The following is a 72089-nucleotide window of genomic DNA, read 5'->3' on the forward strand; positions in this document are numbered from 1 at the left end:
CAAAATGCAATACATTTTTGCTGAGTTCTTTAGTGCAACCTCTGACTAAACTATTATAAGTCTAAAATTTTTTTTTTCTTTTTTTAAAAAACGCTAGTTATAATGTGCAAAAGGTGTAAGCTGCTTTTGAGGGAATGAAATGTCTGGCTCTGAGTCCAGGGCAGTGTACCTTTGTGGGCTGATGAACTGCCTGCTTTGGAATCCCCTGGGCTGCTTGAATGGAAATCTTTCTGGACCATCCAGGCCAGAGAACTGGAATTAAACAAAATTGGGTTCCAGAATTGTGCTTTTAAAACTTTTTTTTTAAAGCTCTCAGGTGTCACGCTTATTGACTTTGACATGCGACTAAAATCACCATTTTTTTGTTGTTGTTGTTGTTGTTGAACCCACATGCGCTAAACCCCTGAGCCACATCCCCAACCTGTTTTATTTTTGATTTTGAGACAGGGTCTTACTAAGTTGCTTAGAGCCTCACTAAATTTCTGGGGCTGGTCTTAAACTTTTCGTCCTTCTGCCTCATGTTCCCCAGCTGCGAGGCTAAAATCACCATTTTAATGAGACAGAAACTGTCTTATTGGATCATGGACCACCAGATTATAATGTGAAAATTCTTTTCTGGCTTAGAGGGGATTTTTTTCACCCTTATTCTGCCTTTCTTGGGCTAGTGACCTTCCTTCAACTCACTCGATGGCTAGTTTTCCAAGGTAAAGACGCACTTTATTCAGTTGGGGTTTCGTGGTTTTATTTTTCGGTTTTGGTTTTTTTTTGTTTGTTTTGTTTTAAGTCCTTGGCTACTAAGGACAGGCTGAGGAGGGCAGATGTCTTGTGATAGGGAGATAACTCTGAAAACACCCCAGCATCACTGACCCGTGGCTGTGTGGAACATGAATGGAGCGGGATGGTTGGAGGAAGTAGGAGGTAGGTGGGTGTTTTTCTAGGCAGTTATTCAACCAAACCATTACTTCGAATTTCATTTTAAAGCCTGGGCCACCCGTCGCCTCAGGACCCAGTTTCTTACCTCTGAGAGGATGAATTAGGAACTAGGAACAGAGAACTCTATGCTTCCAGAGAACTGCCTGTCACTAGGAGTCTTGGGAAGTGTCTGATGGCACTGAACCTGCTGCCAGGCCTGTCCCCAGGCAGGGACACTGCAGACTCACTATTGCTTATGGACTTTCCTACAGGGTCCAGGGATGGTGACAAGGCAGGGCTGTGTTTTGCCCAGAGACAATGAAAACCGGGTTTTAAAGGGTCAATCTTCAGCAGAGGTCTGCCCCACACTTTGTCCAGTTTGGGTACCAAACTAGTGACGCACTTTTATACACAGGACCACAGTGGCTGAGACATAATCTGTGGTGACCAGTGTGGGTAGAAGACCAGGGGGTTCTTCCCAGAGTGCAGGGCTTCAGGAGCTAAATAGCAGAAGAAAACTTTAGCTGGTGAGAAACAGAATACCCAATTCAAACAGTCCAGGACAACAGAGGTTTATTATCGTGCAGGTCAAGAAGTTTCAGGGAACATAACCTCCAAGACACAATGATGTCAGAGGGTCCAGGGGCTTCTTGGTGATGCTCTTGCCTTCCGGTCATGGGAACGAGATAGTAGCTGCTCCCCATCCAAGCACCATGCCTCACATGGATGCGTGTGCTCATAGGCAGAATGACTGGAGTTTTGTGTCACATGCTTTTCTTTTAATTAAGGAGGAAACTCCCAACCCCCAGCCCAGGATCTCAGCATCCAATGTCACAAGGCCATCCCATGCTATAGGTAGAAGCCTAGGTGGATCTGCTCAGCAGCACAGCTGACACTGACCATTTATTTGAGCCCTGGGAGGGTCCACCTTTCCTGAGTATGTTGGTGTCTGCACTTGAGTGCCAGGATTTTGCTGGGAATAAAAGTGTAATGGCTTCTGAGCAGGTCATGGAGGTGGACAACATCCATGCCAAGGGGGTCTTGTGTTATCTTTGTTAGGAAGTTCCTTCCTAGTGGCCAAGAATAAATTTCCTGCCCTGGAGAAACAGGGGCTGCAGAGTTAGATTTAATTTGATTTTAGAAAATTAAAAACCGTGACATGTCTCATCTGAGTGTTTTATTTTGTTTCATTTCCTGGGAGTGAAATTTATGCCTTCCTATCCTAAAGGTTTGGATTGCATCTAAGGACGTGGGGCATTTAGCAGATTCTAGGCTTGCCAGAAAGGTCCTTCCTCTGCAACGCCCTGCAACCCTCCCTGTGCACCTTGCTCCCTGGGCCCTTCTGCTGCAGGAAGCATAGGTTCAGCTAAGGCACATGCATGAGCACTGGCATTTACCACCGATGGGTTTCTAGTAATTTCTAAATGAGTTTCTGAAACCAAGCTCCACATTTTCCCCGCCTCCCTAAAGCTCCTAAAGCCTGAACCATGAGGGATCTTCAAAGAGTCCTGTGTACTCAGCAACTTTGGTGTGTTAGTTTGTCTTCCAATCTGTCTCACTCAGGGTGCTTATCTCTTAGAAAGGGAGATTATTACCACAGAGACTGGGCTGGAAACCGCTTCGCTGACAGGTTTAAGAGCCTTAGCAAAATAAACAGCAGAAAAGGCAAAAGTGTGTGCAGAACGGCAGGCTTCGTTTTCCTTCTTCGGCTCAGCTGCGCAGAGAGGGTAGCTAGAATCAAAACAAAACAGAACCCTCCTCTACACTCAGAGCAGGGGAGCTGGGGCAGGAGGAAGGTCGGGGAAGGGGCGAGCCTTGGCTTCTCCTCACCCACCAGTTCTCTCCTTTTATAGACAACCGCTACAGGACAAGCCCGCCACCACCACCGTACCTGTTGATCTGGTTTATGATTCATGCCTTCAAAGAACCCTAGAGCTGTGGCAGTTCCTCTTCCTGTTTTTCATACCCAGAAAGCTACACAAATTACAAAATTATGTCATCAGGCTTCTCTTGATCTTGCTCCTGGTGCCCAGTTGGAGTCTTTTCCTTGGATTTGTCAGAATCTGAACTGGGAAGGGTACGTGCAGATTTGTAAGCAACCTGAGAACAGGAGAATGTCGTTTACTTTTCTCTTTCTCTTCCCAGCATCTCCTGGCAGTGTTGGGGAAATACTGGGCACTCCATAAATGTGAGTTACAGGATTGGAAGAACTTCTCATTGAAACGGTACTTGGGAGTGTTGGGAAGTAAAAGCAAAAGTAAAACTTATTCTTGTTTCTAACTGTGGTGGCAATATTTCCAGCTAACTCTGGAGTAAAGGAGCAAGTTAGAATGCCTAACTCTTATCACAGGATCCATTTACATGGGGAGGAATTTTGTCTTTTGAAGAGCATTTAAGTACAACAGTTGTTGTCACTGAAATCTTAATTCTTCCACTCTCAAAAGGGTTTGGGAGGTTCAGGTAGAACCTGTCATCCCCACCAAAGTTTAAAAATTCAGGGTAGAATTTGAGTGGTTTTAGGGTTGAAGGACTAGATGGCTCCATCTCCTTTTGGGAGAATTGAGTCTGAATGATATCTTTTGAACCCTCTCACATCAAACCTCTGGCTCATGGGCCCTGCAGTGGTCAGGCTCTTCCCAAATTGTACAGAGGACATGTTACCTATTGTCAGGCACTTAGGTAGGCATCAGGCAGGAATGGGAGCCCTGATTTCACTCTGTGACTCTGCATTAGTTTGGTTAGGATTGCTATAACAAAACACCTGAGGCAGGCGAATTTATAAAGAGATTTATGTAGTTCATGGTTCCCGAGGTTCAAGGGGACAGTGCTGTTATCAGTTCAGCTCTGGTGAAGGCTTCCTGGCAGGAGGGCACCACAATGGTGTGAGTGCCTGTGAGAGCCAGATCATATTACCCAACAGGAAGCCAAAGAGTGATTCAGGGGTCAGGCTCAGTCTCATAATAACCCCCTCTTACGAGGACTTAGAGGTCCCATGATAGCTGCCTGAATCACTTCTAAGGGTATGGCCCATAGTGACCTGAGGATCTCCCACTCGAAGTTCCCACCACTTCTCACATGGCCACATTCAGGACCAAACTCCCAACACATGATCCCTTGGGGAGCAAACAACATACAAACCACAGGAGACCCCAAACCAGGGACTGTGCTTTTGCGCTCTTAATTTCTTCATCTGTAAAAGGAGACTGCAAAAATTAGTTGGGGAGATTAAATGAGTTGATGCTTTTGAAGCTGTTGTCACAGTGCCTGGCGCTCCACAAACTCTTGCAAATGGGAGCTGTATGTCCTTATGACCATGGCCATAGTTATCATCGTCACCAGTTCCGCACACCAGAACACTGCAGAGCACAGGGGTTTGGCTCACATTCATTTCAAACCCCTTTTTGAGGGGCAATGAGTCCTGAATCCATGACAATTCATTTACTTGGTCACTGACATCAATCCACTCAGTTGCCATAGATGTGGGCTGAGATCAGGTCAGGCAAGGCTAAACTCCCACGAAAGGGTATGCAGCCAGACCCCAGAACTCTGTGGTCTCAGCAACCCTGCCAAATGACAGTGTTTTTCTTCCTTCATTTTATTTTCAAAGGGGCAAATTAGGGAAAGTTTGATTATAGCCATACTGTTTGCCTTTTAGCTACTAAACCCACCCACTCCCACCAAAAAATAAATAATGAAATGAAAAATAATAAAATACATTATGTTTAAAGATGACTTTTATTTAAAACCATCAATCCAGCATTGGAGAAGTCGCTTACCGTCCTTGGAGAGCCTCAATTTCCATTGGTAAAATTGAGATAATAATGCTTATCTGGCCTGGTCGCTATCACAACTAAAATGGTGTTTCTAAAGTGTTCGTAGTAAAGATATTAGGTGCTCAATAAAAGTGGAAGCTGGCTCCAGGATCTTAGCTATTAATTAGTCTCATTCAGGACTTAGAGGAAGTGGCTCCCCAAAGCCTATGACCAGTTGTTACTCACATATGCTTACAGCAGTCCTCTTTGCCTTTTCCATGTATTAACTAGTTTCACTCTCTCGACAATTCCATGAGGCAGGTAACATTAGTACCCCCCTCCACAGAAGGCAGAAATGAGGCTCAGCAAGGCTTAGGGGCTTATCCAAGACCTTACAGCAGGTGTTCATCTCAGGTAGTGTGCCACCAGCTGTCCCTCTCTTGGCCACTCCACGGGGGTACCTGTCCTGGATGACCCAACAGAGGAAGGTAGGCCCACCATCTTCTCCTCCAGATGGTCTGCCCAATGGCCTAGGGGCTAGACCTCCTCCCACAGTTCTTTAGTGAGGTCAGAGGAAGAACATGCCCTCCCATGGGAATTTCCCTCTGATCCTACTGGAACCAAGGCTAAGAATAATATCTTAGTAACAATCTTAAAACTTCTTTTGGAAGGAGGAGTCCACAGCAAAAGTCGGGGTTCATCCATAAGAACCTCTGTCTCAGTTTGGGGAGTCCGTGCAGCTTAGCAGGAAGCCTCCTAACACTTGAGTCAAAGAAACTCAAAATCATATTCTAGGTCTTAATATTTTTTGACCAGGTGACCTCCCTGAGCCTTAGTTTCTCCTCTGTGAAAAGACAGTTCTGCAAATTAAATGAGATAATGCCCCGAAGCTCCCTGTACAGTACCAGAAATACTCTGGTTCTCGGGAAAGGAGTCTCTTATTCCCCATCTTGGATGAAGACAACTTCCAGAATTTCTCTCAAGAAATAATTGAGTATATTGATAGACCACCTGTCTCTGAAATTGATGATCCATCAGTTCAGAGACCTGACACTTCATTTTCTTACCCTACCTTGAACTTTGCCTCTGGCCCTTTTAGCTCCCAGTACCTCTGACACCTGCTGTGGGCTGACCTCTGCTCAGGTCTGGTAGCCACCAATCCCTCTAGCACTGTCCCCTGCCTTCAGAGGTGGAATGGAAAAGAGGGTGGCCTAGTAACAGAGAACTCTGGGCATGGAACTGAAGGACTCTCCAGGGCTTCTGTTCTGCTGGTTCCACGAGCTAGGAAGGTACCATATCTTTGCCATTTGGGTCTCAATTTCCTCCTTTGTAAAATGGGGAAGAGGAAAGATTAGAGGAGATATCCTTGAGGCCATATCCAGAGACTCTCAGACTGGTGACCTCCCCTCCATCTATGTCCCCCCAGCGTTCTGGAGGCACTGGCTGGGGAGCTCCACAGCTTTAGGGCACGATGTTGCCAGATTTTCTGGGGAATGAGAAGGGAGGAAGAGAAAAGAAAAATAAGCATTCCAAGGTGAGTCTCCCGGTCCATGGTGAACTCCCTAATAAAACAAAACCATGAATCAGTCTCCCTCACACACTCCCTACGAAAAAGAACAAATCTCTTTTGGATTTCCTGCAGCAAAGTAAGAGCCTTTAATTTCAGAGCCAAGGCTATTTGTACACTGCCTCAATGTCTGTCCCCCCAGAGCTCATCACACAAACAATAGCAAAGGCAGAGGAAAGACGAGCTATTGTTTGGTTGTATTTATATCCTGATGTAGGAAACAGCATGAAAATATTGTTAAGGAAACTCAGTAAGTCTCTGCTCCAGGTTATGCATATAGTTTTGGTGCCAAAGGCAGCAGGGCCAGATGTTAGAGGACATGATCTCCCTGAAAGAATAAAAGGGAAGCAGTTGGAATTCCATGGTGTGGGGGAAGATCTAGGGGAACCACTCAGGTGCTGCCCAGTGAGCCCAAAGGAGAGCCCAGGTCCTTTGGCGTCTCTCTGGGTGTCCCTCCAGACACCACTCCCGGATGGACATCACTCCCTGGCAGCTGAGGAAACCTGTACACAATTGCAATCTCTCCTTTCCTCAGCTTCTTCATCTATCATATGGGGAAAATAATAGTGTTTTGTTCACAGGGCTGTAGTGAGAATTAACAAGTTCATTCTACATGCAATCACATGGATACATGTAATTTTCAAATACTCAGATGTCACACAGAACATGGTATGTGCCAAGTACTCACTGTAAGTTAATATTCTCATTATCTATAGGCACAGGGAGAACGTCTGTGATCCCAGAGCTGTAATTATGAATCTGTGCTGACGTTTTAGGGAGACTGTGTGGTGCAGTTGAATTACTGTTGGCTTTGCATTCCGTCAGTCTTGGATATGGATCCTGGCTCTATCACTGACCAGCCCTGACTCTGGGCAAGACGGCATGAACAGTGGGGTCAAAGTGGGTCAGGTCTAGGATTGCTGAGGAACCCCGTCCTGTTCTAGGGAATCTGAGGATACTATATCATCCTGGACTGTGGGACTCTCTGAGCCTCTTTCCTCTGTCATCAAAGATGTCATTATCATCTTATTCTTACCATCATCACCAACCTCATCACTGTGATCAACCAGTTAGGAGAAAGGGATGATTTTCATTTTCATCCCCCTAACTCTTTCTGCATGTAATCTTCACTCTCCAAAAGATGACCAGAATGTAACAAGGCCCTGAATAAACTGATCCTTAAAAGCTGTAGGAGGACTTTCTGAAAATTGAGGTGAAATAATTCACATTACATAAAATTAACTATTACGAAGTGATCAACTCAGTGACCTTCAGTACTCTCCCTTTATGTAGATCCAATACATTTCTATCATCCCCAAAGGAGAGCCCAGGTCCTTTAAGCAGTTGTTCTCCATTCCTTCCTCCTCCAGCCCCTGGCAACCGTTAAGTTTTCTGTCTCTATGGATTTACCTCTTCTGGATATTTCATAAAAATAGAATCATATGATCTCTGGGGTTTTATGTTTGGGCTTCATTTAACATAATGTTGTGACACTTTATTTACATTGTAAACATATATCAACACCTCTTTCCTTTGATGGCTGAATAATATTCCATTGTATAAATACACCATATTTCATTTGTCCATTTATCTATTTATAGACATTTGGGTTGCTCCCCCGCCACACACACACTTTTTAACATTTTTAAACTTGTTCTAATTAGTTATACTTGACGGTAGAATGCATTTTGACACTTACACATAAATGGAGTGTAATGTCTCATTCTGCTGGTTGTACATGGCGTAAAATCATATTGGTTGTGTTACTATATATGTACATAGCATAATAATGTCCGACTCATTCTACTATCCTTCTTGCTATAAACATTGATGTGGCTGTGTCCCTGTAGTATGCTCATTTTTTTTAAGAGAGAGAGAGAGAATTTTTAAATATTTATTTTTTAGTTTTCGGTGGATGCAACATCTTTATTTTATTTTTATGTGGTGATGGGGATTGGACCCAGCGCCCCACGCATACCAGGCAAGCACGCTACCACTTGAGCCACATCCCCAGCCCCAGTATGCTCATTTTTAAGTCCTTTGGGTATAAACCAAGGAGTGGGATAGCTGGGTCAAATGGTGGCTCCACTCCAAGTTTTCATTATGAAGAGTGTTATTGTGAACATTGGTGTACTAATATTTGAATATCAATTTTCAATTCTTTGGAGTAGAACCGCAAAGTCGTAGTTGTATATTAAACATTTCAAGGAACTGCCAAACTGTCTTCCACAGTGGCTATACCATTTCTATTCAATAAAAGGATTTTGATGTTAAAAAGCAGCCTGATGGTTGAAATTTTCTGCTTTCTGACTCAGATTAGCCAATGTGGTGGAGAAACTGACCAGTGGGAGGGAGGGACAATAGGTTGAGGTGTGGATTCTGCTGCCTCTTTAATCCTTAATTGTAAGAAAGCACCAACTCTGCCCTTAGAAAAGCAGGTCCTCCTAACTGGTAGGAAAGTGGAAGGGAGAGAAGAGAGGAATGTTTGGAAAACTTTGAACATAACCAAGTCTAAATAAGAGGTCATTCTATAGACTGTGTGTATAGACAGTTTTTAATCCTGCTTTATTGGAGGAGAGGTGTGGTATTCTCATGTATTTAGCATAGTAATAATTGTCCACAATCTTGAAGAATCCTATCTGTTCTACTATAAGCACCTGGAAGCCTGTGTCAGAACCCCTGTGAGGAGTAGGGGCAGGTCAGACCTTCCAGCACTTCCTGTCCAAGAAGCCAGCAGGGGAGGCAGAAAAGCTATTGGAGTAGCTGGAAGAGCAGGACTTTGAAGGAGAGCACAGAAGGTCAGGGCCAGGGAGGTTCTATGTCGACCACTTGGTGGAGGGGACAAGACATAGTGTCAGCAGTAACCATTAAAAGTCAGAGACAGAAGAAGATACACAATCGATCAACAAATATATGAAAAAATGTTCAACATCTCTAGTAATTAGAGAAGTGCAAATCAAAACTATTCTGAGATTTCATCTCACTCCACTCAGAATGGCAATTATCAAGAATACAAGCAACAATAAGTGTTGGTGAGGATGTGGGGAAAAGGTACACTCATACATTGCTGGTGGAATTGCAAATGGGTGCAACCAAATTCCTCAGAAAACTTGAAATGGGACCACCATTCTACCCAGCTATTCTACCCAACGGACTTAAAAACAGCATACTACAGGGACACAGCCACATCAATGTTTACAGCAGCTCAATTCACAATAGCTAAACTATGGAAGCAACCTAGATGCCCTTCAATAGATGAATGGATAAAGAAACTGTGGTATATATACACAATGGAATATTACTCAGCATTAAAAGAGAGTAAAATCATGGCATTTGCAGGTAAATGGATGGAGTTGGAGAATATCATGCTAAACAAAACAAATTAATCCCCAAAAACCAAAGGCCAAATGTTTTCTCTGATATGTGAATGTTGATACATAATGGGGGAGGGGCAAGGGAAGGGAAGAATGGAGGAACTTTGGATTGGGCAGAGGGAAATAAGGGGAAGGGAGGAGGGTGGAAAAGACTGGGTGGAAAAGATAGTGGAATGAAATGGATATCCTAAGTACATATGTGATTGCTCCAATGGTGTGACTCTATATTGTGTACAACCAAAGAAATGAAAAGTTGTGCTCCATGTGTGGACAATGAATTAGAACAAAAAAAAAAAAAAAAAAAAAAAGTCAAGGCCAATCTACTTCTATGAGACACAGAGAATGGGTTCTATTTAAGGCATTGATAAAGGTGGGGATGTCCCTATGGTTTGACTGTCCCCAAAATTCATATGCTGGGGACAGTCTCCAAAGTCATATGTTAATGGTATTTGAAGATGACCTTTGGGAGGTGGTTGGGTCCTGAGCTCTGTTGTCATGAGTGGCTTAACCCATTCATGGACTAATAGGTTATTGCGGAAGTGGCTTTGTTATATGAGTGAGCTTTCTTTGGCACACTGTCAGTGTTCCTTTCACCATGTGATGCCCTGTAGGGCCTCAGGACTCTGCAGAGTTCCCATGGCAAGAAGGCCTTCAGAGATAGCAGCCCCTCAACACTGGGCTCCCCAGCCGTTAGAACTGTGAGCAGAAAAAACTTCTATTCTTTATAAATTATTAAATCTGTGATGTTTGGCTACAGCAAAAAACAAACAAACAAACAAACAAACAAACAGATTGAGAAAGATATCCAGAGCTCATTCTTATGAATTGTCCCAACAGGGGTTGGGACAGCCAGACTAAAAGACACACACTTAGAACTGGCAAAAAGAACCTTGTTCAACAGGTCGCTATGACAGATTATAAAGTGGGTATTCAGAGAATGATTTAACTTTACCCAGATGTCTTTGAAAAGATGCCAATATCAAGAAAATATCATAAATCCTGAATCCTGGCAAAAACACACTGTCTTTCTCCTTTGAAAACAGTCATCATAGTATTTTTTTTTTTTTTTTTTTTTTTTTTTTTACTGTTTTCCAGAACTATAACTGGGTCTCAGCCCCGGTACTCAAACTATTCCTCAGAAGAAGGTGCTCATTTTCCTGAAAGAGAAAGGGTGCAATCATGCCCTAGGGTGAGTAGGTGGATATGAGAACCAAAAAATGTTGATTTGGGGGTCAAAGGGATGACTGTTGATTGTAGTCCCCAGTCTCTGCTGGGGACTCCACCAACCCCACCCCACCCCCCACCCCCAAAATGTGGGAAATCTCCTAGGAGTTTGGAGGAATCCCATAACAGCTGAAGGATCTTCATTTCTTCATTGCTAACTGGGAGGGGGGACGGGGACAGATCCTGGTAGATCATGAAGTCTTCCTTTCTTCATAGTGCTAAGGACCTGGGTCTCCCAATTGCCACAGAGCATCAGGGGTTCTTCCTGCAAGTTCTTTGTTCATCAGGGTCAAGAGTCAACTCTGTCCCTTGAAATAGAGCTATGTTTATGTAGAAGAGTCAATGCAGTGACCTTGTGCCCTCCGGCACTACCCTGCAGGAGGTAAATTGGAAGAAATTCCTTCCCAGCTCAAGCCTGGAGGGCTGACTCTGCTGCTACTGGCAGAACATTAAGTAGGAGGAATTTGGAGATGGGAATGTTGGGCCCAGGATTATGCCTAGAGGGAAGAGCTTTGGTCTCTTTTGGGACCCCTGGCTGGAAGTCAGTGGGCTGATGATAGATAGTGCCTCCTGCTGCAGAGCACTCAGCTAAACTTTGACCTGCCCCGCCTGTTTTTTTTTTTTTTTTTCCTTGTGGAGCTGTGTACAATTTGGAAAGCAGATCAAGGACATCCTGACTCCCAGCTGACCAGCTCCACCTGGGGCCTGGAGACTCCACTCCACCCTGCAAGGTCCAATGGCAGAGTTCACAGTGCATCCTCCCTTTCCTTGTGTTTTCCTCTCCTGTGGCCTGATCTTTCCAGACCTTGCCTTCCATAGGCAGCTCTTCCAAGGCTCTCTGGAGACTCCAAATCAAGCAGTTTGGGAGTGCAAAAGTGAAAGCAAGTTTCCTAGAGCAGCAGGGACCAGCTCTTGGGCCAACTTTGAGAAAACAGCGCTTCCTGGGGTGCTGGGGCATTCAGAATCCACAGATGACCTCCTGCCAATTCTTCTCCTTGTCTTTTTAGAAATGATAAGAAAAGAAGATGAGAGAGGGAGAGGCAGAGACAGAGTCTGACTAGCTTAAAGTGCTCTGTCGCCAGGGAAGTTAATGGGTAAATTTCAGGAACTCAAGTGTTTTACTGGGTCGCCCTGCCAAATGGGGGTTGAGCAGTCTTTGCGCCTGAAACGCGAGTCACAATAGCGTGCGCCTCATAGGGTGCCACACATGTCTGTGTTTCTTTTTGATTTTGCCATCGGGAGGGGCCACCCCAGGGGACAGTCCGGGAGGGCTGTGCCAACCGGTTCGCGTCCCCACTCTAAACTCCCTTGCCGCCGCGGCCGGAAGGGCCCGCGGGCGGGACGCTGGGGGCCGAGCCTGGCCAGCGTGGGCTCCGCGCTACCACACGGCGGGCTGCTTCTGCCAGAGGGAGCCCGGGGGGCCGCGCTTCCCCGCCTCGTCCCGCGCCCCGCCCCGCGGTTCTCCCTCCCCCACTGCTGGCGCTCCTCCGCAGGCCGGGAGCAGCGCTGGGCCGGGGTCAGCTGGCTGCCTTTGTGGCTGCTTCCCAGGAAGGAAGAAGCGCTGTCTGCAGATCAGTTATCAGCTGGCTTTCCTGTGCCGGAGCGCCGCCGTTTTCCGGGGACGGCTGCCACCCCCGGGATTCCCAGCCCAGGCTGCCGGCGGTGCGTGAGAGCCGGATAAATAGGCCATTGTGAGGCCGCTGGGATCCAGGTTTCTTATCACATTATCCACCAGCGAGGACGAGATTCCGCCCCTGCTGCCACCCATTTCAGCTTCTCTTTTCTCTCTCTTTAGCGTTGCAGCCATTTTTCCAGTTTTTGCCGTTTTGAAGGGAATGTTCAAAAAACAATTTACTAGGTCCACTCCCTGTGTGAGGCAGGGGTTACGGGGCGGGTCTGCAGACTGGACGGTTTCGCTGGCGTTGAAGACCTTGAATTTAGCTTCTTGGGCTTTGATGCTTGTGATATTTCTGCTTGCCCACTGCGCAGCGCGGGCACATAGGTTAACAGCAGTGTCAGAGGGCAAGTCTGCAGGTCTGCAAATCTACAGTAGTCCACTAGTGGATGGGGGTTTTAGTAGGTTTTGTTGTTGTTGTTGTTGTTGTTGTGTGTGTGTGTGTGTGTGTGTGTGTGTGTGTGTGTGTTTAAGCCTTGAGTTGTTTATGGACAAAAATTTGAGGGAAAAACAGTAATGAAAACTGGTCATCTGACAGATGCTACAAGGAGCTATGGCAGTTTGGGAGAGAGGCTTGCTCCTGGTGCCTATAGTGTCTGTTTTTGTTTTTGTTTTGTTTTTCTGCTGCAGCAGCTGCATGGCCAAGGACCGGTTGGGGTTTCCTGGCACTAGACTTACTAGATAGTCATCAGTAGGCAGGGCAGGTTTACAGACCTGTACTCAGAAGGGGATCCATGCTTGGCTGAATGTTTTGTCACCATCTTGAAATGTTTACTAATGTTTTAAAAAGAGCCTGCATCTTCACTTTGCACCAGGCTTTAAAAATGATGTAGCCAGGGCCCTTGTTAGGAGCTCAAATTCATTTGAATAAAATTGAATAATGGTTTGAATAAGTTCCCATTTGAGATAATGGCCTGTGGTTAGTTGATAAGCTGCTGAAGGTGATTTTCTTAGTTTTTTAAAAACATCTACTGTAGTTGAGACCATTCTACAAAGTAAACCCTAGCCCTGTCATCAAAGGAAACCACAGCTGGCTGATCACTCCAAGCCAGACTTGCTTCATTCCTTTTAGAAAACAGAATGTGCACTCCTTAAAGACCTTGTGATTTCCCTAAGAAGGTGCTCATTCCTGTAGTTGTTGCTTCCCTTTCTTTTCATACTCTGTAATGCTGAGCTTCCATATGTGGAGGGTAAAACAGGATTCAGAAAGGACTCATCCTAATCCTAGCAAAACTCCCCTATGGTTTGAGGGTCTGTGTTAATACATTCAGCACTTGTTATGGACTGAGTGTTTGATCTCTCCAGAATTCATTTGTTAGAGTCCTAACATGCAATGTGATGGCATCACTGTAAGTGGTTTGAGGCTGTCTCTCCAGAGGCAGAGGAGACCTCTATGTGGATTTTCCACGCTCTCCACAGGTTACAGAAAATCATTTAAAGGGGTTGGGGTTGCAGATCAGTGGTAGAGCACTTGCCTAGCACATGTGAGGCACACTGGGTTCAATCCTCAGTACCACATAAAAATAAATTAATTAAATAAAGATTTAAAAATTAAATTCAACATTATAAAAAATAAGAATTTAAGGACATATCACATATTGAGTTTTACCAAAGAAGAAGAGCTTTATTAGAAAGTGAAAGGTGAAAATGCACATTGAGAAGCACTTGTGGGGGTCTCTCTTTTTTTAAAGGGAACTTAGCAAGGGGTGGGTATGGGAAGGTATGTTGAATTCAGTCTTTTCATCATGGATCACAAATTGTTTACGGTGGTCTGATCCTCCCCAGGAACTTCAGGCTAACATCATCTCTACTATCTAGATCACGATTGGAATGTGCCTATATTAAAGGTTTCTTAAATACTTTAAATATTAGATAAAGTTAATTAGATGAAATCCTTTGTTTTGTCTAATCTGAAAATATATTGTGTAGGCAAACGGCACATAAGCCTTAATCAAAATGAGGCAATTTTCATAGATTGTTTTAGTCAGCTTTTCTTTGTTATGACCAAAAGACTTGACAAGAACAATTTTAAAGGAGGAAAAAATTATTTGGTGCTCACAATTTCAGAGGTCTCAGTCCATGGACAGCCAATTTCATTGCTCTGGGTGGGAGGTGAGGCAGAGCATGGTGGTGGAAGGGTGCGGCAGAGGAAAGCAGCTAAGGGCATGCCAATCAGGAAGCCGAGAGAAAGAGCTCTACTTCCTGATTAGCATGCCTTTAGCTCAATGAGGACAAAATATAAGCATTAAAGGCACACCCCTAGTGACCCACCTTCTCCAACTATACCCTACCAGCCTATATTAACATCCAGCTAATTCATTCAAGTGAATTAACACACTGATTAAGTTAAGGATCTCATAACCCAATCATTTCACTTCTAACTTTCTTGCATTGACTCCCACGTGAACTTTTGGGGACACCTCATTTCTAAACCATAACAGATTTCTCAGAAATTTGGAAGTTACCTGGAGGAAAAACAGGTCTAAGGCATAAGTTTGATCATGGGGCTTTTAGATTTACAGCTACAGTGTCTTCTTTCCTTCCCATTGTTTCCTTTCTACCTATCTTTATTTCTTCTGCCCTACCTCAATAGTATTGTGAAGTGGGGCCTTCAGGAGGTAATTAGATTTCGATGAGGTCATGAAGGTGCCCCCCCCCACACACACACATACTAGGATTAAGGTCCTTTTAAGAAGAGGAAGAGAAAATAAAATCTCTCTTTCCCTACCTTGCAAAGACACAGGTAAAAGGCAGTTATTTACAAGCCAGCAACAGTACCCTGCTCAGGATCCAAACCTATCGGTATCCTGATCTTGGACTTCCCATTCCCTAGAACCATAATAAATAAATGTCTGTTGGTTAAGCAGTCTCTGGTATTTTTTCCTAGCAACCCAAGCTGACTAAGCATCTAAGTAACTCTTGAGAAACTAATCTGTGACTTGGCACTCTTGAGAATCAGGGGAGGAAGTTAGGATAGTTCAAATTAAACAAGTAAAATGCTATTTTTCTAGAAATAGTTTATGTAAAAAACAATTGTCTTAAGGCAAAATATACTACTTTTAACAGTTTTCTTTTGTATGCTTACTTCTTTGCTCATTAATTTATGACTTCTTTTTTAATTTACTCAACAAAGATGACATAAGACAGGTAGCAGATAGTAGTAGTGACATTGTAATATGACAATGAAAGAATTAATTCCTCTATCCTGCAAGGAGTTCATAATAGTGGGAGAAGTAAACAATACAGCAAAATGTTATAGATGTTAAAATAATATGCATGTATCAGAATACTTCAGGGCCACAAAGTGTCGTGGGCTTATCACTCATAAACTGCTCATAAACTGCTTAGATGTATTTTTCTCCATGAGCCTTATTTTTGTTGTTGTTAATGGATAACATACATAAAGTAATTGGCATGTTTGGACACTACTGATCACTGTACATGCATTTTCTCAGCTGAGACTCACAAGATGAATTAGGTTCCACTTAGAAACCCCATTGCATAGAAGAAACTGAGAGTGGTACAGGAAGTAAATTACTCAAGGCTACACAGGATCTAGAGGTAGGATTTGATCTTCTCCAAAGCTCACCCTCTGAGGGCTACGCTGCCTCGGACATCCCTTCTTTCCCATGATGGTTTTCCTCTTCACGAAGCACATGGGGGTTTCCAGGAAGTGGATTGTTCTCCCTCACTGTGTGAATTATGCTTATTGGCTTCAATAACTTATAGTTCCAGCACCACAGATGCCTCCTAGAGGACAAGAGTAAAGCCCTAGCCCGTGGGGGAGATGGCAGAGCAGCTCTCCTGGCTTCTCACAGGGGAGGTTCGTGGGCTCTTGGATGCCTCTAGGCAACCAGTGATTTCTACTTCCTGTGGAAGATCCACCACCCTGTGCCCACTCCTTAGCGGACAGGTTTAGTCTTTGCATGTCACACATCTTGGAATACAGCTTTTTGAGGCTCTTTTTGAGGGGCCCCTCTAAGCTGCTTGGCACTAGTAGCTCCAAAGAGTTAGGACCACTTCCTTTGAGACTTGGGGAAGCTCTCTCGGAGTCTTACACACAACATTGCAATCGGAAAAAGATGGCAGGAGGTTTAAAGCCAGCATGGCGATGGGTGTGGGGCAAAGTGAAGAAGGGTCTGGGGATAAGGTCACATGTCAGTGAGTGCTAGAAATAGAAGTTAGGTCTCCTGATGCTTCCCCCAGCCTTTCCCCTCTACAGGGAACAACCTCTGTGGAACCTGAAATAAAGTTGGCTTGGGGACTAGTGAAGCAAAGCAAAACTGACATTTTCTTAAGGGAGATTTTCTTCTTTTCTCTCTGCAGGAATCTAAAGATGGGCTCCTTGGCTGTGCGCTAAATGTTTTCACTGGAGAGAGGCCCTATGTGGCTAACTCAGTTCCTCCAACCCTGAGATAGTCCCTTGCTCTGACCTTGACCTGAATGTTTGGCAAAGCTGTGAAATGAAAGGCAAGAATAGAAAAACAAGCAAAGGAAATGAAAAGAAAGCATGCATTCAGGGTAACCCTGTGAGGTGCTCAGGTGTCTGATCGTCAAGTTTCCGTTGCAGTTGGGCCCCAGCACACAGAGCAGCAACCTGACATTCCTTCTCAAAAGGAATCTCATTATTATTATTATTTGAATAGGAAGCATAAACATAAGCAATCATTCTGGTAAGTCTGATTAGGGTTTTCATCCTATAGAGCTCGTGAATATTAACTTCATTTGTAGGTGGAAGTGTTAGATTTAGAAAGATCAGAAATGGGTAAGAATAAACAAAACCCCTACTTGTGTGACTCTTTGGGGGAATGGTATGGCAGCTTCCTACTACATGTCCTACTACCAGTCACCAAGGAAACCATGTATAGGTGGACAGCTGGCTGATTTTGTTCTTTATTCAGTCATTGTCAGTCAGTGAATAGCTGCAGTACTTGCTGTGGGCTATGGACAAGTAACCCACACACTTTGTCCATCATCCGGGAACTTAGGAAGTCTAGGGAAGATTAAAAAGAAAAAGTATATGAACTTGAGACTCAGACATGCTGGGGCTGATCAGGCTGGGGTCATGGGCATCTCTGCCTGAGTTGCTTTGCATGGTGGGGAAAGAGCCAGTGAGGGCAAGGTTTGTGGTCAGCGCTTGTGGGGAGCTTAGGATACAGGAGGGACAAAGAGGTTGAATTGGTGAAGGGTGGCAGAATGTGCCATCCCCAAATCTGCCATTTTGACACAGGATTACATAGAGCTAAAGGAACTTGAAAAACAGCAGATGCAAGAAGGGCCTTCTAATCTTCCTCCTTTCTTCTTGAAAACAGGAGATAAAGACTCCCATGTGAAAGGTGCCCTCCCTGTACCAGGAGAAAGGATACATTTTTTGATGAGGAGTCATAGCCAAGAGAATTCTGCACAAACAGACCTTGTTCAAAACAATTCTTATCTTCCTTGAGCCTCTGTGTATAATTTTGTTATTTTTGTGCTCTTCTCTCTCTTTGTTCAGTCTAATACAAAAGTATGTAGGTTTTCCATTTCTTTAGGTCTTCATTTCCAGATGAGTTTATAGTGTCACGGAAAACATGTTAGATCTGTATGTTTTTGTCCTATTGATCTGTCTTATGTCAATTCAATTCTTACACTCAGCCAGGACTCTAAGAGTGTAGAAGTTAAACTTTGCCTACTTTACAATGCTAACAACATCAAGGCCATCCCATAGCTTGGGCATGTGTCCTACAGAGGGAGGGCCCTCCAGCTTCTAGGAAATGGGGGCAGGAGCTCTGCTTTGCACTCCCACTCAGATCATGGGAGGCTTTTCCTGAATGACAGCTGTTCCTGCAACACTCCATTCTGCAGCCTGGGGAACCCCCACCTCCACATCATCCTCTGAGTGATGGCTTTCATTATTGGTCTCAGGATTATTCATGGAACGTGGTACCAGCCAAAGAAATAGAAGTCAGGGGGTCCAGAAAAGCCCACCTAAGAAGGTCTAGTTAGTTCTATGAGCCCAGGAGAGACCATGTTTGTCGAGTCCCGGGCTTAAAATTGATAGTGATGAAAGAGGTATGTTTGAGGGGTAGGTAACTTTTGATATCCTCATGGGCTAGAAAGCCACCCTCATGAGACACAGACATTGCACAGTATATCTAATGAGCCCAATAATGTACAAAAGTCTTAAACTTTGTCAATAGAGAAAATTTAATTGTGATGCCTAAGTTGTGCATTTTGTATACCTGTCATTCCTGAATGATTGACTTCTTTGTCTTGACTAAATGCTGAATTGCTCCAGTAAACTGCACTCAACAAAGGGACACTTAACTGTCATCTCACCATCCCTGTCCTTGGGCCTCAATCATGTTATATTTTTATAAAAATGAAAAAAAAAATCACAGTGATCATTAGACTTACTTGATCATGGAACACTGGCAGTGTGAAGTATCTATTAGCATCACACCGAACACTAATGTGCTTCAGAACACAGTTTGGAAATGTTAGCCTAGAGCATTTCACATATTATAGTATACTTCAACTGTGACAAGGGGAGGACCGTGCACTGCTTTTATGGACCCTGACTTCTGTAGAATCTGATACAAAATAAGTGCACATAAATAATTTACTGAATGCTTAACCTTGAGAATAACTAGTCCAGCATTAAAGTTCATGACTTGGAAATGTCCCATATTCATTGAGAAGATTATAATTTTCATACATTAATTTTAAGAGTTGTTTTCATTACTTAAGAACCAGATGGGTGACAATAAAGAAAATGATAGAAACAAGTGCCCTAGGTTTAATTATGAGTCTGGGACTAGGAGGATGGAGGCAAGAACACACATGCACCTGCTAATACACACACAAACACACACACATACACACAAGCACACACCACAGAGTATGTTATGATTTTCCATCTTTAATATTTACATGAAAATGGCTGCCTTTGCATTATTTACAAAAGCCAAAAGGTAGAAGAAATCCAAGTGTCTATTGAAGGATGAATGGATAAATGAAATGTGGTTTATCCACACAATGGAATAATTATTGTGATTATTATTATTCTCTATCCCCAAAGAGGAAGGAAATTCTGACACATGCTAACAGCATGGATGAAACTTAAAGACATTAAGTGAAATAAGCCAGTTGCAAAAATATAAATAATGTACTATTATGTTTATGAACTACCTATAGTTGTGTAATTCATAGAGACAGAAAAAAGTATGGTAGTTGCCAGGGGTAGGGGGATTTCCCGCCCACGTCCCACTGTGGGTGGGGTGTTTGGAAACAGGCTGGTTGCGAAAAGACCACACTGACATGGAAGTAATTTTTTATAAAGCAGGGCAGGATGGCTCTTTGACCTTATGGGCGGGAAGCTTCCACACTGGAAAAAAAAAAGAGAGCATGAGAACCTGTGTTTCCTTTATTTATTCAAGGGGGCTTCAAAAGAATTTCAATGGAATGTTCTTCACCAAATAAGGCAGGGGGTGGGCTGTCCAAGCCTAATGGGTAACACCCAGGTCCAGAGCTATGAGAAAGCAGACTTCTTAGCTGAGGGAAGGTAGAAGCCATGTGCATCATGTAATCCCTTGAGTGGGAGGGATGACAAAACAGCATGCAATGCCAGACCAAAACCTCCTTGGCTCAAGGCTGAGAGAAGATGCTCAGTTGCCCCAGACAGGAATTGTTATTTAAAAGATATAGTTTCCATTTTGCTAGATGAAAAAGTCCTGGAGATTTTTGCCTAGCAATGTGAATATGCTTAAAAGTTCTTAACTATATACTTTAAAATGGTTAAGATGGGATGGAGAATGTGGCTCAGTGGTAGAGCCCAGGTTTAGCATGCTCAAGGCCAATGGGGGTTCCATCTTCACCTCCAGTTTGTTATGTATATTTTACCTCAATTAAAAACCAGACAAGCAAAAAATTAAGTGACATTCCTTGCTGATGATGAACATACTGACAAATCAGTCTTAACCCAAAATAATCATTGCTGTCACAGAATGCTAAGGGAATATTTGTAATTGTTCATTATGGGGGGAATTGCATCCTAGATTTTATTAGGTTTCTTGGGTACTAACTTACTACTCTGTGTTTATGGAAAGAGTTCTGGAGGTTTATTGCACAGCAATGTGAATGTACTAAACAATATTGTGTTGCACACTTTAAAATCATTAAAATTGCAAATTTTCCATCATGTCTATTTTACCACAATTTAAAGAAAAAAAAAAGAACCTGTGCAAGCTTAGAAGTTTCACAATTCTAAAACCATAGAAAAAGAAATTGAAATGTACCATGCTTAAACTTTCCTGAATATTTAATTGTTGGGAGAAAATGATGTGGTAATAACCTTTAAAATGGCTATCTTATACATATTTTGGGGGTTCCTTCTAAGCTCTGCAGATAGGGGAACTATATTCTCTATATTGCTGATTTAAGTATTCGAGGAAAACAAGCTTATTCCTTCCTCCCTGCTGTATATTACATGATACAACATATTTACATTTTCCATAATTTCCATGGAGGTTAGAAGTGCTTTGTTATCCTCCTCCTTTGTTATCCTCCTCCATGTGGTAGAGGCCAAATGGACATCTCAGATCCCCACTTCCTGGATTTCCAGTGGATGATTTCTCTATCCCTGTGCACCTGGGTGAGCCATGGGACTCGTTCCCATCAGAGTGAATGCACCTCACCAATGAGCTGTGGCATCTTCCACATGCTGCCTTTGCTCTTCTGCTGATCACATGGAGAGGGTTCCAAAGAAGAAGATGGAGATCCCTGGATCCCTGAATGACTGCCTGGAAGAGAGCTTTGCTGCAGCCCTGTGTGTGAATGCGACAGGAAGGAGAAGGAAACTTTTGCTATGTTAAGCCACTGGAATTTGGGCTTGTTTTGCAGTTAGCCTCCTCCGACTCACACAACCATAAAAGGCACTACAGAGACAGGATGTATAATGGTATACCTGTGAGCTAAGAAAAAGTCAGGTAGACAAGGGAAATGGAAATTACACGTTTAATGACTCCCAAGTTTAAGTGCTTTATGTCGCTCATTAATCATGTGGCAAATATGTTTAAGTAAACATAGCCAGGCAATCCTGTTCAACAAATATCTCAAGGGAAAGGGGTTTTGTTAAGGCTTGGACAGGAATGTTAATGCTTTTTTTGAGCCAGCACAACAGATGCAGCAGAAATCAAAATGAAAGACTGCAGGGGAAGATGAAAAGGAACTCCAGGGGTGAGACTCAGGAGCTCCCAGGACGTGAGTTCTTTTCAGAGCTCTAGTAGGACTCCTCCCAGTCTTGGATATTTGAGATTTGTTATTCTTATTACTAAGCAATGATCATCACTGACACAAGGCAAAGCTCTTGGGGGGTCTTGAGAGTTCCCCAAACAGTATTCCTGCAGTCCTATGCTCTGTTCCTTCCCTGCCTTCAGGCTCGATTGTCCTTACCAAAGTATCTGTGTCAGAGACACAGATTCCTGTCTGCTTACTCCAGCTCGGCAGCCCAGGGCAAGTGATCTGCTCTGCCCTGACTTGGAGGGAAGCCCTCGCTCTCAGCCCCAACAGGGACCTTTGGCCAATGATCCAGTTAACCAGCTTGTCCTTCCTGAGTAGAAAAGACCTCTTAGCTTCATACCTCTGGTTCTTCCAGCTCTGGAACTCTTAGGATTCTTTGTTTGGAATTTAGCAGAGTACATTTTTATGACCCTTCAGTGAGCTCATATTCACTTAAAATAATATATAATATTTTATATATAACATAGTTATATTAATTGCATCAATATAATTTATACTAATTATATATTTGAATTAATTATAAATTAATTTAATATTATGTTATAATAATATATAACATTATATATGTGTGTATGTATATATATACATGTAGTTATATACAATATGTGCGTGTGTGTATATAAATATGTGTGTGTGTATATATGTGTGTGTGTGTGTGTGTGTGTGTGTGTGTATTCCTGTCTAGATTAGAAAGTGTCAGAGAGCATGAACCTAGTTAGTTTTCAAGTGTCTGCATTTTCAATTCCTAATACTAATAAATATTTTCTGGTGCAGATGCACCATCACTAAATATATATTAAATGAATGAATGAATCAGAAAAATGTTGCACTTATTTCAAGAATTTCTCTTGTGTTCTAGGCATTAAGAGGCAGTATGGAATACCGGTTAAGACCACACAATCTGGAGTCAAATTTTATTTAGTCAATTCTAACTCTGCCACTTAAGCAGTTCTATAGCCTGGAGCTGATTACCAAACCATGCCAGAAACCAAGTACCCCATCTTTGTCAAGGGTGATAGTTTTGATGCTAAAATAAATTACACATAAAGCACTTACAATAGTGCCTGCTACATGGCAGCCTCCCCAAACACTTTCTTCCTTTCCTCCTTTCTTCCTCCCCACTTCCTTCCTTTTTCCTTTCTCTTGAATCTTCTCTTTTTAATAATAACACCTGAAATTCAGACTTGCATAGATATAATATCAATTAGGTTTTCCTTCCAAACTTGTCAGTCCATTAGTTATGTGATTGGGTTAACTAATATCAGCCAAATGACACATAGTCGAGGAGCAGATGATTTAGGTATGCATGGTGCCTTAAGTCTTATTTCCCTTGAAGAAGTGCTTTGTGGGGATTGGGCTGTGGCTCAGTGGTATAGCACTTGCCGAGCATTCGTGAGGCACTGCGTTGAATCACAGCACCACATTAAAAAAAGGGGGCTTTGGGGATATATTTATATTAATCAAAATTAGACAAAGACCAATGCTAATGTAAAGCATGTGAATTTCTTCCACTTTTTGTTTTTCCTTCACTTTTTTTTTTTTTTTTTTTTTGGTCCTTGGGATTGAACTCAGGGGCACTGAGCCACATCCCCAGTCTTTTTTGTATTTTATTTAGAGACATGGTCTCACTGAGTTTCTCAGTGCCTCACCATTGCTGAGGCTGGCTTTGAACTCATGATCCACCTGTCTCAGCCTCCTGAGCCACTGGGATTACAGGCATGCTCCACAACACCAGGCCACTTCTTATTTTTTGAGGCGTCTACTTCTATATGATTATATTTTAAGGTTATAAACTAAGAACCATCATCAAGTTACAATCATGATCACAGTCTTCTTGGTGTTTTTTGGAGCTGAAATAACTATTGAAGCAATAATCAAATGTTACATTAAGAAGTGCTGCTGGGTGTGGGTTGGGAATAGATATGTATGTAATAGGGACATAAGCGTACTTCAAGGACCAGCACACTTCTGCCCTCTCCCTTCCCAGCCCAGTCAGCAATGAGATCTTTCTTTCCCAGGTGGAAGGAACACATGCACCATCAATACTGCACTCTAATGCAAAGGGAATTTGTGCCTATATAGGGGCTGAAGCTCCTCTCCCATAGAAATAGTAAAAACCAGAGAGCCCTCTTGTACCTTGATTCATAAGCTGACTTTGGGGTAAGTTTTAGAAACATTTTTTAAAGCCATTCAACTTTGGGGAGAAAGAAAATAGAAGTTGAGTTTTACCATGTTCAAAGTTCACAATGTGACAGAGACTGTGTATCATCCCATGGGAAGTGGAGATATTGAGGCCTGGATGTGATTCTTGGGCTGTGGAAGCATGGCAGTGCTGGAATTCTGTCACAGTGACTTGGGTTCCTCACTTGCAAAGAGTTGTTCGCCCACTCTTCTCCTAACTTTCTGATTTCCCTCTTCACTCAGCTTTCTGACTGACTACCTCTGCATTGGAGCTAACATAGGCAACCAGACATGGTGAGTCAGGTGTGGGAAAGGAGGTGGCTGGGTGCCATGACTCTAGGAAATAGGGTGATGAAGAGAGAGGGGTTGTAAGTCTTAGGAGTTCCTGTCTAATACAGAGTTGCAGTGCTTCAGGATAAGATAAGAATACTAAAACAGGGAACTGTGAGGTGTTGTGGCGATCTGAAGATAGGAGAATGGGTTCTAATCCTGAGTGCGTCTCGGATTGGCTCTCTGATGGGCTCCTCTTTGAGCCTTTGTTTTCTGGATATTGGACAAGTGGCTTCCTAATGGGTTTTCATTTGATTTAGGCAGCTGGTGATTGTGTGTAAACTCATTTTAGCCCTTTGCTTTCTATAATTTGGTTCTACTCATGTCTCACCGTCAGAAAGTCCCTGACTCTGCAAAAGTCAACAAGGAATCTCCTATGGTAATTTTTGCAATTGAAGTCTGATTTTAGTGCCATTATTTTTCATGCATATTAAGCCACTATTTAATTCTACTACATTTTGTTTTTCCATTTAGCCTCAGCTAACACATTTCAGACTTGGACTTAGTCTGGATGTGGCCTAACCTCTGTGGCATGGATGGTCGAACTCCATACAATAAGATCTCCTGAATTTCTACATGTATGTTTGCACTATAAATATGTGTGTATAGATGTCTACATATATGTATGTGATATTGGATTTAAATAACATACTACTTTTTAAAAAAGTTTCTTCAAGCTATTCCATGTGATTTCATGACAATTTTGTTTAGTTATGTCCTATTTAGCTCCTTTGCTTTCTTGCCTCATTGCCATTCCTGCCCATATTGCTGTTCAAAGCAGAATTTTAAGAACACCTCAAGGTGTTTTTAAAGAAGCCAATAAACAGCTTTAGCCGACACCTCCAGCGTGGCATGGTGACACAAGCCAACACAAACAGGGAGTGGGTGTTTTGCTGACAGCTCTGGGCACCAGACCTCAGGATTGGTTTGGCGAGGCAGACTTGAAATCAAGCAGTGACTCGTAGAGGAGCCCAGGAGGACACAGTCATGTTGCCTCTTGCATGAGCTCCCTCCACAAGGAAAAGAAATGCTAGAAGAGGCTGAGTCTGCCTTTGGTCAAAGCAAGGGAAGAAATGTGCATGAAAGGAGTGGGCTGAGGTCCACAGGTGCTGATCCAGCATCTCCTGCAGGAGGTCTCAGTGTTGCAGCAGGGCTGGGATCTTGCATCCACTTCTGTGTTTGGTTTCAGAGCTGTAACTGAAATTCCAGCATCATACTCTTCATTAGGATACAGATTTGGCCATTGAAATGATAAGACTCCCAAGAAGAGTGGTTTAAGTAAGAAGAGTTGGCTGATACCTTGTGCCTTTGGGGACCCTGCTCACATAAAGCATCTGGCTCCAATCAATGTTCTTCTATTATCCTAAAGGTGAAGCTATTCTGTAACTATATGGTAAGCCTTGAAAACCTACATCTGAAGTGCTTGGAACAGTGCTCAGATGGTATTTCGAACCCAGTAGCAGACATTAGTGATGCACTGGCCTTACCCATTGGTATGCCCCATTGTGGATGTTCCAGATGGCTTAGAACTTCAAGAATGTCTGTCTGCCTCTAGCCTTCCCCTGGCCTCCTGAGGGTGTGCTCTACATGTAGGGTTGGTCACAAGTTCTGGGATATTAATAGACACCAAGCAGTCAGCAACCAGGATGAGATATGTAAATATCTCAGCTTTTTCATCATTTGGGTGAGACACTCAGAAGTGGGTTCTACATCACCCTACAGAGGTCTCCAAGGTGACTGAGCAGCAATGGTCCACATTAGTAGCCTTTCATCCACTTATACTATATTGCTTCTTTGTCTTCCATGGCTCTCCACCCCTTTTCCTGGTTTTCCTGTGTTTACTACACAAATTAACTACTTGTGTTCAAGATCAGCCTTTGGGAAACCCAAACTAAGACACGCCCTTCTTGCACTTCTGATGGATCAAATGATCCTACTATGCACTCTGAATGAACCTGTCAGCACTCACCCTTCCCTTTCCACATACCTCCTCCCACGGCTTGGCTTCTTTTCTCACTTTCACAATAACATCTGCACCATGATGAATCAAACGCAGACTTCTGCACCTCCATGAGCAGCCCCCTGCCATACACACGATATATGTATACAGAAACCTCTGAAAGTCAGGTCACAAGAACACAGAATGTTGTGGCAAAGAATACAGGTTGTCTTTGGGGTTTGCTCCTTTGCCTAGCTTCCTTTAGGCTTGTTCTGATTTCTCTTGGGGCCTGCACATATGGTATATTGCTTAGACTTCTGCCTGGATTCCTACTGCACATTAAATCAGAACGACAGGGCAGGACCTAGCTGCATAGCTCTGTATCCTGTTGTGATGGATAAGCATTCTCTTTCCTTTTCCTCCCTGCTGTGAGAAGATGGAAGCGTTTTTTTCATGAAGACAGGAAATATCTTCACTATTGCTTTGTGAACTAGGTGTAATTATCCCAAAAGAGCAGGTCCATTGGGTGAAGAGAGATGTGTGGGCTGGGTTTTCAACTGGATGATTAACAATAGTGCTCTGTGGCCACACCCTGCAATTTTATACAACGGAAAAAAAACAACTTGGCAAAATAAAATCAGTTTTGCTTTCTTTAAAAAATGTGCTACCTTTTCACTGTTGCAGTTACACAAGATTCAGTACTAAGAAGCAGGTAGCCCTCCCTTGGCAGGATTTCAATGTGCACCAATTTCAGTCATGATGATTGAGTTAGTTTAGTTAAATAAAAGCAATGTGGTTCAGGTTTCAGTCACTATGGTTTATGAACTCTGAGTACTTGATGAAACATGAACTTGGCTGCCAGCTCTTCAGTACACAAATCACTTTGCAAGTATAGGCATCATGATCAGCTAATGAGCAACCATGCCACTTCCTTCAAAGTCCCTCAATGATGGGTCACTATGCATCTGTCTATCATTCAGTTCACATACAGACAGCAAAGTATGACTTCTCTACCAGCAATAGCTTACGTGACATTTTACAATAAGGATAATAAATGAAGGGAATCAACCAATGAAATTAAAGTGAAGCAAATAAATTTAAAAAATGAGAACACAGGCAATGAAATTCAAATTGAAGATAAATGAAGATTTGAAGACACAGCTGAGCAGGGAAAGGTTGAAGCTCAGCCATTCCAGACTACCTAAACAACCAAAGGAGCCCAGCGAAGTTGAATTTACTGGTGTAAACAAGGAAAGCTATGTAAAGAAGAAAGATGTCCCAGAGAAAGTGACACCAACAAGATATCACATTAATGGGAATCTCAGAAATATTTTACAGTATCGAAAGCACAAAGGATAAAATGTTGGAAGCTGACTGTTATAGTTTGGATATGAGGTGTCCCCCAGAAGCTCATGTATGAGACAATGCAAGAAGGTTTAGAGGAAAAATGACTGGGTTATGATAGTCTTAACCCAATCTGTGAATGAATCCCCTGTTGGGATTAACTGAGTGGTAACTGAAGGCAGGTAGGGTGTGGCTGGAGGAAGTGGGTATTGGGGGTGTGCCTTTGGGGTATATATTTTGTATCTGGTGAGTGAAGTCTCTCTCTCTGCTCTGTGATCATCATGTGAGCCACTTTCCCTCCACCACACTCTGACGCCATGATGTTCTGCCTCACCCAGAGCTCCAATGAATGGAGCCTGCTGACTATGGATCAAGACCTCTGAAACTGTGAGCCCTCGGATAAACTTTTCCTCCTCTAAAATTGTTCTTGTCAGGTCTTTTAGTCACAGCAATGAAAAAGCTGACTAAAATACTAACACCACTTTAGAAAGGAGGTTGACAATTTATCAAAGCATAGAGAAAATACCTGCTCATTCTTGTGACTTATATGACATCAAGACAAGTGCTGTGTATTTTTTCACATTTTTCATATATTATGATGTGTCAACATTTTCAAAACCTCTCTGACTCAGGAGAGGTTGTGTCTCTAGGGGCTAGACAATTCTTATAGATAGCAGAGGACCCAGGGAGAAGCTCGCCTTTGATGTGGAAATTACCAGTCCAGTACAGAGCAGTACTTCCTCTATGTGGCCCATGCACCCCAGGAGGCAATAGTGCTCTGCCTTAATCCTCCTGAGGCCAGGTACCAGGCAACTAGAGATTATATCTGCTGCAATTATTCAAACTAGCCAGCCCTGGACTTTTTACCCTCTCCTCCTTCCACTTCCCTCAGAAACCCCAACAAAGCCTAAATCTTCCCTGGTCTTCTGCCCACCCCACCCCCCAGCACTCATGTCCTCTCTCCAGGACACTTTGTTTTATTGAGACTCTCTTCTTGGGGCCAAGTGTGACTGAGCATCACATAAAAGAGCACAGAACACACAGCTTATAGTACTCTTGATAAGTTTTTACAAAGAAATAAAACATTTTAATTTTCAACCTTTTTTTTTTTTTTTTTTGTACAAGGGATGGAATCCAGGGACACTCAACCACTGAGCCACTTCCCCTCTTTTTTATATTTTATTTTTGAGATAGAGTCTGGCTAAAGGCCTTGCCAAGTTGCTGAGACCGGCTTTGAACTTGCAATTTTCCTGTGTTAGCCTCTCAAGCTGCTGGAATCTCAACCTCATTTCTGATCTGTTAAATTAGAATATGCTAAATAAATATTTGTTTTACCATTTTTCCTTTTCCCCATATACTTATAACCTGTTGAGAGTTTTTAATATTTTGACAACAATTTCTAAAGGTTATGAAAGAGTAGTAATTTTTCCCAGTGATCATTGAGATCACTTTGCAAGGTTTTTGACTGCATGGTATGTTTTACCAGTACTGCATGGCTATGCAAAGTAAAGGCTCCTTGTACTTGAGATTTTATCTTATTATTAAGACAGTGAAACATGTGGGCTTTGGAACCTGGTAGTCTGGAGTCACAAGCACTGAACTGCTTGCTGACGACTGTTCTTGGTTGAGCCAATCAGCCCATTTAAGGCTCTGTTTTCTTATCTTGAAAAAAATACATATAAATACTTCTCATATCATATAGAGTTTTTGAGATGATAGATGAGAAGATTTCAGGAAATGCACTCTTCAAGAAACATTCCACAGGGCTGGGGATGTGGCTCAAGTGGTAGTGCACTCGCCTGGCCCAGGTTCGATCCTCAGCACCACATACCAACAAAGATGTTGTGTCCGCCGAGAACCAAAAAATAAATATTAAAAAAAAAATTCTCTCTCTCTCTCTCTCCCCTCTCTCACTCTCTCTTTAAAAAAAAGAAAAAAAGAAAAGAAACATTCCACAAATGAGCTCCACCAAAGTGTCTTTTCTTCTCTGTAATATCTTTGCATCTAACAAAGCCTGACACATGTAGTAGTTGCACAGTAAATATTTGGTACATGAAAGAATATTGCATATTCTCAAATGTCAGTGACCTGATTCTCTTCCTCTTTTTGAATACCCTATATACTTTCTGAATACCCTATATACTTAGTTTAAAGAAATCACAGGGCATGGTTTTACTAATTCTTACAGTTATTTCTCTCTAGTTTGTGCCTGGCGGATTTGATTTAGGTGGCACAGGCTCCCTTGGCAAGGTTAACATTTTTCATATAAATAATCAACTACAAATCAATAGAAATAGCCCCAAGTCTTCAAAAATGAGAAAAGAATGATTAATTTCACCCCAAAATGCAGGACCCTGGTATGCTGTTTATTTTATTTTATAATATTTTTAGTTGTAGATGAACACAATAATTTTATTTATTTTCTTATGGGATGCTGAGGATCGAACTCAATGCCTCACACATGCTAGGCAAGCACTGAACCACTGAACCCCAACCCCAACCCGTGGTTATTTTAAATTAAAGGCCTTTGGGGGCTGGGGATGTGGCTCAAGCGGTAGCGCGCTCGCCTGGCATGCATGCGGCCCGGGTTCAATCCTCAGCACCACATACCAACAAAGATGTTGTTTCCGCCGAGAACTAAAATAAATAAATAAATATTAAAAAAAAATTCTCCCTCTCTCTCTCTCCCTCCTCTCTCACTCTCTCTTTAAAAAAAAAAAAAATTTAAAAAAATTAAAAAAAAAATTTAAAAAAGGCCTTTGAAGATCAGTGCATTCTGGAAAAGGTTTTACTCTGTCATTCTCTTATTTGCCTAAAGACCAAACCTACTGCTAAAGAGAACATAATTGTCATTCTTCTTCTCCCTGCAATCTCATTATCTGTGGCAGAAAATACAGACTCAGGAATGTGACCATACCTGGATGGATTTTCAAGAGATTGTCTGTCTGAGGCTCCTTCAGATTTCAGAAGGAATCAGTTACAAGCTAATTTCTTTTGTCTTCTGAGTCCTGTTCTTCCCTAAAATGGTTTACCACCCCTCAAAGTTACCTACATTCTCCCACCCCTGTAAAGAAGGGTCTGTGACTCAGGTTCTCACTTCCCTGTGATTTTCCCCAGGCACCATAAATAAATTTACATGCCTTTTCCCTCTGTCAGTCTGTTTATTGTTAATTCATTCCAGCTAAACTTCAGGAGGAAAAGGGAGGGTTTCCTTTCACCCCTATGATTTCATCTATAATCCTTACAACAATCTTGCATGGTGGATATTATTATGCCCATTTTATGGATGTGAAAATGAAGCTCAGCAGTCCAGGTAACATTCCTGAAGCACGTGGGAGTTATGTAGAACTATCTGACAATCAAACATGCATTTTCCTGCCGAATCATGCTTTCCCCTTGTTTGGTTAAGGCTTAATTTTTTTTCAAATCATGAGACAATGGGGGATTTTTAAAATGTTTCTAAGGTTCTGGTTTGGGAAATACTTCACAACATAGATTAATAATATACCATACACATGGTTAACAAGTAAACAGTGCGACTTTAATAAGTCATCTAATCACTCTGAGCCTCACTGGCTATGAAACAAATAGTACCTGTCGCAGTTTGCTGTAAAATAAATCGTACACTGCTCATTTTACAAAGTTGTATGTCCAAATTGAAGTGAGATAGCAGAAAACATGTATCAAAAATTTTTCAAGTTAAAAAAGAAAAGGTGCTCAAAAACTTTGAACTGTTCTTTTCCTAACTTCAAAAAACTGACTTACTTCAGTCAATTATGAATTATCACTGCTAATTTAAATACTGTAAGAGTTGAAAAACTTCATTTATGAGTATGTTCTCAGTCCCCAATGTTAATACCTATCTCAGCTAATAAGCGAGTAGAAAAATTATTGTTTTCTACTGTTGATATGGAAAACCCAGCACACATCCAACATTCTTTGGAAAGGAAAAGGAAGGCTTTCCTATCAAATGTTTTGGAAAGAAAGTAACTGTGGAATGGGCTGGAAGTTCTAGATGGGAACTTCCCCCAAAGCACTTTTATTGATTCTTGTTGAATATTAATGAAGTTGAAACTTTCTGTCTCTAATTGCCCAGACGCCCAGGCTGACATACTGCAGTCAATGGTTTTCTCGTTCTCCTGAGGGTTCTGTGGTGATGTTTTTGATGTATTTGGCATTTTGTGTGTGCGCGCACACACACACACACACACACACACACACACACACACACACTAAAAACATTACCAGATCCTGGGCGTTTATGGACTGCTGCCTTCAGGGCTGTTTACTCTGGACAGTGTCCAGGATGCCAGGGTTCATCCTAGATGACTCCTCTTGACAAGGGCTGGAGGCCCAGCTCCCCTGCAGGGATTGTTATGCTCACTATGCACCTCTCTGGTGGGTTTTGATCCAGGGGCAATCGGGGAGCCCCAGAAAAATTTAAAAGAGGTTACCATCTTGCTCTTCCTACACCAAGAGAAAAACTCCCGAAGCAGCTTCTAAAGAAGCAACTAGAAATGCTTGGCTGGGGCAACAGTATCCTGACGTTCTCACAAAGTTCAAAAGGTTAATTGATCAGTGATTCCCTCCTGCCAACTGCCACTATTTTAACTGCAGGCAGGACTGCTACCACCCAGATAGTTTAAAGGAAGTCACCTTCCAGCCACCCTGGGGAGCTTTCTAAACCTAAATGACTTTTTTCCCTCCTTCTCTAAGAGGGGAAGAGAATCAAAGAGTAAAAACATTAATGAAATATACAATCAGGTCCATTATCAAGGCAAATTGGGAGTCCCATCTTATTTACTGAATAGTAGTTATCTCCCCAACACAGGACTTGAGGGTGCTTCAGGCTGACCTTCTGGAAACACAGTTCAGGGTCCTTTCTCCCTCAGCTGTAACAACATTCACTGCAATGTGAGTTCTACCAACATCTTTCAGCCGGAGAGGAAGTTTAACTTGGCTCATCTAAACTTCAAATAGGGGAAGAAAAGGTTGTCTTTCTTTTTTTTCTTGTTCTTCTTCTGAATTACATTTCAGTTTTGAATTAGATGTTAAAATTACCTGTACTTTGTGAAAAAAGTGCAATCTCACATATTGACCACAACTTTTGGCAGACTCCGCTAAAACCCCAGTGACCTAGGAGATGACTGTAAATCACTTCCAGACCTGCATTATTTATTTTCTTACTGGACTCTTTTCCTAAGTATAACACTTGGTCTTATATGCAGGAATATGGCCAAATGAAAGGTTTTACTTGCTTAAAATGATAATGTTAGAGAAGCTAGAAAGATCATATCCAATAATAAAAGGGATGATTGTGTTCACAAATGGCAAGAGTTCATAAACATCTTCTTATGGGGCATAATTTCAGGCTTGGGTGCTTTTGGTTTTTGTCATAATCACTCAACTTTGCTGTTGTACTGCAAAAGCAGCCATAGGCCATACTTAAAAGAATGGATGGGGCTGTCTTCTGATAAAACTTTATTTCCAAAACAAGCAGATGTTCATAGGCCCATAGCTGTTCGTTGGCCAGCTTTTGAATTATGGTATAACCTATTTGGTGCATGCATCTGGCATGCTGCTTTCAGCTCAAAGGAAAGGGAAACTGATATTTGGTGAATGTCAGCCTGAAAAATGAGAAAAAAATTATCTCGGATAATCTTTCTGCAGGGTCTTGTATTCATCACTGGTAGAAATAAAGATGGCAATGGGGTTTTCCTCGCTTTGCATATGTGGACCCTCAGAGGCTGGCGTTTATGAGGTTCTGCAAAACTCTGTGGCAGGGACAAGCTCAGGTTCCAAGTTTCTCTTCAACTGCCATCTGAAGAAAATGTATTTGGGTGCTCTGATCAGGACCTAACCCCATGCCTGGCACATAGTTCTCTGTAAACCTTACTATGGAGAAATAAAAGAAATAATGGAAAGCCCAGTGGAAGGACTGGAGTACAGAAGAAAAAGAGGGAAGGGGGGGAGGGAGGGAGATGTATAAGTGTAGATCAGATATCAGCCCCGGATATGATGGAGCACTTATGTGGAACAGGTATGATTGAAACTCTAATAACTAACCTATGTTTTATAATTTTTAATATATTATATATCTTATATACATATTAAATTTTATTCTTATATGTATGTAAGATATATATATATATATATATACTCTAAAATGTATATAAAATATTCACTTTGGGTCCATCCCTGGAGGACATTTGCAGTAGTTCCTACCAGGTGCAAAAGAAGGCCTGTCTGGAAGTCAGAGAAAAGGGCTTTGTGAATTGCAAAGCAGGATAAGAACGGTGATTAACCAAGCTTCCACTGGACTCCCAGAACAGTCCCAGGAGGTGCTCTTTTGCCTTCTTTTTGTCATCAGAGTTCTCGAAATTGTCCCCAGCTTAAACTAATCAGCCTCAAATGTTCTGTGATTAAAATTTCCACTCTGAAAATCTGAGCAACGTGGAATGGTAGGAACTGGACCATCTGGAGATAATTTATGAGTAACACTTGCCTTTCAAACGGGCCCTGTCTTCCCAAAGAGTCCTCTGTCCTGTCAGTGGGCGTGCTGCCAAAGGCACAAATCGCTAAATTGGGCCAGGGACACTGAAGTTGCTGGCAGGAGCTTCTTATCTCTGATTCTTCTAAGAATTTGGGACGCTTCACTGAAACTTTTTTTTTTTTTTTTTTTTGCTCATGTAAAATGTAAGCTCAAAGTTCTCCTCTACTGTTAGGATGCAAAAGGCTTCCTGGATTTTAATGTGTGTAAATCACTAAGTTTTACTTTGTCTACTGTTAAAAATTGAAATGTGAATGAAATACTAAATAAAACCCCAAATATCCTGCGTGTGTAGTAAGGTTTGGGGGCATTAAAACATGACTAAGCCCTTTTCTCCTTTTTCACAAAACCCTGCTGACATGAGAGGGAGCGTTAATGCCATCTCTCCCCAATCCCCTTTCCTGGCTAGGCAGAATAGCCATGGTCACTGCAGTGAATGTGTCTCTGAAGGGCCAGCCCCAGCTCTGTCCCACGTATGATGTAGCTGTGATGAGGGCAAAGAGCATTGTGTGGCCAAAGCAGGCAAACCATGGGAAGTTGACAGGCCTGAGTAGCACCTCTGTTGCCATCCTTCTGAGGGGTTGCCAATTGATGTTCCTCCCTCTGTGTCCTGAGCTGCAGTGAACCACATCTCATGTTGTTCACACCCCTGAGATTATGACAAGTCTCACTAGACCTTGTTATTGCTCAGGGAGAGGCAATGTTTAAAAATAATCAAGCTCACAGAAAACCCCTGAATCCTGTGGTCTCTTGTTTCTCCAGCAGAATTCCACCAGCCTTATCAAAATGCGCATGGGCACACGCCCTTCCCTGCCCCTGGCTGAAGGCTCTGAGTCACACAGCCTCCTGTGATTGGGCTTTCTGGACTGGAGGCTTTCACATTGCTTCTCAAGGACCTACTGATGGGAAATGCCAATTCCAAATGGTTTGTCCTATAGTCATGTGGAACTCACTGAATGAGAAAGAAGAAATTTAGAAAGCAGCACTTTTCTGAGGGTTGAGGTGAAAACTTTTTCATTTGAGAAATAAACAGCGTAACACAGAAATTTGCTATGTAAACAGAATGTCAGAGTGTCTACAAGGGAACAGAGCACGTGTCTCTTTCCAAGAGCATTATTTGGCTTAAAAAGTATGTGCAAAGGTAGTTCCATAGTGGAACTATGTTCTGTTCTCCCTGGGTCCCAAAGGGAGGGTGGTCTTTTTTGTGTGACCTTTTGTTCTCCTAACAATCGATAGCATTGGTTTTCTAATGAAGGGAAGGAAAGTTCCTAGGGATTCATAGAAACATTTCTAGAAATAAATGTATGTATATTTTAAAAACGGGTATTTCGTATTATAATAGATTTTTATAATTTGGAAACAACAACAACAACAACAACAAAAAAGCCCATTGCTCTTATAACATAAATAAAGAAGATTTGACAAGTTTTTTTTTTTTGCTGGAGGGAGTCCAGCTGGTAACCTTCCAAGAGGCCACCTGTTGGGCTAGGGTCTCATATCAATAGGTGGGTCATTGCAAGACAACATTTTTATGTTTACCAAATAGGAAAATATTTTTTAAAAAAGTTCAAAAACACTTCTAGGCCAAGATGACAGCAGGAGATGTCTCAACATCTCATGAGTGTGTGTGGGGGAGTCCATGTTCAAGTGCCTGAGCTGAAATAGGAGTCCTTTTGATGAGAGGAACATCTTCAAGACCTGTTATCTAGGGCCCCAAAGGAAAGAGAACCATGTGAGAAGAAAGCCATTGCTCCCACATCGCAGGCTACACCTTCCTCACATGGGTGCAGCTGCCCTAGTGGGTCTGGGGAGGCGTATGGAGGCAGAAAGTATCACTGAGGGCCTCAGCAGGGGCCGGGGACCTTCAGGGGCAGCAGCCACAAGGTTGCAGTAACCTCCTTGAGATCAGTTGTGAGGCATGTGGGAGCGCAGGTGCAGATAGGGGCTGCTCCCTAGTTTCTCGGCGGTGGCACCCTGGGCAAGGGGTGGCAGCAAGGGCTCACCCAGGCAAGCAGACAGCAGAACTTAATCCTGGGCCTCTCAGCAGAGAGGCAATTTGGGGTAGGTGGCTTTATGGCATCACTTCTTCAAGACCTGGTGACCCAAGTCCCATGTTCTTCAAAAGCAATGCCTCTGGAGAATGAAAAGAGGGAGTTGAATAAAAGTAGGTAAAACACAGGGGACAGTACCAGGGCATCGCAAGGCAAAATCTAATCAGTGAGTTTTAACAGAGAAAAGAAGAGCAAGCACAGTGGTTAGCAGCAAATACCACAAGAACCACCACAGTCTACGCCGCCAGACAAGTGAGGCCACCAGAGGTGCTATGTTGTAGAGGAGTTGGAGGAGCTGGGGTGGGTGACAGCATATGACCTCTGCAGGAACCCATGAGGCTAGGGAGGGATAGCCAGCTATACCCAGGGATGGCGAACAGAACAGGGAGGAGGTGAGCACCTGCTGGCACAGAGACCACCCCGAGTCATTTAGAGAAGGGAAGATGGATTTGAGGAAATGCGGTCTTGTGAGTTTCCACCAAGGAACCCAGCCCTGAAAAACCTTAGCCCTTGAAAGCTGATGTACAGGGGGCTTAGAGATAGGAGTAGGGGCAACAACCATAATGGGGTGGGGGTTCCATGGACAGACTGGACAAGAAGTGATGTGACCCACTGGGAGGGGGTCCAAGCAGAAGCATGTTCCCCCCAAAGATTTAGGGTGTTGCTAAGGTAAAGGAGACCAATCGGGACTCTCCATTTCAAAGAAAACCCAGCCACGCAATAGTAGAAGTACAAATTAATCTTTGTGAAATGTCCTCTTACCTTTTTTGGATATTGATATTGAACGAAAGGATGAGCTTAGCTCGACTATTGACATAACAAACCAGGCCTCCCCTGGGCTGTTTATTCAAAGGTCTGAATACATTATCTTAAGTGGTAACCAGGAGAAAAGGAGACAAGAAAATGCATAAAATAGTTTGAATTGCAACATAATAAGTGGCACTACCCAGGAGGTGCTGTGACCATGAAGGAGAGAGTGATGATCTCGGCACGCTTCTCCGTGAAAGGCTAACCAACAAGAATATGCTAGAATGTGGGACACAAGGAGAATAAAGGATGAGAAATACAGATGATGTTTTATCAAGAATCAGAACAAATAGGTTCTTTCTTCACTCTAATTATCCTGGAATATTTGGGAAGTCATTTAATATCCTTGGGACTTGGTTTTTATGCATTTACCTAAAAGTTAAAGCAGGGGGACCCCCTGGAGTCCCCTCTTATCTGAACCTTCTATACATCCAGAGACCCCAGAATGTCACAAACTGGAACACTTTCCCAGATTTCTCAAAGCAGATAAGCATTCTTCTATATGGCCCTAGCAATAGCATGACCATGAATATTTTCCAATTCAAAAATATAGGAGGGGCTGGGACTGTAGCTCAGTGGTAAAGCACCTGCTTCCCATGTGTGATGCACTGGGTTCTATCCTCATTACCACATAAAAATAAATAAATAAAGATATTGTGTCCACTTACAACTAAAAAAAAAAAATTGAAAAAAAGAAAAACACAAGAGCCAGGCATGGTGGCTCACACCTCTGACCCCAGCAGCTTGGGAGGCTGAGGCAGGAGGATCCCAAGTTCAAAGCCAGCCTCAGCAACTTAGCGAGGCCCTAAGCAACTTGGTAAGACCCAGTCTTAAAATAAAAAATAAATTAAAAGGGCTGAGGATATAGCTTGGTGGTTAAGCACTTCGGGGTTAAATCGCCAGCATCAAACAAACAAATAGAACAAACAAAACAAAAACACAGGAGATGGATCCTTCCTACCTGGGTCAGCGATCTCACTGAGAAGTGTTGTTTTCTCCATTGTCCTATGTCTACTGTGATTTTGATTCTCAGGGTGATCCAAGTCTTTCTCCCCTCATCCATCTGACCTACGAAGAAATGAAATGACAATCATCTGGGTTATGGTATGATGCCTCAACCAGAGAAAAGCCAACCTATAATTACAAAGAACTGAACCCTGATGCTGAGCCCAGCATCTCTGGGACAGACTGCTGAGGCATCTGACTCCAGTTATCAGATAACGTGGCCTGGATTGGCCTGCACGGTAACATGGCCCTGGAAATTATAATACTTTCTCTTCGGTGCCTGAGGGATGGTCACAGGTGCTGGAGTCAGACCCTGGGCTGCCTGGGACTTTAGTTGTTGTATCTGGTTTTCTTCAAAAGGAGCTACCAAAATGGTATAACTCTAGTTACCACAGTGGACGCAGCACTAACATGTTTGGAGAGCAGATGACCTTAGTGTCTTTTGGAACCCAATATTTGTCCATTCGTTCATTCATTTGTTGAGTACCTACTACAGACCTCAGTGGGATACTATGACAATTACACTTCCTTAAAGGTTTGTTTACTTGATGCCCTAATCCTGCAGTCAGCAAGCTATAGACCATGGGCCAATCTGGCCCTCTCTCTGCTTTTTTGTGACCTCACAAGTCAAGAATAGTTTTTAAATTTTTAAATGGTTAAAAAAAAATCAAAAGAATATTTTGTTGCACATGAACATTTTATTGGATTTGAATTCCAGTGTTTGTAACGCAAGTTAAACTTTGGTGTGGTAGGCCGAATTCTAAAATGACCCTAAGGATGATCACCCTTGAATAATTTTCTTTCTTCAAGTGAAATCACTCCTAGGACTTCAGTTATATTATATGGGAAAATATTTTTTTGCAGATATATTCAGGTTACTAATCAGATATAATTGAGGTTACTAATCAGTTGCCTGAGTGATTCCAAGGGAAATGATTTTAATGGGCCTGATCTCATCACAAAAGCCCTTAAAAAGTAAAGAGTTTTCTCTGACTGGTAGTAGCAGAAGCAGCCAGATAGATGTGCTCAAGCCATCCTGGAAGAGAGCAAACATCCCTGCAAATTATGGCCTGTCCACAAGAGGCTTGGCAGAGGTCCCTGGGGGCTAAAACAAGTAGCAAGGAGACTGGGACTTCAGTTCTTTAATCGCAAGGAGCTAGGTTCTTCCAATAACTTTTTGAGCCAGCCAACACCTATACGTCAGCCTTTTGAGCCCTAACCAGAGAGCTCAGCTGAGCCCACTGAGACTTCTGGCCTACAGAACCATAAATAAGTGCATGTTGTTCTACACCACTCATTTATTGTAATTTATTACATAGCAGATGATATGTAGGGATGATAACAGCCATGCATAGTTGAATAGTTGCCATAGAAACCTTATGGCTTACAAAGCCTGAAGTATTTACTATCTGGCCTTTGACGGAGGAAGTGCACCAATCTCTGTAGCCAGAAATGAAGTTTCACCTCAACTGTATTTAGTGAGAGTTTTGTGTCTGACTCAAGGTTTACAAGAAATAAGCCTTCCACCCAGGAACACTCAGCAAACATTCGTTTTATCAAGCTGAATTAGCCCAAAGAATTAGTAGACACCAGGCTGCTCTGGAGATCTACTCTCTATTCCAACTTATTAAAGTTAAGGTTGACAGAGGGGGTAAAAATATTGTAGACTGAGAGGGAGAAATATCAGAGGAATACGTATCACATCATTTTAGAGGCAGTTAGTTTCTATATTATGAATTTTAATAGTATTATGAATTTCATGTAATGAATTCGTATTAATTTAATAATAATCATCTCATTATTTTAAAAGGGTATGATATGCTCCCCTGTGTGTGCCTGGATACTGTTGCCTGGAGAAGAGGGGGTATGAATACTGCTTTGCAATTAGAATCTGAATTCACTGCTCTGGTGCTAGGTGCTTCCTCCCTTTTGTCTTCACAGTGGGATGACTCCAGAGAGTCCAGTTCTGCCCTCATCAATGTTGGTTATCAAGGAGAGTAATTTTCAATCATTTTAGGGTCATTAATGCCCTCTGACACTCATACGCACACATGTGATGTTCTCATCTCTAAATGCTCAATTTAATTACACCTGTAAAGATTCATTTACTAAACAAGGTTACAGTCAGCACTATGGGGGGGTAGGAGTTGGACATATATTTTTGGAGACCACATTCAACCTGCTACCAAAGGTATTTAGCACAGTTCCGGAGATGATAGGCAAAATTCTTTCTTGATCTATTAAATAGCAGTTGAAATCCACAAATCCATTCTGTACTGTAGAAAGACTACATTTTTTTTCCCTCGTGGGTCTTATGTCTACACAGCTCTTCTCCCTCCCAACCTGGATGATTCTGTGATTACAGATTGGACAGTTACTCCGTGACAAGGCAGGCAGGAGATGCCAAAGCCTTCACCAGTATCTCATACAGGTGCTCCTACCTTGTTTTTACTCATCTGGACAAAACCCAAGGTAAAGTAGTATTAGTAGATGCGTCAAAAGCCAGGATAGTAATCCTCAAATGTGTCAGGTCCAGGATAGAATTCTGTTGAGACTTTCCATAGTGGGAAATTGTGCTCTCTAGCAGAAGAGTGTGGGTGTCTCTGGAAACAAGTTCCTGCCACTTATTGTCCATGTGGCCTTGGGAAATTCAGAGACCGTGATCTGGTTTCTCTGCCTGTAAAGGAGGCCTAACAATGCCTTGCTACCTTACCAGGGTGTTGTGTGAATTTGCTGACACCCATAAAGCTCCCTGAAAATGAAGAGGCTTACATAAGTGCCTGGTGTTATTCACACAGAGAACGTTTCCCCCTGAGAATAAAGTAATAAATGGCACCATTGTGCAGCTGGTGGAACGTGTTCAAAAGTTTCCGTTCACAACTAGTAGATCAAGTTGTGGGTGGTTGTATGGACTTTCTGTGCTCGTGCCAAGCTGTATCCAAAACAGCCAGCACAACGGGCTATCTTGGAATGAAAAGCTGTACTGTAAGAGATAGCCGGATCACGGCATCGCATCACACAGGACAGTCATGGATGGCCTCGACTTCACACGCACCCTTTCCTTCCAGCAGAAGAGGATCAATGGCAGAAGCAGTGGCTGCGTGGATGTTTAACATGGCAGCATCTGAGAGGCAACTGCCTTCTATCACATCAACAAACTTCCCAAGGTTAAGGATGCTCATGACTGTGGAGGGTTAGAAGTTTTTCTCTCTTGTGGACCAGGAGAAGCCAGAGTTCCAAACCAGGTGGAGTGTTCAGGTTAAGGATCTATTATCTTGTAATACAATTCTCTTGGATGTGTAGGAACAGTCTAGACAGAAAGCCGCTGGCTGGCATAGGAGACAGGAAAGTATTTTCTTTCCACCATTTGAAGCATTGGAAATACTTAGGACACAACGCAAGGGATGTGCCTTCTCTCTTTTATCAAGGTCTGGGACTCCTAGCTTTTGCATGTCTCATCTGAGAAGGAAACTGATATTTTTAACCAAATAAGAGGAAAATTAGCTACTGAAGATATTACATATATATATTTTTTAAGTGATCATGTCCCTTTAGCACTATTTGGAGATTATACTAATAAGCTTAAAGGTGGCCAGAGGGGATCAAGGTGGTTCCTTTAGTGATATAGTCTCACATTAAAAAGCTGAAGACTGAATCACAGAACCATGTGGCTGCAAGTGACTTTTCTGGGTATTAAACTCTTTGATAAATTTTAATTTCCAAGGACAAGCTAACACCCCCCCCCCAATCTTTGTTTTCAGTGGAAAAAACAAAATTAAAAAAAAAAATTGAAGAAAGTTAATGAGCTTAGGACCACAAAAGTAGAAAAGATCTGTCTAGGTATTTAAGTTTGATAAATCAATCTTTCAATTTTATTGCAAAGGCTATCAAGAACCATGGCTTGAGATGGCATCACATGGTCCTCTCCAAGTTCAAATGAGCTACAGTCGCTTCCTGGAGCACGTACGGCCCAGGCAGCCTGCAGGGCAGCAGAGGAGAGCTCTGGGTCCCACTCTCCTAGCTGGGGAAAGCACACACAGAGCCTGAGGACACTGCATGAATATTTCTGCGTGACTAGACCCATTTGCAGGCAATTTAACAGTTGCCAAAGTTTCTCCATCAATGAGCAGTCTGGAGGACCCAAAGCCTGGGCAGTGCTGACCTGTGGTGGTCAAGTTCAGAGGCTCAGGAAGGAGCTAATTGCCTGAACAAGGCCAAGCGTGCTTGTGAGTCTGGGAGATGCAATTATTTGAGCACTATTATGGGCTGGCCTTTCAGTAAGCGTCAAGCGGGCAGACACTAATGTCTGTGCATTCCTGAGCCTCAGGCCACCGGCTGCCTGCCCCATGGGGTTACTCCAGTGGCCAAGGGCTGGTTATCTGGGAAAGGATGGAATGAGATGCAGAGAGATGTTTCGAGGAGAGGATGGTGTGTTTTCCATTCTGTCACATAGGTGTACGTTGTTCCTTTGGCAGTTTCACAGCAGATCTTCATTATTTACTTACCCCCACATCCAGCCCCTTCTTTTTCCCAGTTTTTCTGAGAGTAGCAATGTGGCCAGATTACTTGCCTTCCTAGCTCCTCTTGTTGCTGGTGGTAGCTTATGACATCACCTGAGCAAAAGAGATGTGAGCTGAAGTCAGCTGGGGATTTGGGGAAGTTTTTGTTTTGTGATAAAAAAGGCTACATGTGTCTGGCACCACTCTTCCTCCTACTTGTTTTTTGTTATTAGTGGTGGGTTTTTTTTTTTTTGGTTTTTTGCTGGCCTTAAATATGGACATGATAACTGGAAAGCAGTAGCCATCATGTAGCCATGAGGCAGGAAATATGATGACAAAGCCAAGACTAGAAGAAAGGGCAGAAAGATCCCTTTATCAACCAATTTTTATAGAGTAGAAGATTCCATTCAGCCAGCTCTGTGGGGGCTTCCCGAGAGCTTCTTACACCTGATTCCGGTCCAGCCTTGCTTGCCTTCTCTATGTGCCTCTGTGTTGGCCCACCATTTTAATACAAGTTACCCTTGAATGGCTCATGTATTCATCAACATCATTCTTCATGCATCAAAATATTAACAACTACCACTGGTAGGATTGGTGGAAGGTTACTATATAACAGACTTGGTCCACATACTCTTAAAATCTCACAATGGCCCTGCAACAAAAGTGTTTAAACTGGGGCTCAGAAAGGTAAGGTAAGTACCCTGAGGTCACAGAACTAATGGGATAGGAAGTGACTTGCACTCTGGCTTGCCTGACAAATTCTATGCTATTTCCACTAAGCTGCAAGGTTATCCACTGCATTGTAACTATTGCTCATGCAAGACCCAGAACCCCGTATTTTGTCCACAAAAACAGAGCTGAACGGAGGTGGGGCACTTACAAAATACTTTCATATAAACATTAAAGAGAAAATACTATAGTAAATCCACTAAACGATTTTTCCACAATTAATATTTCCCCATAACTTAAATCCAATTTTCTAATGTAGAACCATCACTACCACCACCAAACACAACACTTTTTTGCTATTGCCTATGCTCCAAGGGTGAGGACATATAATTTAGGCTCCATAAATAAGATACATCTTCAAAATACTTAGACTTAAAACTAATTTGATTTATAAAGCTAGGACATGGACCATCTATTTGGACCCTCTGGATAGAAATAGCATCTTGGCCAGGCTTGGTGGAAAATGCCTATAATCCCAGCGTTTTGGGAGGCTGAAGCAGGAGGACTGCTGAGGGCCATTGCCAAGTAGGAATGACGCATCGATATTTCCTTGCCAGCGTACCCCATGTTAAATGGACTTGCCTTGGAAATTTGCTGTGACCTTGCATGTGTGTTTGAGAAAGGTGACCCTGCTCAATGACCAGGGTGGATCCAGGTTTTAGGAAGTATCCGGGTTTAAGATAATTTGGTTTTAAGGCGTTCCCGGTTTAAGACAATAGGGGTTTTAGGGAAGTTGGAGGTTGAAGATTATTGCTGCCGGGATTAGGGTGTTCCTGCTGCTTGTTCCCGTTGAGTTCTCGGGAGATTCAGAAAGGATTTTGGGAAAAAAGCCTCGTGGAGTAGGTGAATTGGGCGGAGGAGAACTGGGATTGCCCCAGAACGTGTGTAGAGGCCGGTGTGAGTTCGGGAATAAAGAATTGCTGTTTGAATCTACAAAGCTGTGTGGTGGCTCGTGATTCTGTGCCCAGCCAAGACATTGGCAGAGGACCGTGAGTTCCAAGCCAGCCTCAGCAATTTATCAAGGTCCTAAGCAACTCAGTGTGACCCTGTCTCTAAATAAAATACACAAAAGGGCTGGGGATGTGGCTCAATGGTTAAATGTCCCTGAGTTCAATCCCCAGTGCCAAAATAAATAAATAAATAAATAACATCTTGGAGACAGAACTTGTGCCAGATTCCTGATTTGTTTATTTTATTATTATTATTATTATTATTATTGTTGTTGTTGTTGTTGTTGTTGTTGTTTACAGTGGCAGAGGCAGAGGCAGAAACCCTTTTGAAGTCGCTTCCCTGAATCTCATCCTGGAGTCTGTGTCTTTAACAGAGTGGATTTTGTTGAATGCAACTAAGCACTGTCAATACAAAGCTTTTACTGAACTCTGTCAACTCTTTACCAACATATAACACCACTTTAGACAGACTTATCATTATAATTAAGTTTAGCCTAATTGAATTTACACTTTCCATTTGTGCCCTATTTAAGTCTTATATCCAGTTGTCCACCCACGTGGACCAGGCAGTCAGCCTGGAGAATATATCAACTACCCTTTCCTGCTGATATACTCAAATTCTCCTGATGATTATCTAAGCACCTCTCTTCTTCATTTGTTAGTTATAATGGTAAGGCACTATTCCCACATTTCCAAATAATTCTCTGGGTCCTTTGAAAGTAAAGACAAAGCTTTGTTTTTCTGGCTGGGGCTGAAAGCACAGAGAACCAAGCAGTTCTCTGAAACCCTCTACCCTGATTGGAAGAAGGAATATGCTTATATAAGGCACAAAATGGTGGGGGAGCAATCATAATCATAAGGTGCATTTCATACAAATGGAAAGTTACAAAAAAAAAAGAGTCATATAGTCATATTTTCTGAGAAATTACATTCTCAGAAAAACAATCTCGCATTAGTCCCATAGAGCAAGGATGTTATGGTCAGGATGCAAGTAGGTGGGGGTGGAGGTGTTAGCAGCGGGCTCATGTAAAAGGGGGCTCAATTTCACACAGGGCAAGGTGTCTGAACAAAGTGGTGTAAGTCTGGGCTAATTTTCAAATCAGCCCATAACAATAGTAAAAGGTTGGTGGAAGCTCTGCCTGATGTGGATAGGGGAAGAGTATGGAGTTTTTGCTCGGGGTCCAGGAATGGCCTCCCAACACAGATACTGCATTCCAGATAGCTCTGGACTCTTGTGCTCTCTCCTCTCAGTTGTCCTTCATAGGCCAGAAAGAGTGTTTTGAAATCCTCTTTCAACTACAGGGTACCTGCTCTCAGTTCTGTCTGGCTGTCCAGTGTCAAGAAAAGTCTCACTTAACATCCTAATGCATTCCCATTCTTGTATAAACAAGGGAGAAGGGGGCTGGGGATGTGGCTCAGGCGGTAGAGTGCTCGCCTGGCATGCGTGCGGCCCGGGTTCGATCCTCAGCACCACATACCAACAAAGATGTTGTGTCTGCCGAGAACTAAGAAATAAATATTAAAAAATTCTCTCTCTCTCTTAAAAAAAAAAAAAAGAAGAAGGGAGAAGGACAGACTTCACACCCATGTATTCTTTTCTAAATGGACCCTCTAGAAACTATTGAAAGTGATAGGCTCTTAGAAGGAAAAGGCACTGGGGGGAAATGATGAGAGAGTATAGTGGGTATTTTGTTTTTCTGAAATCCTTTCCTCTGTCCAGCAGATTCTTACTTTCTGGGTTTTTATTGGAGACAGGCTGCCTCACCTCTCACCATAGAAAGTGAATGCTTAAACCACTCACTCTCACCCACTTTGTTATAAAAGGATAGAGAGGCATTGGATCTGACTTAGCCAATCATGAAGCCAGATTTAAAGTTAGGTAGTCAGTGTAGTTAGGTAAATCGGGTCTAATACCGAGTGAAATCTAAAATGGAGGCCATGCTGGGAATGACTCAGGGAAACACAGGACAACTCATGGAATGTTAATGGAGTCCTTGAAAAGGCCCTAGGCCAAAGTCCATCCCAAAGAAGTGATAATGAAGTCCTTCCTGACCAGATTACTTCTTTGGCCCACCTGTGTCCCACCCCTTGGGCCTTCCAACCTACATTCCATCACCAAAACTATAAAAAGAGGAAACAACCTCACTTCCACGGATTCCACCTCTTGGGTCCCCTTCTTCCTCCGGGAGAAGTCTTTTCTGCTGTCCTTTAATAAACTTCTAATTTCTACTCTGACCTTGCCTCGGCGTGCTTCTTTGGTGTTATTCTTCAACATCGGGGAAGCAAGGACTCGTCACCGGTCAACAGCGGTAACAATCAGAGCCACCAACAATGAACTACAAGGAGGGGAAGGGTGATACTAAGAAGGAGAAATGAGTGAGGGATAACATTTTGGTTAGGGGTAGCAATCGCTGTTTTGGTAAAGGATAGTTAGCTTCCAGAGTAAGTAGAGGCTTTCAGGCAGCAGCCTGTGGTGGTCAGGAGTTTGCATAGATGCAGAGGCACTCTCTGGGACTAACAGGAGGTGTGAGCATAGTGGTGGGCCAAGATACTGCCTCCTTCCTTGCTGTGAGTCTGTTTCTCCAGTGTTCCCTTTAATTTTGAGTTTCTCCATAACCTTTCTGATATGAGCTTTTAATGTTATACATTTTCCTCTAAGTATTGCTTCTGTTGCATCCTATACATTTGATAATTATATGTTCATTTTCATTCAATTCAGGATATTCTTCATCTTTCCTGAGTTAAATAACTCATGGACTACTTAGAAATGTTATCTAATATCAAAATACTTGGAGATTTAAAATATATTTTCTGTTATTCATTTCTTCTTTAATTCTATTATGGTCAGAGAATATACTTTGGATGATTTAAATTCTTTTAGCATTTTTGAGGTACTGCTGTGGCTGGGTGAGTTGGTCTATAAATGGCAACTAGGTCAAGTTGGTTGATAGTGTTGTTTAAATCATCTATAATCTTAATAATTTTCTATTTGTTTTATTGATTTTGAAGAGGTACTAAAGAATCCAATAATTATGGATTTGTCCATTTCTTCTTTAAGTTCTACCAACTTTTGTTTCATCTAGAACTTAAAGAAGAAGAAATGGACAAAAATTTTTTGTTTTATTAAAAACTTACACATCTAGAATTATTATGCCGTTTTTATGAGTTAATCTCTTTATCACAACATAATATCACTATTAATAATTCACCACTAGTAATAATTCCTTGTTCAGTCTAATTTGTCTGATATTAATACAAGTACTTTAATTTTCTTTATTTTAGTGTCTGATTACTATTTATTTCTGTCCCTTTACTTTTAACCTATCTATGCCTTTTGATTTACAGTGGGCTTCTTATAATTTCTTGCCTTTTACTTTTAATCCAATCTGAAATCTTTATTTTAATTGTGTGTGTAGGCCACTTACATTCAGTGTAATTAATGACATAGTTGAATTAAAATCTACTATTTTGGGGCTGGGGATGTGGCTCAAGCGGTAGCGCGCTCGCCTTGCATGCGTGCGGCCCGGGTTCGATCCTCAGCACCACATACCAACAAAGATGTTGTGTCCGCCGAGAACTAAAAAAAAAAAAAAATATTAAAAATTCTCTCTCTCTCTCTCTCACTCTCTCTCCTCTCTCACTCTCTCTTTAAAAAAAAATCTACTATTTTTCTGCTTCCTTTTGGATTTATGATTCAATTTATTATAGGCATTTATTACTCACTAAGATAAATAGAAAGACTGAATGTTTGTGAACCCCGACTCCCAAATCCATATGTTGGAGGTGATGAGGGCTTTGTAAGGTAATTGGGTAGGACCTGCCATGATGGGTTTTGTGTTCCTAGAAGAAGAGAAAGAGATGGGTTTAACTGCCAACACAGCAAAAACAAAAGCAAAACACAAAACAAACAAATCAGGAAGAAAGACCTTTCTCCTCTTCTTTTCATATGAGGACACAGTGAGAAGATAGCCAACTGCAAACAAGGAAGAAGACACTTAACAGAACTGAATCACTCAGTCCTTGATCTTCCACTCCTCAGTCTCTAGACCTGTGTGACATAAATTTCTATTGCTTATAGGCCTCCAGTTTATAGTGTTGCTTATGGCAGCCCAAACTCACTAAGACAAAGTGGGTTTTTGATGTGATGATATCTAAAATTTTGGAAACAGCTTTGGAACTGGGTACTGGGTAGAAGCTGGAAGAGTTTCAAGATACGTGCTATAACTATAGACATTAACAGCAATTCTCAGAAGCACTCAGAAAGAAAAGGGGAGGACTAGAGAGAAAGACATCCATTTTCTTAGACAATAATCATGAACACAATGTTGGTAGAAATATGGATATTAAAATCTATTTTGGTATGATCTCAGATGAAAATGTTATTGGACAATGGAAGAAAAGATGATTCTTGCTATATAGTGACAAAGAATCTGGCTGAACTCTGTTTCCTTGTTTTGTGGAAGGTAGAACTCATAAGCAATGAAATTTGATAGTGGAAATTTCTAAGCAGAATATTGCCAATGTCTTGGCTGGGCACAGAATCACGAGCCACCACACAGCTTTGTAGATTCAAACAGCAATTCTTTATTCCAGAACTCACACCGGCCTCCACACACGCTCTGGGGCAATCCCAGTTCTCCTCCGCCCAATTCACCTACTCCACGAGGCTTTTTTTCCAATATCCCATTTGAATCTCCCAAGAACTCAACAGGAACAAGCAGCAGGAATAATCTTCAACCTCCAACTTCCCTAAAACCCCTATTGTCTTAAACCGTGAACGCCCTAAACCCAAGGACCGGGATACTTCCTCAAACCTGATCAGCTCTAAACCCGGATCCGCCTTGGTCCTTGAGCAAGGTCACCTTACATGCAATGTCAACAGCGAAATCCATTTAACATGGGGTACGCTAGCAAGGAAATTTTGATGCGTCATTCCTACTTGGCAATGGCCCTCAGCAGAATATTAAAGGAATGGCTTGGTTCTTTCTGACTTCTTATAGGAAAAGAAGAGAAGAAAATAACTGAAGAAGAAATTGTTGAGCAAAAAGAACCAACAATTTAAAGATTTAGAAAATCTCAGTCCATCTATATTGAAAAAAAAAATTAGAAAACTTGTTCTGAAGAGAAGACTAAGGGGGGTCAAACAACCATTTGATAAGGAAATTAGTACAATCTAATCAGTCACCTCAGCAGAAACACTGGCAATGTGAACTGTAAGGAATGGAAATGGGGTAAAATTGAGGTTTTGTTACACTTCTTACATACAACAAGACCAGAGCTCTTTAGATACAGATCTGCACTATTCTTTATTTGAGGAAAAGGATAACAACAACAACAACAAAAAAATGATGCAGAGATCTTCCTCATTTATTTTGTAGAGGAACATTACCTTGGTTTTAATAAGCCAGAAAGCAGATACCCAGAGCCTTGTGGGCAGGATCCCACCTGACTGAGCAGTAGAGGGGCAGCCTCTGCTTCCCGTGAATCTGGGAGACTGCAGCAAACCAAAGAGAATTATTCTTGAGCCTTAAAATCTAAAGGTTATTTGCCTTGCTAGGATTGGGATTTGCCTAGGTCTTACCACACCTTTCTTCCTTACAATATCCCCATTTTAAAATGGGAATGTCCATTCTATGCCTTCCCCAGAATTGTATTGAAAGTGTATAATTTGTCTGATTTCACAATCTAATAGCTGGAGAAGAATTTTGCCTCAGGATAAATGGTATTTTGAATCTCAACCCTATCTGATTTAGATGAGATTTTGCAACTGATGCTCTAATGTTTAAGATGTTTGAAGCAGTTGGGATAAATGATGTATTTTGCATGTGAGAAGGACAAAAATTGGGGAAAGGTGGTAGGGTTGGAATGGAATGAAATGAAAGTTTCTGTCTCCCCCCAATTTTTATGTTGAACCCTTAAGCTGCAGTGTGATTGTATTTTAATGTGAGGCCTTTGGGATGTAATTTAAGTCATGAGAGTGGGGTTCCCATGATTGGATTAGCACCCTTATAAAAAGATGAAGAGAAACCATAGTGCATGTGTGCCCTCTCTCTCCCTCCCTCCCATGGCCCCTTTCTGTGTCCCACTATGTGAGGACACAGCCAGAAGGCAATCATCTGCAAATTAGAAACAAGACCCTCACCAGGAACCGAATCTATCAGCACCTTGATCTTTCTGAATAGATTCAGTTCTGAATCTATCGGCACCTTGATCTTTCCAGAATTGTGAAAAATAAATGTCTGTGGTTTAAGCCACCTACTCTAAAGTATTTTGTTATGGCAGCACAAGCTAAGTAGGTTGTTTTTATTGTTTCTTTAAAAAAGCAAGTATAATTCTTTAACATATAGATTAAAAAAAACATATGTACAATGAGATTTATCCCAACATTATGTGTAACTATGAAAATAATATAAATTTCCATTTGGGGGAAGATAATTAAATAACTTATTATACATTTATTCTATGGAAGACTATTCTTCCCATAAAACAAATGAAATAAGTTGATAGTACTGATAGGAAAAACATGTCCAACATATATTCTTTTAAAAATATTTTTTAGTTATTGATGGACCTTTATTTTATTCATTTATTTATATGCAGTGCTGAGAAGGAACCCAGTGCTCACACATGAGAGGCAAGTGCTCTACCACTACTGAGCCACAACCCTAGCCTCCAACATATATTCTGAAGCAAGAAAGGCTATTTGTACTATAATATGTGTGGTATGGCATGATTAATGTATTAAACCAAAACTCCCACCAAACAAATACAGGCTTTTCTATATGTGAAATTGCTTATATGCATTTATGTGTGTGCATACAAATGTATTGCTTAGAAAAAAGTCTGTCAGGATACACAGTGGATGGACAATAAGACTATTCAATGAGGATTAGGGGGTTAGACAAGAAAAACTTTTGCTTTATCTATACTATTTTAATTTTTGTCAGTGAGAATCTAATACTTATATAATAATAAATAATTTATTATTAAGAGTAGTTGTGATGAGGGTTATGTATCAGGAATTTTTTCACTTTAGGTCTGATGCTTTTATTCATTCCATTAGGGAGGGGAAACTTAGGAGTGGGGAAGATCCTCCCTTTTGGCCTCTACTAGCCACAATAAACAGCACAGCGAGTGTCCTGAGAGTGCACGTTGTGTCTGGGATGCGTTGGTTGTGCTCATTCATGCTGAGACATTGATTTTTGCCCATAAAAGGAGGAATTACAACATCAGACGTGGACTGTTCTCATTTCCAAACAGCCACAAACTGTCAACACAAGACTGCCGATCTCTTGTTCTCACCTCTCTCACAAACACTCCCTGGAACCCAGGCCAGTCATGGAAAACAGATGTAGGCAGGCACTGTTTTGACAACACTGGAAACGCCTGTGATTAGGAGTCAGGACAGCGTAAAAATGATTAATATGCTCCTAAAAGAACAGGGAGTGCACCTTCAGAAGAGATGATTGGATGGGCGTCCCTGCTGGTATTCACCCTCTCCTACCCAAATAAGGAAACACATTCCCACCCAGGTTCCTCCCAAGCAACCCCTTGATGAGTGCTTTCTGTAACATTTTTTATCAGGACAAGGCAGGTGGAGAGGTGGAAGTATGGGTGGAAAAGCTGAAGGATGGCAAAAGAAACGCCAACATCTCCTTCTACCATAAAATAATCTTTAAGCAACCAATAGAATGGATTTTGGCATTTTTTTTTAAAACCAACAGAGACACTTTCGTTGAATGTAGCAACATTCCATGGAATGTGGCAGTAGACAATGCAGTTACTAGTTCTTAATTTATGAGACAGAAAATCTTTGTTTAGCCTATTTCACATGAACTAAGGTTGTCCTTGAGTAACTAATTGTATGACTATTTACTAGGCAGTTGTCTTTTTCCTAGAAATACATTCTCAGTTGTGAGTTGTCAAAAAACTCCGGACTCAAAATCAGAGGAGTTGGCTCAGTTCTTCATTAGCTGAGGGGACTTTCCAGATTCCAGAGCTGTACAAGGAAACATATCTCTGTTCTTTATAACTCACCCAGGCTCAGCTTAGACCGACACAGAATAATTGATTTGAGCTAAATTACTGAACAGGAACTGGCAGTGCCAAAATGTCAACTTCATCATCTCAACAATGAGACACACCACTCTTAACTTCTCTTCTGGTCTGTTTGTCCTTGTACAGTTAAAATTGAACAGTTAACTCTAAGGACAAAAAGTTCTCAGGGTGTGCTTTAGGACACCTGCTTTATGTGTCTTGGAAATTCAAGACAGTGGACCTGGAAAAGAGCCTTGGAGATCATGTGGTCCAGTGGAATGGGAGCACGTGGCTTCAAGAGAGCAGGAGGCATCTACATCCATCACTGCAGTGTCTTCTGGCCCTAAAACAGTGCCAGTTTTGTAGCTGGAACTAAGAAAGCATTTGTTGGAGAAAAAAAAAAAAGTGTATTGGCTAATTGTCCTTTTTAGAATTTCTTTTTTTTTTCTTCCAAAAGTCCACTATCAAACAGATCAAGGCAGAAATAGCCTGGCTACAGTTTTTCAGTGGTGGTAGAACCCAGATCTCCACAATCAAGAGCCAGCTGCAGAACCGGCCCACAGTTTGAAGACTTGTTTAGTCCAGATCCTTGTATTTAGATGAGACAGCCTGATATCCAGGGAGGTTTAGGGTCCTTTAAAGACTACTCAGCTAATGAGGAACTGAGCCAACTGTTCTAATTTTGATTCCCAGAATTCTCAGATTACTTACAACTTAGAATATATTTCTAGAAAAAAGGACAATGGCTTGGTAAATAGTCATGTAATTAAGGTTACTTAAGTACAATCTTAATTCATGTGCGATAAACTAAGCAAAGATTTTAAATGCTATCAAATTATCTCCACAATAGTGGTTTCAACATATGTTCCCACCCCACATGGTATAAATGTTTCTATTCCCCCACAGCTTCATCATCTTCTGTTGATAATATTTTCCTCATGGTCCATTCATAAGTCTTTTCCTTGTAGTTTATAATTTTTGTGTCCTATGGAAGAAAATTTCCTATATACTAATGTCATACTCCTATTCTTCTTTGTTTTCTTCTTCAGGTTTTAAAGTTTGAAATTTCACATTTAGATTCTAATATGTCTGGACTTTATTTTGTGTATGGAGTGAGGTAGCAATCTAACCTAATCCTTTCCATTCTTATCAACCTTTGTTTTTAGCATATTTTCTTGTGGTTTGGATTTTTACTTTATGTCCTTAACCATTAATTTGTTAATAATAATCAAATTAATAATCAGAGTATTGATTTATTTGAAGTTCCTAAGTTCTAGTCTTGCTCTTCGTTGTGTGCATAATTTTATTTCTTGAAGGATTGTTTGTAATTTTAGATTGTGAATTCATCTACATGGGAATTTACTTGTGGGTCTGGGAAGACCTGGTTGGAAATGTTTTCTTCTTACTTTTACCAGGTATCATGTATGTGAATTTGGTATCATAGCCCCCAAAACAGTCTTTAACATAATTTCTTAGCCAGAATTACAAAAGGCCAGAATCAGCCAGGGTCAACTTCAAGCCTCTAACAACACACAAGGCTGTGTCATAGTGCTGGCCAAATTTGGCCTCAGACTGAGTCTTCTCATTAATCCCAAGAAACTTTCTCTGTATACTAACTTAGTCTTTTAGGAGGATGTGAGGTAGATGAGTGAGTACAACTATGTTTTAGATATTCCCACCAATGTAGAGCAGGAAAGAATTAAAGGAACTCAGAGAATAATGTGGCCAATATCCTACCTGGTTTCTGGCTTTCACAAGTCCCCCACAGTAACCACACATCCAGGCTTACCCCCAAATCACTGACAATAAAAGCAGAAATGGTTTGTGTTTGAAAAGTGTGATACTTTCAGCAGATGACAGGGTTACAAATGCGGGTAGGAGAATTTGACTTTATAACATATACCCAGGCCTGCCTGTGCTCTCTTGCTCTCTCACTCCTTCTCTCTCTCTCTCTCTCTCTCTCTCTCTCTCTCTCTCTCTCTCTCTCTCACACACACACACACACACACACCACACACACACACACACACACACACACACACACACACAGAGTAGTGTAAGATAAATTGAATACAGAAATGGTTCTGGGATATTGTTAAGATTATCTGAACCCAGGCTTCCTATCCTGCCAATACAAATAAGAAGCTCTAGAGCAGATTATGGTAAGTGAAGTTAGCTAATCCCAAAATAACCAAATGCAGAATGTCTTCTCTGATATAAGCGGGGGTGACTCAAAATGGGGTTGGGAGGGAGAGCAAGGGAGGAAGATTTCCTCTGGATAGAGAATTGGGGTGGGAGGGAAAGGGAGGGAGAAGGGGAATAGCATGGATGTTGAAAGGAGACCCTCATCACTATACAAAATACATGTATGAAGATGTGAATTTGGTGTCAACATACCTTATATACAATCAGAGATATGATAAATTGTGGTATAAAGGTGTATTAAGAATTGTAATGCAAAATAAATAATTTTTTTAAAAAAGAAGCTCTATATATGTAATAAGAATTTAATGCATTCCACTGTCATATATAAATAAAAAATGAAATGATAAAATAAATAAATAAATAAGGAGAACGCTTCCCTATTAAAAAAATACAAAACAAATTATAACAAACATTCTTTTAAATGCATAGCAGAGCTTACAAGTAGGGAAGCCCCTACACATCCTATAGCTGAAGGGAACTGAAAGCCAGGCCAGAGAGTGAAGGAGTGTTTGTGGGGAGGACTGGTGTGGACGGATTTGGCTAACAGTAATCTTGGAGTTTGAATGTTAATGCCTATGTAGGAACAGCAGGGTAAAGGACTTTGTTATGCTCAAGGAAGGTGGAACCTGAGACCCCTGCATAAACCTGGAATTCCAAAGCATTGAATCTCAGAGAAAGAATAAACCAGGAGAAAAATCCAACCCGCCAGCACAGGGACCCTTGTCTGTGTCTTCCAGCATTCTTAAAAGAGACTAAGTTTTCCTGAGAATTCATGTTTACAATCTTCTACTTCGTGAGTTTCAGTTTGACTATTTTTATATCTATGTGGTCTTAGAAAACTCATAGAAATTATGTTGAAGGTTGGGCCTTGCATGTTATCATAGGCTTGAAGTTGACCATGGCTGATTCTGGTCTTCAGGTCTCAGTTTTTCCCCTCCTTGCTACAATATCACAAAGCAGAAAGTTATGAATCCAAAGCACTGGAGACCATTTTACCCAAACATTAGCCAGTTTGTATTTTTATTAAGATTGCACAGGGCTGGGGATGTGGCTCAAGCGGTAGCGCGCTCGCCTTGCATGCGTGCGGCCCGGGTTCGATCCTCAGCACCACATACCAACAAAGATGTTGTGTCCGCCGAGAACTAAAACATAAATATTAAAAATTCTCTCTCTCTCTCTCTCTCTCTCTCTCTCTCTCTCTCTCTCCCACACACACACTCTCTCTCTCTCTCTCTCTAAAAAAAAAAAAAGATTGCACAAAAATACTTCACTTAGATCAATTTGGGGAAGAACAGGATGCCCTTGTCTGAGTGCCTACCAATGAGCAAATAGTAAGATCTGAATTACTGAGGTTTTGTGACAATCTCTGAATGGGTGAAGCTGACCTAAAAGTTCCCTTGACTTGGGCTTCTATGCATTCGTCAGTTGCAGAATTCATCAGCAGTATTACAGATTATTGGTTTCTGGGCCTAAAGTTTTCGTTCTTTTCACTAAGTCAATTTTAACTGAGCCACACATGACATTCATCCTCGTGAACCTTGAGAAAGGTGGGAGTGTTTCTGTTCTCCTACTCTGTTTGGGGATAGAGTAGGTCTTCTGCATGCTAGACAAGCACTCTACCACTAAGCTACATCCCCAAACCTCTTGCTCTGCATTCCAATGCCTATTATGTGAGCTTCTCCCAAATCCTCAGAGCTTAGTCAGGGGTAAAATCTTTGCTATTTTACTACTATTTGCTTGCACAAGTACAGATCTAATAATGAATTATGAGTAAAGAACAAAGAGGAGGAAGCCACCATTTCTTGAAGGATAGTAATTAACCAAAATCAGGTATCTCCATATAAAGTTGCATGAGTCGTTTCAGTTCTATCCAGTATTCCCATTCAAGACTATGTTCTTCCCAGGTGTGTTCTTCCTACCTCCCTGGGATGCTCAAAGGTGTCTTGCTTTCTTTCCTTCCCTCTTGAAAACCCTGCTCATGGGAGGTCGCCTTCTTCTTGCTGAGGGAACTACTTATCTTTGGCACTGCAGGAGATAGTAAGAACATCAGTTTTCTAGACTGAGCCTTTGAATAGAGCTGTCAATCATTCTGCAACTCACCCAGTCAACTACCTTCATGATGCTTCACCTACCTCACTTTACAAAAGAGAAAACAGACCCGGAGACATGAAGTTTTTGCTTACCTTACCTTGGACTTGGTATAATCAATTTCTCCAGAACTCTACTGGCTCCGTTCCTGACAAATGATAGAGGACCAATCGTTTGGGTGGTATTGTGAAAAAATCCACTTAATCTGAGACAAATAAAGATGTTTGTGTTCACATGAGTAGAAAGGGCTTTCTTACTGAACAGCTTTTAAAATACCTGCTATGACTGCCAAGAAGAGAAATGTGACTAATTAAAATTAAGTATTGCAAAATAAGTGGCCATGAGAAGAACTTTTTTAGATGTAAAGATGTTACCATGTGGCCATTTGCATTTAATGATTAAAGACAACAAAATTGAGACAGGAGGAGAGAAGCCAAGTCGCCTATGGGGTCAGTTAAGAAAAGTCAAAATAAACAGCTTCAAAAATGTCTTAGTCATCACATTTATTCAAAGGTGCAATATTGAAATCATACTCTGTGCTACATATTAACCACGTGGCCCTTGACATTTTAGCTGGAGACGAAACCCTAAGTGTTTAAATAGAAATGCAGCCACTGCATTTCCTGATTATTTTAAAACCTTTGTTGTTTTTATAATTGACTTCGAAGCAGCTTATTTTTCTTAAATTGGCCCTTGTACAAAAAGTGTGTTCAACACTGCCTTAAGGTCACTGTGTTGTAAGAGGGAACAAAGAGGGAACAAAGGCTGAAAGAACTGAGCTATGCTAGAGAAAGTGAGCAAGCATTTTAGTACCAGTGACCTTTTTATTAACTCTCAAAAAGGTATGCCTGCGTCCATGTGCCACTATCCTCCAGGATGCCATTAGATTTGCTTATTTGTAAGGCCAATCATTATTGACATGTAGAAAATTAAAACATGCCCTAGTGATTTTGAGAAGCAATCCAAAGGATAACTATTTCTTCTGCTGCTCCCACGTGCATACCTTTAAATGCAAGTACTCTGATCTGTCACTAGATTCACACTAAGGGAACACATGGCCTGGAGCAAGGATAACCACCTGCTGCACCCCCAAACAGAGCAGTCCTGGTCCCGAGGCCTTATTGAATAGATGATACGTTTAAAAGGGTTAAACAAGAAAATAATGAGTGAACAGGGAGGTTGTTCAGGGTTTATGATTTAATTCATCCACCTGCAATGTGTCTTCAGCACTTGGGGTGGGGTGGGGGAGGGACGGACTCCTTTTTACTCAGCCCGATGACTGATGGAAATGATTGCCCTATTCCAGCCTAAATTAAATGGGGCTGAGGCCTTGGAGTGACAGCAAAGTGACAGCTGCCCTTTCAAACCCTGCCTTTTAAGTGTTTTCTGAGATGTCAGGGGAAAGAATTAGGAAAGAGGAGCCTTGTTATTAGAATAATGTCAGGCCTGTGGAGGTAGAATGTGCTCATGGGGCTTTAGGGGAAAAGTGCACATTAAATCAAGGCTGAGAGGAACAGAGGTGCACTTTCACAATAAAGGAGCCCAAACTCTGCACAAGGTGGCCTTGATGACTGTTTCTTCAGGTGGCAGCCTTAGATGCTGGGGGTGCACAGGTGGACAGGTGGACCTTAGCATGTGAAGGGCATCTGTTGAGTGTTCTGGAGCAAGGGGACTGACGTGGATTCTTAAGCCTTCACCATTATTAATACCTCACAAATCCATCACGGCCTATCAGTCTCCCCTACCTGGATGGCTCTCCACCTAAAATACTCTTGTTCCAAGCCAGTGGGCACACTCAAGGTGGCATGACTTGCCCTTTCTCATCAGCTTTGGGATCTGCCTAATGGTCATGGGATCATTGTGGAGCTGGAAAGAACTTAGCATGCTTTGGTTTAAAGAAAAAGAATTATTTTATTTTATTGGTACCAGGGATTAAACCCATGGTTACTTAACTCTTAGCCACATCCCCAGCTCTATCTATCTATTTATTTATTTATTTAGAGACTGAGTCTTGCTAAGTTGCTTAGGTCCTCATTAAATTGCTGAAGCTGGCTTTGAACTTTCAATCCTCCTGTCTCAGGCTCCTGAGCTGCTGGGATTACAGACATGCACCACCATACCTGGCTAAAGAAGAATTTTATAAACGAGGAAACAATGGCCAGACAGGTGAAGTGACATTCTCAAGGCCTCTAAACAAATTACGGGAAAAGCCAGCTTCAGAACTAGCTGTCCCAATTCTTAGTCTTATCCTGAATTCCCTACCCCACAAGATCCAGAGATGGAGAGTGTCCTGGGTCAGGGAGAAACTTTTCAGGAAAAGGGCAGTTTTCCTCCATATGGTGCCACAGTCCCTATACTGCAATGCCACAAGCTGCTTCTAAACTATTTGAGAAAATTCACTGACTTTATTTTTATTTTTTTTTATTGGATGTTCACAACATTACAAAACTCATGACACATCATATTTCATAGATTAGAATCAATTGGGTTATGAACTCCCATTTTTACCCCAAATACAGATTGCAGAATCACATCGGCTACACATCACATTTTTACATACTGCCATATTAGTGACTGTTGTATTCTGCTACCTTTACTATCCTCTAAAATCCCCCCTCCCCTTCCCTCCCATCTTCTCTCTCTACCCCATCTATTGAAATTCATTTCCCTCCATGTTTGTTATCCCATTCCCCTCGTAAACTCTTATATATAATTTTGTATTACAATGAGGGTCTCCCTCCATTTCCATGTGATTTCCCTTTTTTTTTTTCTCCCTTTCCCTCCCGCCTCATGTCTCTGTTTAATGCTGGTCTTTTCTTCCTGCTCAGCCTCACTGTTCTGCTCTTAGTTGCTCTCATTATATCAAAGAAGACATTTGGTATTTGTTTTTTAGGGATTGGCTAGCTTCACTAAGCATAATCTGCTCTAGTGCCATCCATTTCCCTGCAAATTCCGTGATTTTGTCATTTTTTAGTGCTGCGTAATATTCCATGGTATATAAATGCCACATTTTTTTTATCCATTTATCTATTGAAGGGCATCTGGGTTGATTCCACAGTCTAGCTATTGTGAATTGTGCTGCTATGAACATCGATGTGGCAGTATCCCTGTAGTGTGCTCTTTTAAGGTCTTCAGGAAATAGTCCGAGTAGGGCAATAGCTGGGTCAAATGGTGGTTCCATTCCCAGCTTTCCCAGGAATCTCCATACTGCTTTCCAAATTGGCCGCACCCGTTTGCAGTCCCACCAGCAGTGTACAAGAGTACCCTTTTCCCCACATCCTCGCCAGCACTTGTTGTTGTTTGACTTCATCATGGCTGCCAATCTTACTGGGGTGAGGTGGTATCTTAGGGTGGTTTTGATTTGCAAGAAAGTTCACTGACTTTAAACATCTAAAAAATCCCTAGGCCCCAAAAAAGTCCTGGGCAGGAAAAAAAAACAAAAAACTGGTACTTAGACCCAGAAGTCTAGGTGGTAAGGTTACATCTCTGTGACACAGCGTAATTGCAAAAGGCTTTTTGTGACTGCTAAGTAAGGAATAAGGAGATGGAGACATTTTTTTTTTTTTTGAAGAGCCAGCTCACCCTTTTGCCTGGTGTCCCCTTAGGCATAATCAAAGCACTTAAGTACACTTGCAGGTAGTGTGACTCTAAATTTTCTCCAAGAACATAAAAATGCACAATTATTTCCATGGGGGAGGCTGCGACACAAGAACCCATAGGAATACACTTTAGCATTGGGTCAAAATAGAGTTTCTTGTTGGAAGCTCTGGTTCTCATCATGTTTTTTCTCAACGTTTATTTATAAAATGTGAAGATTTTATGTGTTTTCAGCTTAAAAAAATGCATTAATAGGCTTTGGGGGCCTTGGGCAGTTTTGTTTATGTTCCTCTAAAAGGCAGATCTATGAAAGATAGGGTTTCTCTAATTAGAGCCAGAGGCCAGGCTGGGAAGGAAGTTGCTGCAGAATTTCATGTACTGAGAGGGGGTCCAGGCCTTCCTCCTTCTAGGACCCTGCCCTCTCTCCCCTGCTGCCTTGTAGAGAAAGGAGAGGAAGAGAGAGAGATTACTTAACCATTTGCCTAGTGAAAAGGTACAACAGGGTGTGGGAATGAAATCACTAATAAATACCATTAGACAGACTTTAGAAGCAAAAAGCAAATACCCCTGTATGCAAAAATCTTAATATTTTGATTTGTAAATGGGCTGATGAGCTGCCAGTTGAGAACAGTCAGGTGACTTTGACAGATGACTGGATTAGAAGTATTCTTTACAGGCTGTACTTGCTCATGCCACATGATTTCCCACTGTTCCTGGGGCTCTCTTGACGGTCCCCCTCTGTGCTGTGCTTGCTCCTGTCACAGCTGCCCCTCAGACTTCTTCCTTCCCATCCTTCTTCTCTCTTTGCCTTTGGCCCAGTCAAGCCTTGCCTCAGTTTGAACCCCACCTCCTTCCTCATTTCCAGCAGTGGGTGCTCTCTCAGCTAACTGTCCACAGTTGCCGCTCCTCACTGTAGCTACTGTCTGCTGTGATTCATCCAAAGTCTCTTCCTCTTTTGAAGATGTCGCCTCTTTCTCCCTTTGGGGGAACTGTGCATCGCCCATTCTGTGAGTTTTCCCCATGGTACACTCCCAGAATTCCATTTATAACCCTTGCTGTACTTTTTCTTTGGTTTCCCAATTCAGTGAGAGCTGCTCAGAATGGGAACTGGGTCTACAGGGCTCACCACTGAGTCATCTTTGTCCACCTTGCTGCCCAGCACATGTGGGAATCTAGAGATCCCTTAAAGAAGTAGATCAACAATCAAAGGGCAGAGCTTCCTCACTAGCCAACGATGAAATACTTATTATTCAGATAATTCAGGCTTCACTTTTTTTTTTTTTTTGTACTAGGGATTGAACCAAGGGGCACTTTCCTACTGAGTTCCATCCACAGCTCTTTTAAATTTTTATTTAGAGACAGGGTCTCACTAAGTTGCTTAAAGCCTCACCAAGTTTCTGAGGCTGATCTCGAACTTGTGATCTTCCTGCCTCGGCCTCCCTAGTTGCTGGGATTATAGGTATGTACCACTCTGCCGGGAAAAACTTCACTTTTGCACCGACGATTCTTTTTTGTTTTTTATTTTTGAGATATTGATGAATCTTTATTTTATTCATTTATTTATATGCACTTCTGAGAATTGAACCCAGTGCCTCACTAGAGGCTAGTGGTAGAGCAGTCAAGTGCTCTACCACTGAGCCACAACCACAGCCTCTTGCATAGACAATTTTTGATGCCATTTCCTTATCCATATATGCTGATTTTTTTCCCCTCTGTGTTTCAGTTTGGCTGCGATTATTAGGTCAGAATGAAGCCTTTAGAGCTGAAACCCTTTGTGGCCTGGAATGTCTAGAAGGCAGCCAGGGTACAGTCACTGAGCTGAGATTCTGTGGGAAGCAAAAGAAGATGCCAGGAAGTTAGGGCTGCAGACAAGAAGGGAAGGGTCAGGGCAGAGGAAGTGTGAGTGGGGGACAATCTTGGCAGTGCTCAGTGCTCAGAGTGCAGGGTCTTCGAGGGGCTGCCCTGAACCTCCAGGCCCCTGTAAAACTCGTCTCAGGCATCCTCGCAGTCACCTGCTTTCTGTTTACTTTTTTTTGGCATAATTATGCATTTCCCATTTAGAGACTGGACTGCTAGGGCTTCTTTTCTGGCCAATGTTTCCCTGGGAGCTGTTTGGAAGGACTGTGAATAGCAGGACGGGGTCTCTCTTGACTCTCCCCTACGTGATTTCCACACTAGAGAGGCCAATTGGATCTTTATCTGAAAACTCCCACATCATCTGGGATGGCATCTCAATTTCCCATAAGCCTATCTAAAAAGAAAAACCAAGCCAAAGATGGAATGCTCAGAAAAATCACAGCTCACCAGCCCTTTTGTGGTTTCTTTCAGCTGGCTCAGAGCTGATCCCTGGTTAAAATGTGAATTGCTTTGTGTCCCAACAGTCCTTTTTGGTGCCCAATTCCCCTTCTCCCACTCCCAACACCTGTCTTCAAGTCCCCAGAACCTTCATGATGGCTTTAATTCTCTTATGACAAAAAAACCATAAAGTAATGTGATACTCTTCAGGGGTACTTGCAATTTTGGGAGGAGTACTGGGGATTGAACTCAGGGGTACTCCACCACTGAGCCACATCTCCAGCCCTATTTTGTATTTAGAGACAGGGTCTCACTGAGTTGCTTAGCGCCTCACTGTTGCTGAGGCTGGCTTTGTTCTCATTATCCTCCTGTCTCAGCCACCTAAGCCGCTGGGATTACAGGCATTTGTCACCATGTCCAGTGGATACTTGCAGTCTCACAAGGAATGAATCCTTCAGCTTAGAATGAATCTAGGTGTGGAATTTAGGTACAAGGAAGAAGAAGTTTTCTGGGTTGAGAGCCCCTTCTAGAGCTGTTGAAATCATGCTATGCATACGTCTACCAATTGGCTCATTCTTGAGTCCAGTCTTTCTTATTCATGATTCTTGTGTGTGATTTTTATTATTTCTGGGTGAGAATGACTTCTAAAGCATTCTTCCCAACCCTAAGACACTAAATCCAGCAATTTGGGGGAGCACAGTAATGTTGACCCAGGAAAACACACTAATATCCCCTAGAATTGTCATGTTTTCCTTTAGAATTCATCAAATACCTGTTGTAGTGAGCAGAGAGTGTTTGTTTCTCATGTTTAGTTTCCCAGTGCACAGTGTCTGGCACATAGTAGGTGCTCAGTAGATGTTTAATGAATTGTATTGAAGTGACTCTAACCACACCCATATAACTAGCCCTTGTTGTTTGGTTTAAATCACATGTTGTATTTGCTTGGAATCTGTAAATAAAGCAGACTAGTGTTGGTGCCTTATTCATTTGTGTGCTCTTAAAGACAGAAAATACATAACTAAAAGTTGCTTAAACAGACAGTTTTGTCTTTGTTTTTGTTTTTCCTCTCCACACAAGTAATGCAAAGAAAGGGGCTGTTCTGAGGTCCAATGAGAACATCAGGGAGCTGGGTTTTTTAGTCATTCCTGGTGCTTAGCCCTCAGTGGATGAGAATTGCCCACTCTCAGGCTCACAACATGGCTGCTACCGCTCCAAATACCATCTTCTTAGCAAGTGCACTCAAGGCAGAAAGCAAGGGGTAGTGCCTCCACCCTTCCTGGTTCCTCTATATCCTTCACTAGGAAAAAAAAATCTTCCCTGAAAGAGGTACCTTCTTACATCTGATTGGCCCAAAGTGCACCAATCACAGTGCACAGGAAAGATTCTTACTCAGGGGTTCCACAAAAGAGCCTTCTTACCAACCATAGAGCCTTCTTACCAACCATATTGGGAGGAGGGTGCTTGTCTGGTAAATGACAAAAAGCATCAGCCGGGATTCAAGCTCAACCAAGGAAACAGTCTTCTCAGGCATTTTACTTACAGATAGAAATCCTAGTTATCTACTTCTTCCTGAGGCAGACAGCCAGTTAATAACCAGGAAGGAACTAGGAGTTCCAGAACTGTATTATTTTTAAGTCAGTGTCTTTTTAGATGTTGCTAGGGAGGGGTTGGACTACTCTGCCATGAAGTGATTTCATTTTAGGGCAAATTGTCTTGAAATGTTTTCATTAGCTGAAAGGTCCCCTCCAAATTTACTTCTCTTCTAAAAGGAGAGACTCAACAAATTTTACCCTGAGTTATACATAATCCATTTACATGAGAGTTCTTGACATTTTGACTAATACCATTTCTTTAATATATCAGTAGTTTTTATGATGCAAATTTTTATTCCATTCTTGATCCAGTAGGTGAGTTTGGGTGAAGGACATCCAATGGATGCCAAAAATAAATTTCCCCACTATTTTCTAAAATAGAAAACAGCCTATTTTATAGACTAAAAAGTTGAAAACAATAATTTGTTGGGATAACTGGGAGTTTGGATGAAACAAGGTTGGCCATGAGTTGGTTGATTTGGGTTGGTATATGGCCACGAACACTACACGGAGATTCGTTATATTATTCTATTATTTCCCAAGAAGAAACAAAAATATAAATAAAAATAATTTTTAAAAAATCAATGATCATAATAAAAATTAAAATTCAATTGAATTTCATGCAAAATTTCCATACTGGTGAAAAAAACAGCCTGTAATTTGAAAGATTAAGTGTTTTGGAAGAAACAATCAAATTCTCCAGATATGTAAAGATTTTCCCACAATTTCAATTTATTCTATAGCTCCAGGAGCATAAATGTTAGTAAGTTTGGTAGAAACTGCAGTGATTCAAGAATCTATCAGTTGACTGAAATGTGATCATTTGGGACACAAGTATGCAAAGAAATAACCCACAGCAACAGAAGCAAGTGGGAATCCATCACCCTTTTGATTTTCTTGCATGGACAAAGGAACATAGGAATTCCACATCTCAAGTTCTGGCTTAGGATTTGACGCAAGACCTATGAGGCCATTGAGGAAAGCCCACTTTTTACTAGTTCTCTGTGTTGCTGAAGGTGTAGAAGAAAATGTGGTCTGTGCAAGCATGGTGACAAAAGAAGCTCACCTGGACTTGGGGCACTAAAGCAGCTCCAATAGGAAGCACAAACTGGGATCTGAGGGAAGTTGAGGAGTTGAGCAGGAACTGGGCTGGGGAGGAGGAAGCTGAGTGCTGCAGGGAGATTGAACAGCATGTGCAAAAGTACTGAGGTGGTGGGAAGAGACAAAAATGTCTCCAGGTATTACCTAAGGCCTGGGTGTCTGTAGGGCCTGGATTAGGAAGAAAGAAGTAGGAAATGAGTCTAGGGGGAGAACAAGGATAGACCATGCATAGTCATATGGAGGGAAGCAGCAGCCCAGAGTGCAGTAGAAGGGACTCTCTTTTGGGAGGGATCCAGCAGGCCAAGACCAAGAAAAGAGATAATGGTAGGTCTTAACTTGATGGTGTTTGGCCAGTGGATTCTCATAGTTCTAGAGCTGCATCCTGTTTGAAGTTCTTTCCAGTGTGCGGGGTAATAATTCCCTTTTGGCACATCCAAGTTATCAGAGGGAAGTTATAAAGGCAGGGGGGAAGGACTGAGTCACTAAAGAGTCAGGGCAAGAGCTGGGACAATGAGTATCAGGTGAAAATCAGAATCTCAGATGTGACTCAAATCTCAGATGTGACTGTATGTGGCCATCAATGCAAAATGGAGGCCTGGGTTTGTTCATTTGCTCTGGATAAACTAGATGATCTCAGAAGACAGGAGAGCCAGAGGACAGTTGGGTGAGAGCAGTTTTGTTTCCTTGATTCTGTGACAAACTTTTTGATATTTGCCAAAAAAAAAAATACACTTTTTTTAAAGGTGTTTTAGTCAACCTGACCAAAAGATATGACTAGAACAATTTAGAGGAAGAAATGTTTATCTTTGGCTCTCAGTTTCAGAGGTTCTGTTCATGATCAGCCAATTCCAGAGCTGGAATGCAAGCTGAGGCAGAACAGCAGGGCAGATGGGCATGGTGGAGGGAAGCAGCTCAGAACATGACAGCCAGGAAGTAGAGGGAGAGCTCTGCTTATCTGGGACAAAATATGAACCCCAAAGGTACATACTCAGTAATTCAGTCCTCCAGTCACACTCTACCTACCTACGGTTACCCAGTTCCCACCCAGTTAATCCATACCAAGGGATTAATCCACTGGTGAGGTTACACCTCTCATAATCTAATCATGTCACCTCTGAAAATTCTTGCATGAGCTTTTGGGGAACACCTCATATCCAAACCACAACATAGGGCTATTTCTTCTTGGCTATGAATTATATTTGCTGTTTCTCCTCTTTTACGCATAAGATACATCTGTTAGGTTCTCCATAGGAGAGGAATTCCTGGTACAAAAAGGCTGAGATGATCATAGAGTAACTTTTCTGAGCCAGGGGAGGAGGCTGATCAGCCCTCTGGGAATGACCTCTCTTTATCAGGGCATTAACCGTTTGCCTGGTATACACATTAGTTATAAAATGTCTCCAGAGAGCTGATGTTTCATGCTAGGGTGGGGTCGGGGGGCGCATGTAGAATCAGAAAATGTTGGCTCTGGGTGGAACCTTGGGGCCTTGGGGCTTTGGTATCATTGAGGGCAAACTGCTCTTCTGACAGGTGAGAACAATAAAACAAAGAGGGATTTGTATCTGAGTGGAGGTCAATTGCAAGATAGGGAGAAGAGCCCTAGTTCTGCAAGTCTTCCTCTGTGCTTTTTCTGTAGACTAAAGATTGTATCAGGCAACTGCACCGGGTCTAGTAAATCCCTGTATGACATGGACCTCCTCCTTCCAACAGCCTCTTAAAACATGAGGCTTTGGGGGTTTTCACTTCCTTTCCTGAATAACATGATGAGAAAACCAAAAAGTTGAGCAAGCTTTTGACACCCAGAAAAAGAGAAACTACAAATAGTAGAAACAGCAAAATGAGTTGAAATTACTATGAACTTGGGCTTCAAAGGAAATAAAACACAAATTTTAGTTTTTTCTTGGTTCATTTTTCTCACCTAGTTTGGTGTGTGTGTTGGGGGGGTGTGGGTATGTGTGTGTGTGTGTGTGTGTGTTGCTTAGTTATTGCATTTTTTCTTCTTTTTTTAAAACTTAAGGGAAGGTTATTGCATTTTTGTAAGACATTGTAAATATTTTATGAAACAAGGTTGAGTGGGCAAGTATGAAAGAGAAAATACGTTTGTAAACAGTAGCAAGAAGAAATATAGAATGGATATATAGACCATGTATGGAAGCTGAGAATAGGCGCCAGACACCTCCCTTGAAGTCAAAGACAAAGGAATGCTGGGAACCTCACCTTACCTCTTATCCCTCCCTCAGGTTTTATTTGGTTTGGACCAATTATATGGCACAGAGTCTTCTTTCTAAATCCCACATTTTCCAGGCCAATCATATGCATGTACACCATATACACTTAAAGTACATGAAACTAGTTCAATAATTCAAATAAATGAATGATGAAGAGAGAGAGAGAGAGAGAGAGAGAGAGAGAGAGAGAGAGAGAGAAGGAAATTACAGAGACTATGTACAGTACATCAGAGAATGTGATCTATAGAGCTAGTGCTAATACAAATCAAGAGGGAAAAGACAAAGTTTGCTTAGTGAGGGGTGTTAGGAAATCTAGGTCACTATATTAAAAAAAAAACAAAAAAGATTCACACTTATACTAACCCAAAGAAAGACTCCAGATGGATCAAAGACCTAAACGTGAAAGTAAAGTCATACAGCTACTAAGATAAAATGTAGAAGAATATTTTTGTGACTCAGAAGAGGGAAGGGTATTCTAAAATGACCCCAAATCCTCACTCATGCTGGACAGAGATGGAATGAGAGGTTGGGGGAATAATTGCCCATCATCAACCAAAAAAACTGCAGTGATGTAAGCAACAAAGAGTTTACATGGAAAGTATACAAGGATTCTTGCACAGCAACAAGAAAATCACAAAAATTTTAAGGCACAAACAGGCAAGATATAAAAAGGCAAGTCATAGAAGAGAAAATCCAGATGGTAATCATGTATATTACGACATGTGAAAATTAACAGAAATCAGAGAAATACAAAGCAAAGAAACAATAGCATACCACTCTATTCCCATGAAATTCTTATTATTTTGGGGGGGGTGCTGGGGATTGAATTCAGGGGCATTCCACCACTAAGCCACATCCTCAGCCCTATTTTGTATTTTATTTAGAGACAGGGTCTCACTGAGTTCCTTAGTGTCTCACCAATTGCTGAGGCAGGCTTTGATGCTCCTGTCTCCAATGTGCGTCACCATGCCCAGCCCCATGAAATTCATATTCACAAAATTTGGAAGTCACCAATGCCATGGGGCAGGGGTAATAAATGGGAAAACAAACTGTTGTGTCCTGCTAGTGGGAATATAACGAAGTGCATGCATTCTGGAATACAAGGTAACAGAGTCCACTAATCTGCAAGTACTTGACTTTGTATGGTAATAGCATTCCTGAGAAATTCTCAAAAGGTCTGAAAGAGTACAGGTATGCACATGTATCACACATTATGGAGTTTTTTTTTTTTGGCAATGAGGAATTGGACACAAATTAGGAGAATGAGGAATTCATAACCATGGAAATTAGGAAGCAAAATATGGTGAAATATTATAAAAATGCAATATGTTGTTAGAAGCAAAAAAAAGTAGGTGCATACACAAATAAAACTTGAAAAACATAATGATGGGCGAAAAAATAAGAAAAAGAACAATGTTTTGCTTAGCACAATATAATTTATGGAAAGTAAAAATACATGCAAAAAGTAGCAGATGATATAACTTCAATGATAGATATCAAATAAACTTAGTATAGGCTGCCATGGGGAAGGGAGTGGGATGATTGTCAAGAACTCCTTGAAACACATTTGCTGGAACAAGAGCAGCTGTGGCCTGAGTGATGATGGTAACATATCACAGAATGCAACTGGTGACTCCATCAGCCCTCTGGATCTGAGGTCCTACCTAAGGATGTACAATAGAACAAAACCAATGAGGCATCTTAACTGTTCCCTTTAATTCTAAGAACTGCATGCAAAGTAAATATTTGATGCCAGGGTTATTGATACCCTCTTTTCTTCTCTAGTTATTTGCTTTCCTATTAGTAATAATGTGAAAAAAATTTTTAATTTGGCAAGCAGTGGTTGCTAGCTATCTTTTGGTGTCATTTACTCCAAAGTGCCCTTTATTATAGCGGACACTGGCTATCTGGAATAAAGATGACATTTTAAGAGCCCCGCACAGCTAAGTGTGGCATTGGACTAAGTTCTGCTCAGGGATGGGGGGGGGGTGCAAGGAGAAATGGTTTGCTCTTCTATGAAACTTGTCCTTAAACAGAGAGGGCCTAAACTTCTTCCTATACCCTGCTGGTTGGGCTGCTGGACATGGTGGCTAGCCACCTCTGCATGTGTGGTCCATTCCCTCAGTTAACAAAAATTTGGTACCTTATTAAAGGAAAGTTTTTAAAAAATGAAAACTTCCATGTATGAATGGAAACATGAAATTAACATTTTTACAAGTCAAAAATGACCAAATTCCACAAATTTCTTATAGCATCTAATGGGATGATTACTTGGCTGTATGTATTGAAGTGCTCCCTGTTTTCCTCTCTTTCGGGGAAAAAGGACCACTCACCTGGCATCTTCTAAAGACCAAGAACACCCTCTTCATTCAATTTGTTTAGGGTTCTTCTAAAACTCCTTTTTACAGATAATTTACTAGAATGCATAAGCAATAACTCCCTAAGAGTGTTGTTGTTGGTGCATGCTCCTTCCGAAGCAGCCCTAGAGCCAACAACCAGGTACAGAGAGTTATTTAGGAGGTGATCCCAGGAAATGAAACAAAGGCAAGAGGAAATGAGATGTGAAAGCAAGGCAGCCAATAAGAGGTATGGTATCCAGCAAGTGCCCACTGTGTGCAGGCAGAGCAGACCCCACCGGGGGCTCTGGGAGCTGATGTAGAACAGCTACACCTGAGGGATGAGAAAACTGGAGTAGCCATCCACCAGGCTGGTGGAGAGAGCAGGTGCCTGTTTTTCAGCACTCCCAAGTTGCTGTGGGTGGAATGGCCCAACCATCAAAGGAAGCCTTCAGGAAAAAAGGCCCAAATTCTGGCAGTTGCAGGTCAACAGCAGGTATGGCTGTAGGAAGGCCTGAGAAGATTTGAGTGGAGCTCCCACAGTGGATACCACATGTTAACTGATGGCTTTATGAAGACCTGGCAAACCCAAGTTCTCATTAGTTGCTTTTTGAACAGACAAATAAATGAGTGACCTGGAAGTTTTGCATTAAATCCAACAAACAAACACACGAACACACACCCTTTCATGCTCCTGTGCCTGGTCCTCATGCACCTGTCTGAGAATTTCTCATGAATATATACACAGGCGCAGAGTTTATCCAGCTGTCTAACTTTTGTCGGTTGTTGGATGTATAGATCCTGGCACAGACTAGTTCTGCAACTTTAAGTGAATCTTTGATATCATCACGAATAACACAAATATTTTTGACAACATCAACAATGTCATAGATGTAGTTATATCCAGTTCACAGAGAACAAAAACAAAACTCAAACTGAAAAAAAAAAAATGAAGCCTCAGAGCCAGTTTACACTCCAGAGCCAGAGCAGGGAGAGAAATGGAACCACAGCTGCCTTTTCCTTAGCAGCCAGCACCTGGGACACAGTCCAAAGGTACCAAAGTTGTAATTCCAGTTAGGGCACTAATTCCCACTGGACCTTAAGCAGGTCAGTTCACTCCAGTCAGCAAAATAATAAAGGGTACTCCTCAAGGGCAATAAGAAATGAAGTTTGTAAAGCACTTTGAGATGAAAGCTCCTATTACATTGTGCAGAAAGGGAGGAGCTCAGAAACAGAGGCCCCAGGCTTAGCAGGGACAGAAAAGGTCAGCATATCCCAGACTGTGCAATGATCTAATTAAGCCTTCTGCAACCCTCACCACCGGTCAAGTTCAGATTTCTGTCTCTCCGTGTAATGTCTAGAAACTACAGATGAGTACAAAAAAGCCCAAGTTTCTTTCTGCTGAGAGACTAAAACACCATGCCCCTTTGAGTCTGTGCATGTGCAAGTGCTCTGTGACTTGTAATACACGTCACTATCTCTCACTGTAAAAAAAAAAATCTGTTTTTTTTAACCTTACCTATACTTGAAACACATTCAGGGAAGCAGGTAGCATTGTGTTTGGCCACGGTAATAATAAGCACTGATAAAACATACAGATGATTGTGGCTGTATGAATAATTCTCGTACCTATCAGAAGAATTTGTCTCTTTGAACTTAGGTGAGAGTTTGGTGTTTTCTGGAAAATGTGCATCCATGTTTTTCTTGTTCTATAACTACACAGTCTTGCCTTGTTATTTTGTTTGGTTTGCTCCAGAAACATTTCATGGATCTCTTGAGACTTTGCCTTTTTACTTTTACTCTTCTTTTAAATTTTAACTGTTAAATTCTGGGATTCCTAGCGCTCTAGTGATTATTCTTTGTAGGATAGTCTTCTGGGACTTTCTTCTCCAGGTGAAAACTATTATATCTCTTTCACCTCTGCATGGAGAGTCTTGCAAAAGCTAGTCTCTAAAGAGAAGGAATTTCAATCATGTGTAGTTGTTCCAATGGGCATATCCCATGCCTTGCCAGTGGAAGGATTTATATTCCCCCACTCTCCAGGGATAAAACTGAACCCAAAGGCTATCTGGTTTTATTCAAGTCATGCACCAGGAGAGAAATTTATTATAGTTGCTATAGTTATGCACTATTGAGCAAAGTGCCCTGGTGCTCATAAGCCCATGGGTCTACTCCTTCTATGAGCTTCCAGAGGGACCTGGAGGATATGAGTACCAATAATATTAGAGTGTTTTGTAATACTAGCTGTCTCCAACGTCAGATTAGATTTGCAAAGCTTTCAAATGAAGGTGTCTATCACCTATAGTACCATGAGTTGTACATAGTCATTTGTGATAAACTAAACTTTTCAAATGTGATTTTCATGTCCCTGTATTTAAAAAAAAATCCTTGTTAACAAAACAGCAAACACATATTAGGAAATTACTTTGTGCCAGATGGAGA

The sequence above is a fragment of the Spermophilus citellus genome, assembly GCF_964194105.1.
Source record: "Spermophilus citellus genome assembly, chromosome: 1".
Classification (NCBI taxonomy): domain Eukaryota; kingdom Metazoa; phylum Chordata; class Mammalia; order Rodentia; family Sciuridae; genus Spermophilus; species Spermophilus citellus.